The sequence below is a fragment of the Pholis gunnellus genome (assembly GCF_910591455.1).
Source record: "Pholis gunnellus genome assembly, chromosome: 19".
NCBI lineage: Eukaryota > Metazoa > Chordata > Actinopteri > Perciformes > Pholidae > Pholis > Pholis gunnellus.
Window position 1 is genome coordinate 5,258,573 of NC_136546.1, and position 72,089 is coordinate 5,330,661.

At 41.9% G+C, this 72,089-nt stretch overlaps 3 protein-coding genes across 5 annotated transcripts in view; 1 reads left to right on the forward strand and 2 right to left on the reverse strand.

Annotated features, from left to right (window-relative positions):
- LOC306711832 (NACHT, LRR and PYD domains-containing protein 6-like) overlaps positions 1-10,543 on the reverse strand; it is an 11,823-nt gene extending 1,280 nt beyond the window's left edge. Inside the window, exons 1-13 of one of the 3 annotated variants that reach the window (XM_079180879.1) lie at positions 10,490-10,543; positions 7,613-7,774; positions 7,169-7,463; positions 6,434-6,709; positions 5,701-5,976; positions 3,449-5,249; positions 3,170-3,343; positions 2,709-2,873; positions 1,861-2,034; positions 1,394-1,567; positions 1,124-1,276; positions 742-788; positions 1-39 (exon numbers count right to left, since the gene is read on the reverse strand). The exon at positions 1-39 is cut by the window's left edge and continues 1,280 nt beyond it. In XM_079180879.1, coding sequence (XP_079037005.1) covers positions 1-39; positions 742-788; positions 1,124-1,276; positions 1,394-1,567; positions 1,861-2,034; positions 2,709-2,873; positions 3,170-3,343; positions 3,449-5,249; positions 5,701-5,976; positions 6,434-6,709; positions 7,169-7,454 — 3,565 coding nt within the window. In that variant the 5' untranslated portion in view covers positions 7,455-7,463; positions 7,613-7,774; positions 10,490-10,543. The remainder of the gene's footprint in view (positions 40-741; positions 789-1,123; positions 1,277-1,393; positions 1,568-1,860; positions 2,035-2,708; positions 2,874-3,169; positions 3,344-3,448; positions 5,250-5,700; positions 5,977-6,433; positions 6,710-7,168; positions 7,464-7,612; positions 7,775-10,489) is intronic. The other 2 variants (XM_079180881.1, XM_079180880.1) reach the window with 2 other exon arrangements.
- Positions 10,544-19,706: 9,163 nt separating this feature from the next.
- On the forward strand, positions 19,707-21,544 carry lyrm2 (LYR motif containing 2). The gene is made up of 3 exons (XM_079180715.1): positions 19,707-19,793; positions 20,588-20,728; positions 21,159-21,544. Exons 1-3 carry the CDS (start codon positions 19,749-19,751, stop codon positions 21,237-21,239), a joined length of 267 nt encoding a protein of 88 aa, XP_079036841.1. The 5' UTR covers positions 19,707-19,748; the 3' UTR covers positions 21,240-21,544.
- Positions 21,545-22,777: 1,233 nt separating this feature from the next.
- Positions 22,778-31,148, reverse strand: ufl1 (UFM1-specific ligase 1). The gene is made up of 19 exons (XM_079179824.1): positions 30,969-31,148; positions 30,601-30,746; positions 30,373-30,401; positions 30,130-30,227; positions 29,365-29,479; positions 29,094-29,224; positions 28,858-28,916; positions 28,619-28,765; positions 28,133-28,308; positions 27,860-28,039; positions 27,350-27,476; positions 25,946-26,068; positions 25,595-25,715; positions 25,341-25,507; positions 24,944-25,074; positions 24,661-24,741; positions 24,496-24,581; positions 24,212-24,392; positions 22,778-23,267 (listed from the first exon to the last, which is right to left on the reverse strand). Exons 1-19 carry the CDS (start codon positions 31,043-31,045, stop codon positions 23,031-23,033), a joined length of 2,412 nt encoding a protein of 803 aa, XP_079035950.1. The 5' UTR covers positions 31,046-31,148; the 3' UTR covers positions 22,778-23,030.
- Between the last annotated feature and the right edge of the window lie 40,941 nt (positions 31,149-72,089).

A 72,089-nucleotide genomic window follows, 5' to 3' on the forward strand; every position in this document is an offset into this window, starting at 1 on the left:
TCTGTACGGTGTTCATGTCCAGTGTGAGTTGACAGGCATCTGACAGAGAGAACAAGAAACAAAGGCAGCAGTTTATAATCTTACTTATTACTTATTGATTATTACTCGTGCAGTGCCCGTTCACGGCGTGCCTGGTCCCGGACAGGCAGCAGGGACGTGAAGAAGAGTTTGGTTGTAATGTTGGTATATCTGCCCTATTGCTTGGCTCGTGATATTGCTTATTACACTGCTGTCGGGGGGGCGTGGCCACTCGTTAAGTGTGGCCGCTCGGAACGCTTGCCCCTTTGCAGCACGCCAAATGCTTGGCTTCCGGACGTGCTGCAGGGAAGTGGAGAAGAATTTAGTTTTATCGTTGGTATATCCAGCATCAAGCAGCAAAAGTGAATTGCATTCAATAAAGCCTGCTGAGTACAACAAGTCCACAAACCGCTGTGTGCTTTTGTATTCAAACTTTATTGATATTGAACGTGTCGAATGTCCAAATTGCAATAAAGTCAAAAAAGCACTCAATGGGGTCCCCAGCTAAAAGCACCCGCCAAGTGTGAAGTAGATCAGATGAATGGTTCTCGAGATATGTGAAGGACACACAGACAGACAGATAGATGGGCCTTGTTTGATAGTTAGATATTGGTTTTAAACATTGCGTAACAAGATTAATTCATATTTGAAGGAAAATTATAAAGATTGTGTAAACCTTGAATTGTTTGTGTAATGCTGTAATCAAACTGAATCTACACTTACATTTCCTCAGACCAGGTTTTAACCTCTGCCGTCCACCATGGTCCACCCTGGAGGAAGAAACACAGTCAGACCTGCACATTCTCTTGAGTTAGGTAAACAGGAACATTTAATAACCTTCCCTCTGAGTGAATTTGTATTCAATGTCAGTCCCTCTGATGTTTTAATGTCTTTGTCTCCTCCTTTATGTCTGTGAGGAATAAGATAATGTGATATGCTGTCCAAAAAATAACATTTATTATAATTGCTTTTCAATGAGCGGTGATTGAATCAAATAACTAAAGATGTACAGGTAAGATGGCTGTGTGATCTTGTTGGTGAAGTCAGTTTTAGGTCACCAGCGGATGAAAAGAGACATCAATTATACTGGTCTTTCTGGTCATACCTGAGACTGTCCAGTCCAATAGACAGCAACTTCTCTCCAGAGTCTCCAAGATGATTGTAACTCAGGTCCAGCTCTCTGAGATGGGAGGGGTTGGAGCTCAGAGCTGAGACCAGAGAAGAACAGCCTTCTCCTGTGATCAGACAACCTGACAGACTGGAATAAAGAAAAGGTTGGTACAGCCACATTTTAGGTTAACGTGGAGGCAGGAATCTTCACTAATATAATGAAAAGGATTCAGATGCAAAGCTCTTTAACAAAATGATTCCTTACCTGAGAGTTTCCAGTCTACAGTGTGGACTCTCCAGTTTTGCAGATAGCAATTTCACCCCTGAATCCTGTAGGTTGTTGTTACTCACGTCCAGCTCTCTCAGACTAGAGGACTGGGAGCTGAGAACTGAGGACAGATCTTTACAGCTTCGCCACGACAATTCACATAGACCGAGCCTTTAAAACAAATTCAAATATTAGAATCTATTGATTTTATTATTTAAATAATGTGACTCTTTTTGTGCGAGGCTCAAGACAAACACAGTTAACCCATATAATGCCCAGTGCAAAAATGCTAATAAACCTAAAGTAATTTAAGCTGAGCACAACTATTTGCTGCTTATCTTTGGTTCAAAATAGAGGTGAATTAAAAAAAGATTTCATTTTCAATTAAATTGAGCATTACTCTTGCAAATTGACTCTGACAAACCAGTGCTACACTCTGAATTTACAGATAGCTTAAGCTGGACCTGAGAGTTTTCAGTGTACAGTGTGTACTCTCCAGTCCAGCAGAAAGAAGCTTCACTCCTGAATCCTGCAGGTCGTTGTTACCCAGGTCCAGCTCTCTCAGACGAGAGGACTGGGAGCTGAGAACTGAGGACAGATCTTCACAGCTTCTCTTTGAGAGGTTACAACCAGTCAGCCTGAAAAAGAATCAATAGTTAAAAAAAATAATAATTGCTGTTCCACTAGTCAATCTCAGGTTTGGCATAAAGGCACAGACACATTCACACCTACAAGCAATGTACCATCTCCAACTAACTTGACCTGTCTTTGGACTGTGGGAGGAAAGTTACTCCTTCTTTTTCGTGCATTTTCCTTCAAAAACCACTAACACTTTTCAATTTCCACTCGTTACATGCATACATTCTTCTCAAAATAAACATCCTTCTTCACAGGAAACAACTTAGTTAGGTTTGGGGAACAAAAGTACTTAGTTAGGTTCAAGAAACGATTGTCATTTGGGTTAAAATAATTAGGGAAGTGCCTACACTGAAGCACATATGCAAGTTTGAAAGTTCTAGTTTCACATTGGGAACGAACAGCGTTCTCCTGTAGTAAAGATCGCCGTTTGTTGGACCCATCCATCACTCCTCCTGCCTTATGTAGGATTTTACACCTACAATCTATGGGTTACATTTGTTGTCTTTTTCATCCTTCACAGTAGATTTCGTTTGTATGCAATGAACAGAGCATGAGTAAAAACGCTTCCTTACATACTTGCAGCTTGCGCGCTGTCTGCGGAGGCTCACGCTACGACGCCAAGCGCGAGTACAATCAAAGCTTAAGTCATCTTAGCAAGTAACCAGATCCTGACCTTAGAGTTTCCAGTGTAGTGTGAGGCCTCTCAGAGAGCAGCTTCACTCCTGAATTCTGCAGGTTGTTGTTACTGAGGACCAGCTCTCTCAGCTTAGAGGACTGGGAGCTGAGGACTGAGGACAGAGCTTCACAGCTTCTCTCTGAGAGGTGACAGTCACTCAGCCTAAAGGGGATTCAGTAGTGAACAAAAGTTTTAAAAACACCTACACACAATGTACTGTCTCCAACTAACCTAACCTATGTGACTTTGGACTGTGGGGGTAAACCAGGGTACCCAGGGAGAACATGAAAACTCCACAACGTAAGGCCCAAGAGGGCCTGAAGATTCGAATCCTGAACCTTCTGGCTGTAAGGTGAAAGTGCTTATCATTGTATAGCAATGCAAACGTCTTGCCCATTGAGATCAGTTTCAAGAGATAGACTCTTAGTCATCTTTGTAGTAAATAACCTGATTCTGACCTGAGAGTTTCCAGTGTACAGTGTTTACTCTCCAGTCCACCAGAGAGAAGCTTCACTCCTGAGTCCTCCAGGTTGTTGTCACTCAGGTCCAGGTCTCTCAGACGAGAGGACTGGGAGCTGAGAACTGAGGACAGACCTTCACAGCTTCTCTGTGAGAGGTGACAGCCTCCCAGCCTAGGCAAGGAACAAATAAAATGTTAATACAAATAAAATGTTTAATCAAAGTAAAATATCAAACATTTTTAGTAATGTTAATGTATCTGTAGTGTATCCACCTACAGAGCTTTGATGGAGGCTTTGACCACTGGCAGCAGCTTCAGAAGAGCCTTCTCTGAAGCTGAGTATTTCTTCAGGTCAAACACGTCCAGATCTTTTTCTGATGACAGTAAGATGAAGCCCAGAGCTGACCACTGAGCAGGAGACAGTTTATCTTTGGAGAGACATCCTGAACTCAGGGACTGTTGGATCTCCTCCACTAGAGAACCATCATTCAGTTCATTCAGACAGTGGAACAGATTGATGCTTTTCTCTAGAGACACATTCTCACTGATCTTCTTCTTGATGTACTGGACTGTTCTCTGATTGGTTTGTGAGCTACTTCCTGTCTGTGTCAGCAGACCTCGTAGGAGTTTCTGATTGGTCTCCAGTGAAAGACCCAGGAGGAAGCGGAGGAACAAGTCCAGATGTCCATTTGGACTCTGTAAGGCCGTGTCCACAGCACTCTGGTAGAGATGTTTTGGTTTAGGTTTGTCTCTAAAGACTTTAAACAACCGGGAGGTTGTTTGTTCTTCTGACAGCAGATTGACACCAGAGTTGATGAAGATCAGATGGACATGAAGAGCAGCCAGAAACTCCTGAACACTCAGATGGACGAAGCAGAACACCTTGCTCTTGTACAGTCGTCTCTCCTTTCTAAAGATCTGTGTGAACACTCCTGAGTACACTGAGGCTGCTCTGATATCGATGCCACACTCTGTCAGGTCGGATTCATAGAAGATCAGGTTGCCTTTCTGCAGCTGATCAAAAGCCAGTTTTCCCAGAGACTCTGTCATCTTCCTGCTCTCTTCACTCCAGTGTGAATCTGTCTCAGCTCCTCTATCGTACTTGATCTTCTTCAGTTTGGACTGAACCACCAGGAAGTGGATGTACATCTCACTCAGGGTCTTGGGCAGCTCTCCTCCCTCTCTGGTCTTCAACACATCCTCCAGAACTCCAGCAGTGATCCAGCAGAAGACTGGGATGTGGCACATGACGTGGAGGCTTCGTGAGGTCTTGATGTGGGAGATGATCCTGCTGGCCTGCTCCTTATCTCTGAATCTCTTCCTGAAGTACTCCTCCTTCTGTGGGTCAGTGAACCCTCTGACCTCTGTCACCATGCCAACATACTCAGGAGGGATCTGATTGGCTGCTGCAGGTCGTGTGGTTATCCAGAGGCGAGCAGAGGGAAGCAGTTTCCCCATGAAGAGGTTTGTCAGCAGCACATCCACTGAGGTGGACTTTGTAACATCAGTCAGGATCTCAGTGTTGTGGAAGTCCAGAGTAAGTCGACACTCATCCAGACCGTCAAAGATGAACAGAACCTTGAACCCTTCAAACCTGCAGATTCTTGCTTCTTCAGTTTCACTGAAGAATCGATGAACAAGTTCCACCAAGCTGAACTTTGTCTCTTTCAGTCCATTCAGCTCTCTGAAAGTGAATGGAAATGTGAACTGTATGTCCCGGTTGGCTTTGTCTTCAGCCCAGTCCAGAGTGAACTTCTGTGTTAAGACTGTTTTCCCAATGCCAGCCACTCCCTTTGTCATCACTGTTCTGATTGGTTCCTCTCTTCCAGGTGAGGCTTTAAAGATGTCTTCTTGTCTGATGGTTGTTTCTGGTCTGGCTGGTTTCCTGGATGCTGTTTCAATCTGTCTGAACTCATGTTCATCATTGACCTCTGCAGTCCCTCCCTCTGTGATGTAGAGCTCTGTGTAGATCTTATTCAGAAGGGTTGTGTTTCCTTCTTCAGCAATTCCCTCAAACACACTCTGGAACTTCTTTTGAAAGTTGGATTTGAGTTTTCGCTGGCACTCAGTAAGAATCTCTTCATGAATAAAACAAAGATAACAATCAATGAGGGGTTGTTCCAGTGAATGTGTCATTTCTAACAAGTGTATACATACACTGTACACTGTATTGATTATATCTATTCATCTCATTTGATAACTAAAGGCTCTGAATAGGTTAACGATTGTGAAATTACTTAGTATCATTTATCATCAACTGACATGTTGTGCTTCATGTGTCCATGAACTCTGTGGTCTCCAAATAACCAGAAGGTTTATTACTTAATTACAGAGGGAATTAATAACGTCCAAGCAGTATCTTAGAGTCACACCAGTGTGCTCATTTTAAACATTAAAGGCAAGAAAAACAAATGTATTTTCTCCAGTGGATGTGTGTTTGGTAGCTTCTTCTGAAAGCCAAGGTGCAACTCGCTTTTTTTACATTTAAAGTCTTTGTGAGAAGTTTGATATTTTTGTTTGTACCATGACCTGTTCTGATTGGTTCCTCTCTTCCAGGTGAGGCTTTAAAGATGTCTTCTTGTCTGATGGTTGTTTCTGGTCTGGCTGGTTTCCTGGATGCTGTTTCAATCTGTCTGAACTCATGTTCATCATTGACCTCTGCAGTCCCTCCCTCTGTGATGTAGAGCTTTGTGTAGATCTTATTCAGAAGGGTTGTGTTTCCTACTTCAGCAATTCCCTCAAACACACTCTGGGACTTCTTTTGAAAGTTGGATTTGAGTTTTCGCTGGCACTCTGTAAGAATCTCTGCATGAATAAAACAAAGATAACAATCAATGAGGGGTTGTTTCAGTGAATGTGAGTCATTTCTAACAAGTGTACACATACACTGTGTACACTGTATTAATGACATCTATTCATCTCATTTGATAACTAAAGGCTCTGAATAGGTTAACGATTGTGAAATTACTTAGTATCATTTATCATCAACTGACATGTTGTGCTTCATGTGTCCATAAACTCTGTGGTCTCCAAATAACCAGAAGGTTTATTACTTAATTACAGAGGGAATTAATAACGTCCAAGCAGTATCTTAGAGTCACACCAGTGTGCTCATTTTAAACATTAGAGGCAACAAACACAAATGTATTTTCTCCGGTGGATGTGTGTTTGGTAGCTTCTTCTGAAAGCCAAGGTGCAACTTGCTTTTTTTTTACATTTAAAGTCTTTGTGAGAAGTTTGATATTTTTGTTTGTACCATGACCTGTTCTGATTGGTTCCTCTCTTCCAGGTGAGGCTTTAAAGATGTCTTCTTGTCTGATGGTTGTTTCTGGTCTGGCTGGTTTCCTGGATGCTGTTTCAATCTGTCTGAACTCATGTTCATCATTGACCTCTGCAGTCCCTCCCTCTGTGATGTAGAGCTTTGTGTAGATCTTATTCCGAAGGGTTGTGTTTCCTACTTCAGCAATTCCCTCAAACACACTCTGGGACTTCTTTTGAAAGTTGGATTTGAGTTTTCGCTGGCACTCAGTAAGAATCTCTGCATGAATAAAACAAAGATAACAATCAATGAGGGGTTGTTTCAGTGAATGTGAGTCATTTCGAACAAGTGTACACATACACTGTGTACACTGTATTAATGACATCTATTCATCTCATTTGATAACTAAAGGCTCTGAATAGGTTAACGATTGTGAAATTACTTAGTATCATTTATCATCAACTGACATGTTGTGCTTCATGTGTCCATAAACTCTGTGGTCTCCAAATAACCAGAAGGTTTATTACTTAATTACAGAGGGAATTAATAACGTCCAAGCAGTATCTTAGAGTCACACCAGTGTGCTCATTTTAAACATTAAAGGCAACAAAAACAAATGTATTTTCTCCGGTGGATGTGTGTTTGGTAGCTTCTTCTGAAAGCCAAGGTGCAACTCGCTTTTTTTACATTTAAAGTCTTTGTGAGAAGTTTGATATTTTTGTTTGTACCATGACCTACCTTTAGGTTCTGATGGGTTCTGATTTGGTTCTTTTGATAATTTCTCCACTAGATCGTTCCTACCAATCTTCTCTAAAACTATTCGGGTCACTTTAATAGTGTTTAGTCTGTCGTTGTTGACCATCTGATCCACTGTGTCCATCCGGTCTGCATTCTCCAGTCGACTCTTTGGGATTGCTGGGAAGCCTTCTAAGACCTTCTGCTGCAGGTACCACTTGAATTTTTTAAACTCTTCGGCTCCTAAATCCTCCAAAATTCCAATGAGGCGCTCTTTAGATGTCGCCATCTTTCCTACCTGGAAGATACAAAATATATCGTTTTTATGATTCTACAATTCTTATATTTTAAAATCATGTGATAAAAGAATAATAATCATGCTGTACAGATTTACTGACAATCAGCCACTTGAAGGAGAGTATGAATGAGATTGCTTATATTGCTCACCTGCTGAACTCGCTTCAGGTTAGTTTACAGACACGTTCCACCTTCATGTGTGGAGGAAACACTGGAGAGAAGAAGCTGCTCATCTCTTCCTGTCAGTCCTGGTGTCTTTGTCCATTTGATCTGAGGATAACCGTTACACCCTCATCACTTCAGAGTCCAAGTCTAAAATAAAACAAGTGTGACGTCAGAGCCAGTCCCCATGCTGAACACAGCCTGACCCAAGCCCCTTTTTTTCCCTTTCTGAGTCGTCGGTTAGCCATAACTACATTGACGCCAACCGAAAGTCCTTCTCCACAATCTCGCCAAATTGCTCCCACACCCGGGTTTTTGCTTTGGTGACCGCTCTAGCCGCAGCTTTTTTGGCCAATTGGCACCTGTCTGCTGTTTTCGAGGACCCTTGGGCCAGCTAAGCACGAAAGGCCTCCTTTTTTTAGCTTGACTGCCTCCTTCACCGCTGGTTCTTAGGTCGCCGCCACGACAGGCCTCGATGATATTCTGACACAAACTCCAAGCAGCCGCTTCTGTAATGGAGGGCTTGAACATGGCCCACTCTGATTCCATGTCCCGACCTTCCCAGAGATGCAAAAAACCTTCTGGAGATGGGAGTTGAAGACCTGACTACACGCTTGGGTTTACCAGGTCAATCCGGCAGCCTCCCCTATCACCTGATCCAACTCACCACCAGGTGGTGATCAGTTGACAGCTCTGCTACTCTCTTCACCTGAGTATCCAAGTCATACGGCCGCAGATGTGATAACATGACATCAAAATGGATCATCGATCTTTGGCCTCGTGTGGTCTGGTACCAAGTACACATATGAATCGCCCTATGCTCAAACATGATGTTTTAATGGTTTATCCATTGTTGCCCACGTGAGCATTGAAGTCCCCCAGCAGAATTATAGAGTCCCCAGTCTGCGCCCTTCCAGGATGCCAACTAGAGACTACTAGAAGGTAAGGGTGCAACGGATTGGATCATTTTTCGGATCAGCATAGAACAGGGGAGGAGACAAATATAACTTTGCTTTCCATTTATTAATTAAAGAACTTCAAGAACATTTAAAGCAAATAACTTTGGGCTATAGTCTTACATAAAAACTAAAATATTGAAGATGTCCAATTTGAAACAAAATGAAATAAATAACAAATAAAAATAAAACATTCAAGAATACTCAATTATATTAAGTTTAAGTGCAACAAGATGATCAATATTGAAAGAAAAAAACAGCCAGTGTCTACAGCATCAAAAAAGAAAAAAAGCAGAGTAGACCGTAGCTAGCTTACACTGTTTCAACTGAACTGAACTGCTAGGCAACAACTTGGGTCTCTGTTTACTGTCAGGTTATGTCATTCAAATACACTGCAATAAACTTTGAATGTTTACCATTACCGTGAAATGGTCTACAACTTTCCATTTTTTTTTCAAAAAGATGAGAATATCTCCATTGTCTGGGGAGAGGGTAGACCTTTCTGTTGTGACTGGGATATTGCTATTGGGCCTGTCTAGCTTCCACTCTACTGCTTCTGTCAGCACCTGCACCAGGTGTGTGTCTGTGTGACTCTCACAGAGGGGGCGTGTCTACAGGACTATGAATCTCCACTCCTCCGTGATGAAGTGAGCGGTCAGTCTTTTCCTTTTCATTGGGGAACGATCTTCACACTGAAGTGGGTGCGTGAGGGGATTTCGTAGCGTGGCTCAAGCACTTAAACCAGATTTTGAAATCCTTTGTTTTCCACAACAGAGTGTCCCCCGTCGCTGACAGACCAGGATGGTGGTGCTTCAAACTGTATTGCCGTTGTCGTATGTCTTTCTCTTTAAACAACGCCTACATAACGTAACGCTTTTGTCCACCACCCTCATCCCGTCATTATAAGTTACAGGGAAGACAAAATGCTCCCAAACTTGCGACTTAAATGACGCCGGGGGCTTCTCAAGTTCCCCCGCTCCTCCACTCGCCATGACTTTCACCGTTAAATGCTTTTAACACGCTCCGTTCACGTGAACACACTACTGCTTTATATCTGTTCACTGCGAGTTGTTACTTGAAAAGGAACAGCAGCAGTAAAACTTTATTACACACTATTAAACTGTAAAAATTATAATCCTCAATTAATCTGAACCGATCACGGATCGATCCGTGATCTGTGACACTACTACTAGAAGGCCGGGTACTCCAAGATGCTGCTTGGTGAACAAGCATCACTGGTTCTATAAAGGTCAGCTCAAGTTCACGCAAACAGACTAATTTCGATTTAAGTACTCAAGATAATTGAGTGTGCATCCTATTCTTAAGCAGCCTGAGAGCAGCAATCCACTTTTGAAGATGTGGAACACTGTGATTGCCTGATTGCCTCTGGCTCAAACTGGACCTGAACTGAAAATTTGAGCAAGCTCTTGTGGAGTGTGAAATTAACACTGTCAATAACTTACAGAGTTATCAGCCAGAGAAGATACAGTGCAGGTTTGGAGAGAAGGTTCACTCTTGGAGTCTGCAATAGTGTTTACTCTGTTTTTATTTGTTATTTTTAATCCACGTAACCATAAATGAGGAAGTATGAAGACTGCAAAAAAACCCACTGGGCAAGCAAAAAACGATCTTTCCTGCAGGAGACCGTTGTGAAGTCAACATTGGTTTATTTGTCACGTAACTTCCGTACTTCAGTAAGAGCAGTGTAGTAATTTTTACCCAAACAACGATCTTTTCCGAAACATAAGTAGTTTTGTTGTCTAAACCTGAGTAGTTTCCAGTTAAGACGGAAGTTCATTTTTAAAAGACTGTATTCATATAACGAGTGGAAATTGACACCTGTTGCAGGAGTTTAGTAGGAAAACACATGAAAAACGAGGAGTAACTTTTAGTAAGATATCGTACGAACCATTGTTGAGAGGATGTGTGGTTCTCTCTGCAGAATCTGCTGCTTGGATTCATTGAGAGCTCCCTCAAATAGCAAAGCCTTTGTCCACCAAATTTAACTAAATCACCATACGCTGTAAACCATTGGTGTTGAAGTCCATTGAGACTGTTGGTCAGAAATGATTGACAGCAGCTGATGGTGTATGGTATGAGTGACAGTCATCTGATCTCAGTGAGAAGGATGTTTATCAGCCATTTCAAACTGTTGGAAAATAAAATGAGGACAATAAAACTACTTCATCAGAGCTTTATGGTCAAACGGATAAGAATTCATACTGTTAATGTTTAACTTAAAGTGCTCAAGGTTCATCATTCCGAAACCAGCCGCTCTGTTATCAAATGTTGTTATATTTATCGAGAACTACTGAGAGTTCAAACTGTATCGGAAGATCAACATCTTTAAAAACCTCCCGCTGAGAGTTACATGTTTATTCTCTACAGTGGCGGCTGGTGGAAAATGTTCTAGGTAGGGCTGTGCCACATCCAATCAATTTCAGCAAACATCCCAGTATGATTTCAAAAAAAAAAAATTAAGTTATCAAGCACGCATTACTACTTTGCATTTAAATATTTAACATTTATTCCAACACGAAAAAAAGCAGTAAATAACACTTTGACAAACACCTCAGGAGATCTTATTTTTGTCACCCTCACAGACAATTCAGTATAATATAATAATACATATATCATATAATAATATTCATCCATCCATCCATTTTCCTCCGCTTATCCGGGGTTGGGTCGCGGTGGCAGCTAACTCTCATCCCCGCCGCTTCATACTCGGCTGCAAACCGCCCCAGTGAATGCTGGAGGTCACGATCCGAGGAGGCAAACAGGACCACATCATCTGCAAACAGCAGAGAGGTGATCCCGAGACCCCCGAACCTGACGTTCTCCACCCCCCGGCTGCGCCTAGATATCCTGTCCATGAAAGTCACAAACAGGACCGGTGACAAAGGGCAGCCCTGGCAGAGGCCAACACCCACCGGGAACGTGTCTGACTTATTGCCGAGAATGCGGACACAGCTCCCACTGCAGTCGTACAGAGACCGGATCGCCCGTTGTAACGGCTCCGCAGAGATGGGCAAAAATACATCAAAATGTATTTTGATACAAAATACAAAATACCCCCAAATAAATGTATTACAACAAAATACAAAATACTGGTGCCAGAAAATGTAACAAAATACATGTATTTTGTATTTAAAATATAGGAAATACTTTTTTCTGGATTTTCTGTTTTCTCACAATTTGGTATAGCAGAGCATTCAGGTTTGGGCTATAATGTACACAAAGCTCTGGTGAACCCCACAAAAAGGAAGAACAGTCACGGAATGTCAGTGTAACTAAGCAAAGCTATTACAAGACAACAACTTGATTGATTATGTATATATATATTTTTATTAATGGGACTTAACAGCACATAAACTTTGGCGTTGTATCAACAAGAAAATATTCATCACATATGACATACAAGCTCCCAATCTCCCTCTTCTTAAATGATTCTGGCAGTCCCTTCAAAATCATTGCTACTAACAGCCCGTCACTCAATGTCTCACCTGCGTTTCTCAATGCTGTGATGGCGGTCTCTGCGCGTATAACATACTCCGTCACACTCTCACTGCTCGACTTTTGAAGCAAAGTCAGTTCTGTATACACACTAATTACGTGTGGCTTCCCTTTGCCAGCATAATAGTCTCTCAGAATCGTCAGTACTTTCTGCCCATCGTCTGCCGCTTCTCTCATTACTAGCGACACACTTTTATCATCCAGAAACTGGATTAGCTCCGCGTATGCTTTGGCATTTTTCGTCTCGTAGGCTGCCGGTTCTTCATCCTCGGTGGGCTCATTTAAAATAGTATCCTTTAGCCCTTGCAATCGAAGATGGCCCAAAAATTTTGTCTCCCACAGTTCATAATTTCGCCTACTCATGGTGCTAGCATAGTATGCGAACTCTCACTGGACACGCGGTACGTTGCGACTTTTCTCTCGGTGGTAGTTCGCTGGATAATTTTCTCTGGGTGACCCTGGGTAGCTCTGGATAACTCTGGGCCCATAACCTGTTAGCAGATGTAGATTGTACAGCGATGCTGGCGTGTATACCCAGTGCTAACCCGAATGTAATTACGGAGGAATAAAACAACGTGGGGCATCACTTCTGTTAGTCCCAAAACGATTTGGCCCCAAGCTGCGCGTTCTCGTCAGGAGAAGTCTCCACAGGCTACTCCCCCAAGACCCGTTTGAGAGGAGAAGTTTTAGGAGAAACTACAGGCCAAAGAGCTGATCCCAGATCAGCCTGACCTCACAATCAGACAGCAGACTAGCGGGAAAAGGAAGCAGTACATGAAGCTTCTCTACTAGCTGTACCAGACAGGTTTGGCTAGCTGGATGCAGTCATGCTAATAACTTAAAACAACGGGAACAGATCCAGCACGGACAGTTACGGGAGTGCGGGATGAGGAGGTAAGGAAACATGAAAAAACCAGGTTTGGGAGTGAGGGATGAGGAGGTAAGGAAACATGAGAACACCAGGGCACACATTAGAAGTCTGTCAAGCTACATATTAGGCAAAGTGAACATCTTTTCTTCTACATAGTTGTCCTCAGTCTCATCTGCTTAACTTGGTCATGGAGGCATCAACATTTAATTGAGATGGTAAATTAACAGTGAAAACTCATCATAGCTTATATCTATATATGTATTTTATATTAATATATATATATATATATATATATTGAATTGCCTGTGAGGGTGACAAAAATAAGATTTTATTTACTGCTTTTTTTCGTGTTGGAATAAATGTTAAATATTTAACTGCAAAGTAGTAATGCGTGTTTGATACCTTAATTTGTTTGCATTAAATCATACTGGGATTTTTCACCAGCCGCCACTGATGTCACAGTTCCGTTGTTCTCATACTGCACACTCACTAAGATAGCAAGCCTGCAGTTTAAGTACTTCAGAGATCCTACAGCATCGTCCTCCTTTACTGGGACCCCAAAAAGAGGAATTTTAGGAAGCTTTCAATTAAAAATGAATATTTATACTAAGATGAGAGTCCACAATACCTTTACATTTTAAATATTAAGCAGAACATCCTTTGTCGCAAAATAATATGGACCAAGTCAAAGAAAAGCCATATTACAGTATGTCTAAAAAGTTTAAGTATTGTATATTGAAAAAAGTCATATAAAGTATGTCCAAAAAGTTGTTGCCAAATCCATGCAACGTAGCTAAATTACAGCTAGCTGGCTAACCTTAGCTTGCTTGCTCGCTAACGTTGTAGCTAGCAAAATATGAATTACTTCACAAGCTAAAAAAGTCATAGTTTAGCTTTAGCATGTCGAATAAAGTAATAAATAAGTCACAGTATAGCATATTGAATAAAGTCATAGTAGGCCTATATTATGTCAAAAACGTCATAGTAGTAAAATGTAAATTGGGTAATCTTTTCTTCCAATCAGAGCGGTGAAATGTGCCACGCAAACAAAAAATAATTAATAGAAAGACTTATTATTATTTGTCTTAATAACTATTAACCACAAAATACTTCAGTTCAAAACAGTTTTAAGGTCTTAAATTAACTGACTAATTCCCAAACTCAGGAGCAGGTGAGATTGGATGTTGCTATAGTTACCATCAAGTACACGGGATGCAATATATTAGCATTTGAATATGAATTTGCAAACATAGACAGCTTAACAATGTTAAAAGGAGAATTTGTTGAGTTACTTGCAACAGCTTAAACTTTTGTTCTGACTTGAGACTCTGCAAAGCAATAGACACATTTTATTTGTAATATACAGTGTTATTTCATTACTGCTAACTGGTCATAATGTGTGGAGTTTTGTGAAAACTGTGCTATGGAAAACATAGTGAACGCTGGACTAGCAAATAGTGAATTCATAAAAGAAGACATTATCTGCCCTTGAGAATAGAATAGAATGCTGGATGGAACACGCACTGTTCTCTGACTCGAATAAATTAGAATGTTGACGTGTCATCTTATGTATGAAGCCAGGTGCTTGTGCAAATTAAACTCAGTATCTTCCAAAACGTTACAGAGGACAGCTCTGAGGCTCTGAGGTAGGCCGTGGGAAAACAACTGCTCATAATTTATAGTACAGTTTTATTTTATTTGACTGTGGTCAGGCTTCCTGGGGGGCTCCCTGTTGACGTGAAGGTCTATCATCCGGCTAGTTGGCTGAGGCTTTTCAACCTATTACAGTCGGGTGTTGCCCTTTCATGTAAGCAGATTCATGCTCACTGTGTTGAGCTGTTTGGAGAGTGTCCTGCAGTATATGTTAACAACTACATTCTGGTTAGTAGCCCATGGCTTCTCGGAACCAAAGGTGACGGTGAGCGTTCGAACTGTGGGGAAGACTCGGTAGCGCTCTGCCAACTGCAGTTGTAGAAATGTTGTATAGTATGGAAAAAAAACAACTCCACAGAGGACAGCTGGATAGCTCTGAGGTAGGCCGCAGCATATTTTCAGAACTACCCCCAGGTAGTAGCTGGCTTCTTGGAGCCATGCTGACGGTGAGTGTTTGAACTGGGGGGAAGACTCAGTCGCGCTCTTGAGTCCTGCCAGTGATAGGTCACTGTGTGGGGCAAGCCGCAGGCTGCCGTCAGCAGAGTGTAAAGATGGTCGGCCAGTTTTCAGTGCTACCTGGGCGCAGGAAGTCTTTGCGCCGGTCTGCCTCAGAGCTCACTTCAAGCTTCCCGTGGGTCTGATGTAGGATGCTGTGGTAAGATACTTGCACCAAACTCCTGTCGTGTAAACCAGTAGCATATCTGACCTGTAACTTTGGATTCAGAATAGACTTTGACTGCTACCACTTTTTGTTATTTGGCTCAGGATGTTTGGTGCCACCATACTGATTTTAGGATTACCAAATCCCTCCTTGAATATCAAATTGTTCACATTGATTATTAACTTAGTAGAATAAAAAAGAGCTTAGCTTACAGGAGAGAAAGGGAAATGTAGACATCTTTATTTAAAAAATATAATGAAATTAAATGTATTTTAGTCGTCATTATATACATATGAAATTCAAGCTCTGCATTTAACCAATCCCTAGCATATTGGGAGCAGTGGGCTGGGTTTAGTGTCTTGCTCAGGTATACTTCGGCACAGGACATGTAGCAGCCAAGGATGAAACCGCCGCCCTTGCGGTTACCGGACGACCCCCTCTACCCAATGAGCCACGGTATTTATAATCACACAGTTGTAGAAATGTTGTATAGTATGGAAAAAAAACAACTCCACAGAGGACAGCTGGATAGCTCTGAGGTAGGCCGCAGCATATTTTCAGAACTGCCCCCAGGTAGTAGCTGGCTTCTCGGAGCCATGCTGACGGTGAGTGTTTGAACTGGGGGGAAGACTCAGTCGCGCTCTTGAGTCCTGCCAGTGATAGGTCACTGTGTGGGGCAAGCCGCAGGCTGCCGTCAGCAGAGTGTAAAGATGGTCGGCCAGTTTTCAGTGCTACCTGGGGGCAGGAAGTCTTTGCGCCAGTCTGCCTCAGAGCTCACTTCAAGCTTCCCGTGGGTCTGATGTAGGATGCTGTGGTAAGATACTTGCACCAAACTCCTGTCGTGTAAACCAGTAGCATATCTGACCTGTAACTTTGGATTCAGAATAGACTTTGACTGCTACCACTTTTTGTTATTTGGCTCAGGAGACAATCCGTTGAACTTGATGATCTGAAGACTGAACTCGTGAACTGTTTTTTGTTTCGTGGAGAAAGTATTTTGAGTATTTTAAATACAAAATTACTCCACTCTAAAGTGTTTTGTTACAAATTACGTTAGATTTTTAATCGGCCCTATCAAATACAAATGACAAAATACTCAAAAGTAATTGAAATACGTATTTCAATTACAAGTAATAGAAATACTGCCCATCTCTGCGGGTCCGGCACCCCATACTCCCGCAGCACCCCCCACAAGAACCCCCGAGGGACCCGGTCGAAAGCCTTCTCCAAGTCCACAAAGCACATGTAGACTGGTTGGGCAAACTCCCAGAACTCCTGTAGTCTTGCGAGGGTGAAGAGCTGGTCCACTGCTCCTCTTGCATCCGAGGTTCGACAAACGGTCGGAGCCTCCTTTCCAGCACCCTGGCATCAGCCTTCCCCGGGAAGACAGGAAGAATTCTTAGTAAAAATGTATAAAATATTGATGTTTCTTTATAAATATTGTCAGATTTCTCGTACGTTGACTTGTATTTGTTTTAAGTTAACCAGCATTAGTAAACAATAGCAGTAACAGAAAAGAGCTGCAGCTAAAAGTGTCACATTATAGAAACGTTTAAGTGAATTTGTACCTTTTAAAACATAAAATCTGTTTCTAAAATACTGGAGTTTAAAGGTCTTCTTCACCCCAGCAAGATATCTATTCTACTGGAGCTCTGCTTCTTATGTTGAATCAGACAGATTTTACATATATAATGTAATTCTATGCGCCATTGAATTTTTACTGTAGATGATTCAATTCAATTTTTTTTGTATAGCACAAAATCACAAATTTGCCTCAGAGGCTTTACAATCTGTGAACACACGAGATCCTCTGTCCCGGGACCCTCACATCGGAACAGCAAAGGATGATGTTGTTAATGTGCACCGTCCAGGTTCAAGGATCTTTCAGTATTAACGTCCTCATACTTGATATAAAATGTTTATTGTGTCTAAAGTCGTTGTTGTTCTTCAGTGGCCTCGGCCTGCCAAGTTAGTCAATACAAAGTCCACGATGTCCCTCATCCACAGACTGTAGAGCACTTCAGATAAGCTCCAGTGTATGTAATGCAGCTTCCTTGTTGTTCTGTTGCGTTTGTGTCAAATCTGGAGCACACTGATATTCAAGATAACAGTCAAATAGACAAATTACAAGAAAATAAGACAAGTGAAGTAATATCTTCACAACTTCATTAACACCCACGGAAAATATAGAAAACACAAGCAAATATGGAAACGCATTATGTCCAAAACAGCATGCTGAATATTTTCAGGGGGCATAAAAAAACTACTTTGTAACCAGACAAGAATGTCCATATTGGATGGTTCTGAGATTATCATCAGTTACAACATGTGTATACTTTCAAAAATATTACATTTTAGGGGAAGACGTGATTATGGAAAATACATTTTAGTTAGGGTAAGCATAGGGTCAGGTTTACTTACACTCCGAAAAAACAACACACTTTCACTCCGGACTCTTAAACTGGATTTATACTTGCAACCTCCGTGAGTGTCCGCTTGGCCAAAGTAACGCAACACCAAACGGACCATTGCAGCGGTTCCGTACAGCAGGTTTTCTCTTGTCGGTGCACGTCCAACATTTCCTAACTACGCGGATGGGCGGAGAAAAGGAAGAACTCTGAGAAACTTTAATGTCGGTTTTCTGCGAGGTGAAACCCTGCACAGAATATAAAAGATCCGAAACGATTCCTCATCACGGTTCATCATCAGCTAATGTCTGTGTGACCGTTCTTGTGGTAACTATGACACTCTGCGTTCCCCTCCAGCATCTGTTTTGGACATTTCAGGGACAGCGTCTCAGTTTCTACCCGTTTCCAAATAATAACGTTTGAAACACTAAGTAAGCTTGTTATGTAACTTATATACATGATGTTGGCTGATTGTGTAATTTACGAAACAAAACTATGTTAAAATAGGTCAAAGTTGACATGATTTTACGTCGGACATACACTTACAAGACAGCTTTTTTTTACGTGTATCTTTTGGATCTTGCCAGGTAGGAAAGATGGCGACATCTAAAGAGGTCCTTTTGGGAACTTTGGAGGATTTAGGAGCCGAAGTTTAAAGAATTCAAGTAATAGGATGTTATGGTCAATGGTGTTGAAAACAGCACTACGGTCTAACAAGACCAGAACAGAGACAAGTCCTCTGTCTGTCTGATGCAATTAGAAGGTCATTATTTATTTTCACCAGTTGTGTCTCTGTGCTATGATGCACTCTAAATCCTGACTGAAAATCCTCAAATAAACTATTGTTATGTAGAAAGTCACACAACTGATTTGAGACTTCTTTCTCAAGGAGCTGAGAGAGGAAGGGAAGGTTAGAGCTCGGTCTATAGTTAGCCAAGTCTAGTGGACTAAGAACTAGAATAACCATTCAGGGATCTATTGTTGTTAGGCACACAGTAATACGTAACTTTTTACAACCATGAGTAATCTTCACTGCCTTGTCAATGAATTCTAAAGACTATACGTGCTTTACATGCATTATAGATATTTATTGCAGGATACTTAGCAGGAGAAAAGCAACAGCTCATAAAACTTTCATTACTTCAATTCATTACAGGCTGATCATTATATTAATTTATTACTGGGTGAGTCCTTTTTTGTGTAATAAATCTTTTGTGGTGTCGGAGTAGATGACTCACCAGGCCTTAAGGACTCACGGACTTTGAGGCGCGCTCCCGTGAAGTCCGTGAGGGTTTAGGGCTGTCCCACTGTCAAATCATCGAGTGTTTGAGGGCTCTCTCACAGACGTTTTGAGTTCTTTATGAACCCTTTGCCTAAGGGAATTACCCACAAATCATTGCAATGTGACGTTAAACATGAGGTAACCAGTGGACGCATGGAGAGGCAAAAAAAAAAGGTAATCAAAGAGGACGTGTGTTCAGCCTGTAGTATTACATTTACTCAGACACTTTAAGGGTTAAAGATGGAACAAAAAAATACATGAAAATGAGAGGATATTTATTTATTTATTTATTTATTCATCAAATATTTGATTTTGTCATAGAATCCGTTTTGACAAAAACGAGTTAATAGATTATCTGAAATTACCTCTCATCTTGTGAAGAAAGAGCCTGGAAGACGTTTAAATCAGGGAGGATAAAATAAATACCCATAATTGTACATCATGTTTTTGTCATTTTCATGGTCAGGTGATATGTTGCAGCTAAGTGCTGTCCCATTCCTATGTACACCATTTCAAGCCCTCACAGTGTCTCACACTCACCCACTTACTAGGTGAAGTCAGTAAATCCTTGAGGGTTCAGGGTTTGAGGCTTTAGGGGGGGCATTGGGATTGGGCCACTCTTTGATGAGGCTAGCGCTGCTCCGAGGCAGGACACCGTGACGATACATACTCCGGTACGCTAGGTGGCGGTATAAACCTCATAGGCAACGTTTGACACCCGCGATTGAACGAAAAGAAGTAACGCAATCACAACATCCGGTTGTGAAACCGCGTAACATGGGAGTCTCAAGGTTGCCGTCTGCAGCGCTTTCGCTAAAACAGGTAAATACACACAACAACGGAAGGAGCACTGCACTTCATATCGCTAAGAGCTGGACTGGTTGTCACACTATAAGCCATTTCACAGTTGTAACGCAATTCCGGTCGACAGCAACTCCTATGCTATCTTGCTAGCTACGTTAGCTTGTTGGCTAACGCTACGTCTGTAGTGAATTGGTAGCTGCAATCTTTTTGTCCATCTTTAATCGTTTATACAATTCAAGTAATACTGTTGTCTGTTTTGCAACTTGTTTCGGTGTACGGTGACTTAACTGTTAAAATAATCTATAGTTTATGCGGTTGTTTTACTGGCAGAACCTAAGCTACTACCACGGAGGTGGTACTAGCAAACAAACAACGCTAATACGGTTAGTCAAAACATACTCATACGGAGACCTTTGCATGCCCCATTTTTTAAATGTGCCTTTATGAATGTGTTAGTTCGGGTATATGATCATTGGGTCTATACATGAGTCCGGCTTTGATATATCCATGGCACATGAAAACTCCACAACACACGTTCCTCCAGACTGTTTGGAGGGCTAGCTAGTTTTCAGGCTAAACCAGTGTTAGCATCTAAGTTAACTTCACCAGGCAGTCGACACTGTTTACTCCAACGTTTAGTTCAGTCCTTGCATGATATCACATGGAGTTCATTTCAACTTGTGTAAGAGTCTGTGCTATGACAAGGAACTATTATATTGTGATATTCTGATTATACTTGACTCTCCCAAGCCAGACTTTTCACAAAAAGATGTGTTTTTAGCTGGCCTGCTAAACTGTTGATTCTTTGACAGTTTTTACAGAGACAACGGGTTTTGGGGATTTACAGAAATATGTTGAGGACCATACGGAAGGTACCAGACGAGGCAGACAGGAAGTACCTCAGTGACTGGGCAAGAGACGAGTTCAAGAGGAATAAGAATGCCACAGACAAGGTAAGAAGATAATGTGTTCCTGCCAGGGCGCCTAGAACCGCCCCGCCTGTCTGTTGGATAGAGTGAAGAGCTGAGTTATGTTAATCAGGATATTATCTGAAAGTTGGACCTACGTTTACATCCACACTAATATATTTCTGTTAAAAACCGGGGTTTTATAAAACGATCTACGTCCATACTGGCGTTGTAGCACATGTTTTCGGAAGGATTTCCGTCCATAGTAAGCCTGAAAACGAATACCACATGACTATTCATGTACACTGGGGATGCGGGTGTCCGTGTAAACAGGAAGTATATTGGTTGCTGAGTTACAGAAAATTAAGTATTATAGTACTCTTTTAAAATATAAGGTTGTGCTTGATACTTAAGATCTGTTTTTATAAACTCAAGACACATTGCACTGCTGTTCTTCCTCTCATTGTTCCCTCAGGATGCCATCCGTATGATGATCACACAAGCTAACAACCATTTAGAGGAGCTGCAGACGTCTATGGCTTTGGCCGGCAGTTAAATACTGGGACCTGCTGTGGACGGTGGACTGATCTGGATCCGTACTCTGGAGACTCTAAGTGTGGACAGGGACACCTCTGATCAGAGTAGTCATTGTAAGGGACTGATGCGGAACGTATGGACACTCTGCTTTAGCTGGACGTCTTTTTAATGGATGGATTGATGGAACTGACCCAAAGGCATCATCCTCTCCTTTCCTGTGCTGCCGTTCAGCATACAGTGGTGAGGATCATAATGGAAGCTCATTCATCTATTGTGTGTGCTGTATATTATATATATTGTAAGTATTAAAGAGGAACTAATGAACATGAACTCAGAATTTTCTCTTTTTTTTAAAATGCTAAATGTTTTCTGGCATCATAAAAACAATTCATCACCATGTATGAGCTTCACTACATCAAACGTACAGCAACACAACTCTGAACTGTCTTAATGGGCTCAGGCCCTAAGTTGATTGTACCGGTACCACCTGAGTAGGGAAGTTCTAGTTGATTATTAAAAAATTGTTTTTATATGACAGACCTTTGAGTGGCAGTGTACTAGTGTTTATCACCTCTTAAAGAAATAGAAACTTGGACTACTGGCCACCCATAGATACTTGTAATAAGCTCCCAAGTAGTGTTTGAAGTAACTATTTTAAGATAAAACAATTAAGAATTCGTTGCAATGTACATTACATTAGTCATTTAGCACTCTTATCCAAAGTGACTTACAATAAGTGTATTCAACATCGGTATTCAACAGAACTACGAGTCACCAGAAGTCATTAGTGCATCTCCTTTTTTAAACGAGTATCTAAAAGCATAAACCAGAGCAAACGTACAGTGCAGAAACAAACGAATACGATAATGTATTATGTAATTGTTTTCCCAATCTCTTATTCAATGTGTCGAGCCAAACTATTGCTTTAAAATGAAACACATTTGTGTATTTATTATTTGACCGTTTTCTTATTTAACGCTACTACAAAGAACTTTAATTTTAATTTTAATTTGTGTTGATTTTGACATTCCCTGTGGACTAAAGAGGTATTTTTTGCGAGCATTAGATTCCCTTTAGGTAATCTCAAGTTTGACTGCAGCAGAGGTCTGACAGTCTGCTCTGTGCGGTCCTGGTTCTGGATCTCCCGTGCCTCCAAAAGAGTAAACCCCTGGAACTCAGTCCCAGGGTTCCCAAATTGAACATTTGCATAATTAACGCTCCAATAAAATAGGGCTGTGCGTTCTGCCCCATATGTACTATATTGAAGTCCTGCTTTCGGAGCTCCGTAAAGGAAAGAATCATTTCTAACAGCGTCAGCAGCAGAATGAAGGGACCTGCTAATGCCAATGAATGGAGAAAAATAAATAACCGGTCGCTCATACAACTCAAATATTGCGTTTGAATGCAAGAAAACAAAATACGAGAAAATTGGTTAATGCTTCAAAATCACTCATACAAGCCACTGTAGAGGAAATCTGTCCGTACAAGTGGTGCTTGCATGAGGCCCATTGACTCCACAACCATTCACAATAAATAAGTCAAACACGTGAGTTAGAGGAGAGCTTTAATGAATGCATGAAAATCAGAACCTCATTGAGGATTTTCACGTCAATTGGGTTTACAGGGTGACATCCCAAACAGGAATTTCCTTTTAATAATTAAGTATTAAGTCCACATGGATAAATCACATAAAATACATTATTAACAGCTGATCTAGCAGAGTTAAGCGTATTCATCTTAACATGTAAGTCCATTAAAAGGTTCATCCTCAATCCGTTCTCGACGTCCTCTTCTCTAAACGTTGAAATGTTCAGTCCTCCGTGACGGATGTCTTCCTCTGGGACAGCATCAGGTCCTTGACTTGCGGCGTCAGGGCCGCGAGCTGCGTGCGGACGCTGCGGACCTCCTCCTCCTGCTCCTCCGCCTTATCGTTCTCGGCCTCCTCCTCCTGCTGCTGCTGCTGCTGCTGCTGCTTCCTGCTCTGGCTCTGGCTCACCAGCTGCTTCACCACCAGGCTCTGGTAGGCAGACAGCAGCTGCTGCTGCTCCTGCAAACGGCACATGGACGCAGGCAAACAATTCAGCGGCTTAACCCACCGAACAACTGCTCTATTAAACCGACACTGTGGCAGATGGCGATTACAGACAGACGCAGAGTCTAGATGAAAACAGTGCTGAGATGATGTGTGTAGCCAACGTTTGCTGAAGCATTTGGACCAGACTGAAGCACAAACATTTATGACTAAGCTGAAGCTGCACTATGGTGGGTTTTCAATACAAACCTGTCTATCACAAACTTTGTACTACATAGATGATGTATGTTTTTACCTTATTTGACCTGGTTTTATGTTTTTTCTTATGTCACTGGGGGAAAATTCTCTGAAGTGTGATGAAGTACTGAAATGGTGGATCAAAACATAAAAAAACTGACCATAAAATGCAGATAATACCGTTGCGAGTGTTTTGACTTTTATCTATATATATATATATATATATATATATATATATATATATAGAGAGACTTCAATCCAGTCAGCTATAGAGTGCATAATAAGGTTACTGCCAATTACCAGTGTCACCGTACAGGGGCGGTAAAAGTAATTTGAACAAAAGAAAGGCGTGATTTGGTTGCAGCTCTTGATTCTAAAATAGATCCGGCAACTAGAGCTTCCTCTGAAATGTGGAGGTTTGGCAGAGTGTTAATGCGCTCCCCCGGAGAGAGAAAGATAATGAGAGAGCGAGGTATTCTCGTCATGTACGGCTCGTGTTTGAAATGTCTGTACATTAAGGAATGATGATAATCTGGTAATGGCACACAGAGGCCGTCTCACTCCCTCTTCCTCCTTTCATTTCCGTCTTCGGCAGCAGAAGCACTGATCTTTAAATCGCAAAGGTAGAAGCTAGTAGAATGGTGATATCGATTCACCTCACACAAACCTTCCCCCTCATATAAGTTGCGTGAATTGCCGAGTCGGCGAGCGTCAAGACATACCGTGGATATCCGTCCGGTGAGGGTCCCGATGATCTGAGGCACGCAGCGTCCAGGGGCGTGGAGCATGCATTGGGTGCTGGCCTGGAACAGCAGCACGCTGGTCAGGTGGAGGACCAGAGCCGGATCCTCCGCCTCCTTCAGCTGCTCGGTGAGAGCCTGACGGTGCAGGAACAGCGCCTGTCTGGATGACGCGCGGTGAACGTACGTCAATACCGCAACAACTTCAAAATGGAAGCATTTTTAGACAAAACATCCACGATGCAAACTCTAAAACATGTCCTCACCTCTCCCTTTTCTTGTCTCCCTTCTTCAGCATGAAGCCACACACCTCTGCGCAGGTCTCTATGTTGGTCAGGAAGTCTTCGACAGTCTGCGGAGGACAAAAGAGCGAAGACGTTTCCATCCCTGTATTTGAGCCCCACGATGAAACGGACTGGAAACGTACTCACTTTGCCGTTCAGGCAGTTGTGCAGCTTCATGAGCGGTCCTTTGGTGTCCTCGGACAGTTTGCCCAAAATCTTCACTCTGACCTGAGGCAACACATCAAGAGACGTTAAAGATGAAGTCCAAGCTCTAATAAGTCCCACAGTGCATTTCAAACAATGGCCTAATTAGCGCCAACGTGATTTAAAATGTGATCTGGGCTCTCTGCCTCTCCGGCTGAACGCTGTTATTTAAGGCTACCGAGAGAGCCGATGGAAGAAAACAAGAGCAGGAACTTTTTCCTCCAACCTCGTTGGTGATGGTGCCGGGATTCTCCACGGACATCATCAGGTCGGCCGCCAGGAAGTTGACCAAGATGTTGGTGACGTCGGTGCACAGGGTCTTCAGGATGTGCTTGGCAATGTGGACCTGGGTTTCATCTGCAGGATAAGAAGACAACTTTGAATCCTCTCCCTTTATTTACAGATTCATTGCAATGTGACGTGTGTGATTGGCAGTGTTGAGCGATAGCATTACTTTACTTGGTACTTGCTATCAAAGAAATAACGGCAACGTTCTTCGTGTCTTTGACGGAGACAAACTCAGAACAATGACAACAATTCCAGCGGTTCAGCGCCCTAATAAACTGGACATGAGACTATTTTTTTTTTGGTCACACTACAAAGACTTCGAGAGCAGGATTTACCGGAGAAGAACTTGTTCCCTTTTTCGAAGAGTCGGATGTTGTTGTACATGCTGGCGATCTCCTCCTGCAGATCCTTCATGCTCTGCTTCTTGTTGGCCCTCGACGGAGAGCTGGTGGAGGACATGAACACTGTCCGCAGCACCTCCTGGTAGGCTTTAGCTAGAGGCCTGGAGAGATGTTCACAGTGAGGAGGACTGACTTACTGTCCTCAGCGGGAAAAAAGCGAACTTTTTAGACAGAAAGCTGTGAATTACCTCACTAAATGCTCTGCCAGCTCGGAGAGGATTTCCTCGGGGCAGTCGCTTACTCTCTCCTCTAAAACTGCTACGATCTCCTCCTGGGCCATAAAGGGGGCTGCAGACTGTTTACTGCGATCTTGGCAAAGGTAAAACACAAGCTAATTAGTCTCACAGGGATACTACAGTTACCTTTGTCTTCCATGAAAAAAAACAAAAAGAAGAGCTTAACAACCCAGGGGAGAGATTTCTAGCCAACCAGCCATTACGCTCTTGTTACAGTAAAATGCCTCACTGAACAGGCTTAATGTGCACATAGAGACGTTATGTCCCCGTGAAGATGAAACAGCTCTGCGGCCGGGACTGTACTTTGCTGCGAGGGTCCGGTTTCCTCGTCGCTGTCCTCGTCTTTCCTCCCTTTCTTCTTGGTTTTACGGATGCGGATCTCTCTGGCGTTGCCTCCGCCGCCCGATTTCACGCTGCCGCTGCCCTCTGGGGAGACAAACGGTGAACAGATGAGACATAAACCCAGAACACATGCCCCTTCTGCACGTTAAAGTAAGCCAGCCGTACATGTGCATTGGTGACTTCAACTTTCCACATCACCCATGTGTTGGTTGCATACTAACAAAATCATCTCGTACGTTAAAGTGAGATTTAAAGTGAGCAGAGAGAACCGTTCCCCCCTTCATAGATGAATGTGACAACAGCTGCACAGTGAAGCCAAAACGTGCTCATTCCTGGAGACAATTTATCCGTCGCTAAGCCCCGCCCCCCCCGCTGCTACTCCATCAAGCCGTCAGAGCGGCCATGGAGCCCACACGGTCACTAACTGCACTCCCTGAAGAAATACTAAAAAAGGCCGACAGAAAGGTTTACAATATGTGTTTGAAGGTTATATCCAGGACGTCAAAACTGATTCAGCAGTGAAAACAGGTTAAAAAGATGAAGACAGAAGATAAAGCTACAGATCAGTGTTAAAGTGAAACCACTGCATCAAGTGCTTGTTTTTGCCACTGACCGGCTCGGATCGTTATTGTGTCTGACAACATTATGGAACGGCCCCTAAAGAGATGGAGCTTTTTGTTGGAGTGAAATCCTTCTTGTTAAACCAGGTACAGCCGCGTTATTGCTCTTTAATGTTTAATCTTTCCACTGTCGAACAATAACCAACTCTGGTTTGTTCAAAATAAACCCATAACAAACCCCTTTTCTTTCTCATATATTTTTCTCGCAAATGTATGTCTTTATCATATCAGAGAATATTCAATTTCTCACAAATTAACCATTTAGTTCTCAGAATATCCAGTTTTTCCCCTCGCAAATTTAGGTCAGAGAATATCTAAGTTTTTTTCTTTTCTTATAATATTTCCCTCGCCCCCAGTTCTGTCATTTTTAACCTACAATGGCTTTAATACATCGTATCCATGATTATCAATGGAATATATTTGGGTTTTGGCATAAAAAAAACATTTTAAGACATCCTGAGGCTCCGGGACCTTGTGATGGTCATCATTTTGATGACATTCTATAGAACAGATGATTAATAATTTGGGAAAAGAATCTTTAATTATTTAGTCTTTTTGTCTTCAGGGTCTGTGACAGGTCACAACGCGGTGCGGGCACATTGAAGAACGCTGGCAAAAAGAGGATCCACATTTCTAACACTCAGATATAAGAACTTTGTCAGGGGACAGGATAATTGTGGCAAAAGCATTGTTGTGTGTGTGTGTGTGTGTGTGTGTGGTCTCAGGGTTAAGGGGGAGGACCAACCTGTAGCCTTCTTCCTGCGCTCTGCTTCTCTCTTGTCCTTTTTAGAAGTTGCTGAGCCCTCCGTCAGCATGGATGCTTGCTTCAGATCATCTTCAGTTATCAGAAACACCGGATTGTTCTTCACTTCCTGAGAGACACATTCAAATAAAAACACTCAGACACTAGTTTCAAAGTGTTTTATATGTAATATATGCACCTCCTGCAGGGTGCATTTTGCCCATTGGCAACTTGTGGTCTGAGACACAACTCTCTCTCCGTTGCTGTTGTAACTGACCGGGAACCAGCAGGCGAGTCCTCCACCTGACATTTCCTCTGCGCTCCCCATAGTGTGACTGACTCGCACACCAACCGGCTTGCTGTGCTAACCTCTACACCTGCTGATAACAGCGGACGGCTAAAAGTTTCCGTTCGGAACTGTAGCACTTGTGAACTTCTGCATTACCTATACTGTAAAACACAGTAGTTCTGCCACCCAACGCTACACAGGAGCTTCTGTCTGGAGCTGCGTACCTTCTGAGCTTTCTGCTGCATGGCGTCGTCGAACAAAGAGAGGCAGTTGCTGATGAACTTCTCGCTGACGACGACCGTTTCCCCCAGCACTCTGGCAGAGGACTGGACGTTGGTGTTTCTCATCGCCTGGTTGATCAAAATCCCGACGTCCTCCATTGACAGGCAGCTGGGCAAAATCGGCTAAAAGAGCGAGAGCGGGAATGAAGAACGGAAGTTACGAATATTTTTACCATAAAATGGTGACTCGGGTAAAGACAAGAGCGGCGTGAGCACCTGTATGTCCGTCCATGTGGCGGAGTTGACGGCTTCCTCCACGGAGGCCTCCACCTGGTCCACCAGAGCCTGACCCACACAGGCTGCTCTGAGGAACAGCAGCTTGTTGGACTTGAAGCGCTTCCTGATGTAGCCGGTGGGGTCGGGGATCCCCAGTCTGACCAACGCGTCAAACTCTGTGGGAGACGGACGTCATCAGAGTCATTAAGACTGTTTATTTCACACTGCGATGGTTAATGTGAAACTGTAATTAATCCGCGGTTCACATGCGTGCCGAACCGTGAGGGGGGGGGATCCGTACGGATCGACAATGGTCCGTTACACCACTATTAACTACCTGTACCATAAACTACAGGCTGCTGTAATTATCTAAGTTGTCCAATCTCAGGTAATGAGAGGACGACCCCAACATGACAGTATTTGCAGGTTAGTTGGTCTGCTTAGGGCTAAGGCTTGACTTTAATCGTGATCATCTAAAAGCCATACCTAGATATCCGTTCTGCTGGAGGAACGAGTCCACCCAGGCGTTCTGCGTTTTGGCGTAAATATCGGGGATGTACACGGCCTTGTCCTGCCGACCTCCAACCACGCTTCCCCTGAGACGTCCAGTATTCACCAGCTCCTCCAGGACAGCTGGGCGACAACAAAACCCACCGCGACATCAAAACACAGAGACACATCACACCCAGTCAAACAAACAACCACATCAGCCGTCTTCTCCTTACAGTACAGGAGATGTTCCTGGAATCCAAACGCTCCAATCATGCTGCTGACAGGTGTCGGCCTACAAGGATGAAGTAAAACAGGAGGGGCTTGAGTGTGACATTCAAAACAATACGACAGCAGATACAATATTGTACTCTTTGGGGTGAAATATTCCTTTAAATCCAAAATTGCCCCAAAACCTTATGACACGTGTTGTTGCACGAGGCCCAATGTGTGAAATATCTTGTCGTTTGACCTTGTAATAGCGCTGAACAGCCCTCGTATCCTGGCCTTGTGACGAGCAACAAAAGCTGGAGTGAATATGACCCCCCTGTTGTACTGGTCCATTTCTCCTTCGATGAGCTTCCCGAGACGCTTCGACAGCTCCTGAGATTTAGTAGAAAACATGCAGCCATTCATTGACTTCAGTCAGCAAGCCACACCATAGGTCATTGAAGCCGAGGTTACTAATCGATAGTCTTGAATAACAACATTTCATAATTCATTGCTGATACGATGTGACTCACCTCAGATAGGAAATCTCCCGGGAGGTCGTGGTTTTTACACAGCTCTGCAATGCTGATCAAACCGGCCTCCTGCAGCTTGTCATTCACATCCTCGGCCAATCGGTCCAGGTACGTGCTGCAGAATAGACGAGACGATCAACGTACTGAGAAGGTTTGACAATGTTTTCTCAGCATTTGCTTTTCATTTTGCTTTTTGCCTTTTGAATTTAGATCCGTGTTTCACACTTCAGTTTAGATTTAACTGGTTAGTTTGTAGTGTATTTCTGGCACTGGTGTTATACATAACTTCTACGACATTTTTATTTATTTTGACTCATATGTTGTTGTAATTTCCTTTTCTTTATTTAAAAATATATATATATACCTTACTCTTATTGCTATTCTATTTTGCACTGGTGTCAGTATTACTACTTATACACTTAATACTCTATTGTTCATATAAATATATATATTTTTAGTTTATCGTTTTTTTTCTTATTCATCTGTTGAACTCTTTGATCAATCTCTGGCACAAGAATTCCCTTCCGGATCAATAAAGATGTATCTTATGTTGATCTTAGTATCCCAGAATAGAAAGATGTCTTTAATGAAGCACGCTCTTTAAACAGGATACCTCTATTGATCGTCTTTGTTCACGTTTAATTTCTTTCACACAAGGTGCACTACTTGCTGCATCAGTGTCATCAAATAGAATGTATTTGCACAGCTTTGACCCACACTGCCGCACACTGCCCATGTGTGATCAAAGAGTCACTTAATACTCACTCATCAATAAGTTGTCCCAGCACAAGTTGAACCCCTTTATCGGACTTGGCAATGTCCATTGCTCTATTTTCAACATGGACCCAATCCACATTGATAATCTGAAAGGAGGGAGATCAAGACACAGTTATTTAAAAAAAAGTGTTAATAACAGATTTCAGAGAACATGAATAGTGTGTATCATTATACATACACAGTGGGTAACACACAGGGCTCAATGCAATACTTCAACTTGCTAATACACACCTGCTGGAGGTCCACGATGTTGATTCGCCCTGTGAAATAAAATTACAAGATGTATTCACTGTTATCAAGCCACTATTAGTTCTACTTATGTGAAGCATCACTGATATGACAACAGAGAGTACAGGAAGTGATACATTCCCATAGAACGTGAATGTTACATGTCGTTTTTAAGCCATGTGACAGGTTTCTGTAACATGTGTTTCATGCTACTTCGGCTGGTAAACTGACCTCCATGGACGTAGAGTTCATCCCGGATCTCCCTGCTGATTTGGGACGGAGTGATGTACTCCTTTCCGTCAAGCGTGTGCATCACATCCAGCTTCTTCTCTTGGACCAGTTTTGCAATAATTTCAATGCAATTCCTCTCCGATAGCCTGAAGAAAAAGGTTAACGTTATTATATTGTCACTCGGGCCGTCCCACCTTGTTAATTATATTAATGTATATTATTTTTGTATTGTTATTGCTAACGACAGCTGTAAAAAGAAAGGAGACAATTCACAACTAGCTTCGCGGCGTTACTTCTAAATGAAAGTTTAATGCTAGCTAGCGTTAGCTTCGCTGCTAGCAGCTGCTTGCAGTGTAAACTGCGCTTACCTTTGCACTGTGTCTGCAAACTGTGCTCTCTGAAAATCGGCAGCAAGCCTTCGGATTTCTTCCCAGTCAGCCGCCATTATTAAACGTTTATGTGTTTGCAAAAACAGTCAGCTGTCAGTGCTTTTCTAAACCATCCACTATCAAGGAGCAAAGGTCCGGCTAACTGGCTAACGGGACAGCTCTCTGCTTTAACCACACGTCAACATTTACAGTGACGTACAACCGAGAGCCAAAAGGACCAAATTTCCTCTGCCCAACAATAAGCGCGCTGAAGCAACGATGTTCTCTAGTGCTGCTATGGCTCCACTATGATAACGTTGAAATGATGGGTTCCTTTAGAAGATCTAAGAGGAACATTAGGATGGTACAGGCGATCTGGAGCTGGAGCAGTTCAGCTATTTCAAAATTAACTAGTGATTAACTTAGACACAAAAGCAAAGTACAACATTTCAGCAACACAGATTTCATTGCATCTCTATTAAATTTAGAGGCAACAGGGAATCATCGAAGCAGAAGAGGACAAGAAATAAATAAATTAAGTGAACATTTTATATTCTGAAATAGCATTATATAAAAATATATAAACGTATATACACGCACATACAAAGGACAAAGAGGCACTATACATTTACTGTTTAAATAACCAACCAAAGGTGTTTTTAGACTTTGAAATCATTTGAAGTTTTCTAAGATTTACATCTTTTAACCAGCTTTTTTCTGCAGTCAAAAGCTATTCCACTTGAAATTCCCTGACATGAAAACATTTGGAAATCCCCTTCTCTAACTGCATTCCTGCCTCTGCCACACAGTGAAACATGATATCAAAGCTAGAGCAACACAAGCTGCAGTGGAACCCTGTGACCTCTAGGGAGCAGTAGACTACAAGCCATTAAATTCCTTCCAGGGAGTTTAACAGATGGTGCTGTGTTGTATAAAGCACTCCATCATGCCAGCAAAGACCTGGTAGGAGTGGAATACTGTAATTATATGTCATATGCATATTCACTGCAGGCTTATATGTAATTAATTGCAAGTTAATTTGTCAAAAAGTCCAATCTCGATGAGAAAACTGTCCTTCTGTGTCTGGCAAAAGTGACTCACAGCCATGGACACTTTAATAACTTCTCGAAAAATGCCCTCCTCATAACCAACCTCCATATATAGCGTGTATATAGTGTGGCTGTATTCGGATACTGTGTGACATACACACTTTCTATGAGAGTCAAGAAGAAAGGAAGCAGTAGCCTCGGGCAAAGTTTTAGAATGAGGAGAAAAGTTGTAAGTGGATTTGTTCAAACTTTAGGATATATTATATGATTCTCTGCCTTCAAGCTCAGATTTAAATGACCAGTCAAGGTAAAGGAATATTATGAGATTAAAGTAAGTTATGGAGGGGTTTTTTTTTGTGGCTGGTTTCAGAGGAGTGTGTGGGTGGCATTAGCTGCCTCTTCTGAAAGTGGAGAAAACAGAACAGAGGAATGTCCCAGTCCGACCCGTTTGAATATTAGATCTTTGTAAAAAAAAAAAGCAAAACTGGTGGGCCGCTGCAAAATCCCCCTCTGTTAGAGGCCTTTTAATGGAATTTCCCAAATAACTTAGAGGGCAGCTAATAACTGGTCGTCCCATTCCAGCGCCTCAGAGCAGCCGGCATGCATAAACCTGGTCGGGTAGCGGCGTAAGAGGGGACACACCGAACTCAGGGAAGACAAATGTTTCACGTTGAACATGTTGATGTCTGTGACTGTGTGGAAGTATGCATCTTTAGTCAATTGCCACAGGTTTATGTCACCACAGTCGGGGTGAATATGGGAGGGTTGTATATTAAAACAAAGTTAAAAATGAAATCTACCTCCATGGGAAAATATGCACTTTTGTACACCGCTGCAGTTCTCTGGGATCTCTGAAGCAGCTGAGAGGGAAATGGTTTTTTTAACCCCTTTAGGGCCAAAATGTAAATAAGCTTTTATTAGCTTTATTATGTTTTATGCTCGGGCCATTTTAACACGAGTATGGTGTGATTGCAGTCGTGTATTAACCTTTATTACTGACAAAAAAAATCTGTTAAGGAGTTTGTGAACAATTTTAAATATAACTTTGCTGAGGGATCAGTCATGTATATAACTGATCAGGCACTTATAATGAGGTTTTATGGTGTTTTTTAAATGTTAGTGTGTTTGTGTTTTGTTAATGTTATACAAACACATATAACAACAGGAAGCCAGTCCAAGGAGAGGCATTGCACACTAGTTTAAGCTCTGTGGCATTTAATAAAAACATATATGAATTTCAGCAATTGTGCAAAGATGCAGAACAATTAACATTAATTAGCATTGAATTCATTAAAACATTTGTAAATCGGCCTAGTTACCTGTTAAGTGCAGTTGTAGTTCAGTTGTAAAGTAGACATGCTAAATACAAACATCTTTTGTATCTGTTCATATAGCCACCGGTTGTTGCGTTATCATACAGTATTTACAGCTATTACAGTTATTATATATTAGCCGATATCATCAGATTATTATTACCGATGCATTTGTGTGTCCGCTTTTTATTATAATAAGTAGTTTCAGCTGTCAAATAAATGTAATGGAGTACAATAATCAGCACAAAATGGAAAGTACAAGTTCCTCAAAATTGTACTCGATTGAATGTAGATTTACATTTCAGATTTTGTCTTGTCTGACTTAAAGCGCAATGTTTCCATTTATCTCTTACATGCCGGACGACTATGGAAATACGTTTTTAGTTTTTTTTACATTTGTATCCTCAATCATTTTACTGCGCTTGCTCAAGTACAATAAAAGTCACTGAAGAAATACATGAAATCCTACATGTTTGTTTTAATCTCTATGATTCTGTGATTCAGTAAATAAAGATTTCTGAATTCAGTACTTGCGCAGATAATATGTGGAACTATGTACCAATATGACTTTGACTCTCCATGACTTTCTTTCATCCCACCATGTGGACCTTACGTTTCTCTCTGTCATGCTGGTTTTGCAGCAGTGTAACCAGAGTGCTCCCTTCAACAGACTGGAGTCGGATTGGATTTATGCACACACCCAACAACCAGATGCTCCATGGTTTATGTTGCTGTGTGATGGCGCTGGAATCCTGAATGATGTCATTCACAGAGCTGTTATGCTTTACGAGCATCTCCCCATCCCCGACACAGACTGTTTATGCATCCTATGAGATAGTGGGCAGAAACTACTTAAACAACCGGTTTATATCACAGGCCCGTCTGCAATTCAGCTCTCTATGACCCTCTAATACATCTTAGTCTAAAGTAGCTTCAAGTAGCTAATTGAGTCCTCAAAAGCTTTGATATTAAAAATTAAATGAAAAAAATGTATTTGATTAGCCATCTTCTTAAAAGTTCCTCAGTCTAATTTCAAACTTCAAAGCTTCCCTGATAAGAATTGAGGTCATATTTCCTCAGTGAATAAGTACGGGGAGACTGCTTCTTTGAATTGTAATCAAGTTGTCCGTGAGTAAACACAATCGCCTCGGCAGCGGCAAACACGTCTCTCCGGTGACTTCAAACAACTGAACTTAAGATACTGTTGATTGTGTGGAAAATTTGCTTTGAAGAACAACAAGAAAGGTGTTTGTTAATAATGATCCGTTTTGTTTTATTAAATGCATGAGAAATGTGTTACATGCAGTCGGTTTACACACCCAAAAGACACCAGGCTACTCTGAAAACTCACGCACTGTAACAATCTGCACGGTCCGTGTATACATGGAGCAGATCAGTGATCATATTTCTCCCTATACCAGTGACTTTAACCGGCCTTTTTATATACATGGTGTATATAGCTGCACTAATCAACATGTAATATTAAAAGTGTACTAAATATGTTAAGTGAAAAAGGTTGCTTATAGTGATGAACCCACAGATAATTAGCTCATCAGATGACTTGCATTTCCCCTCAGCTCTAATTCTGACCTTTTTAGCATCTTTCAGCTCTTTTTTGGGGGTTTTGTGAATAATCTTGTTTGTTATCAGTGTTTACAGGCAATTTCCTTACTCCAATAAAAGTACGCTCCCATACAGCTAAACTGCATTTCCAGTTACATCTCGAGGGATTCCCCCGCATTACGGTTGCCGTTTTGAACACATGGTTTGCGTGGTTAACTGAAACAAAAACGCAGAAAAAACCACTAGGTTTAGTCAGGGACGTAAATCAAAATAAGTCAACGTTGACTTTTGGTTTCACACAGGACACGAAAAGCGTTTTTTAGACCCGTCCCAACCACCTGGACGTCCTCCCTACACGGACTTCTGCAGATCATGATTACAAACATATTTGTGATACGTCAAAAACAAACGTAATCTGGGGGAAAATACATGACAATGCATTTTTGATGTATGTAAACAATTTTTTTTAGGAAAGCAGGTTGTTCCCGCAGCAAAAAACAAACAAAAAAACCCACTGTGCACAACCTGCTCAGCTCCAAACAGCAGAAAAACTAAATTAGCAACTATCTGATGAACATAGTAGGCCCATAGCATTTAGCAAGAGACAGACATTTCTTTCTCAGGAGTTGGTGGAGACCAAAACAGAGCTCAAAGGAGAGTAGATATTGGATTTACAGTCAGGCGGCCAGAAACTCAACTCCAAATGAATGCTAACATCGCTCTGTGTCTGTTGGACAGGAAACTGTTTGCTAACATGGGCACCACAACAAGGTTATACGGTGATATGCTAATGTTTACAGCTTGTTGTGCTGTCTTAAAGTGGCCCCCAGAAAATGAAATCTCAGCACTGCACAAAGTTGACAGTAACACGTTAATTAGGATTCATTATATTGGGTTTTATTTTTATAGCTCCGGCCATTGATTTTATTGGTACTACAGTAAGTGGGCCTACAATAAACCAATATGTAACCAGGAGGTCAGGCTACAAGCTGTTGTGGATAATAACATGTTTTACCAGTAGGTCTATCCTTTGTTTTCTCTTCCAAATACCTCGTGCACAACTTGCCTGAACATCTGACTGCTCGGGTTTCCTAACAATGTTAACTGGTGGAACCAATGGAGCCATGTAAAATAAAACCAGAGTAGCAATAAACCACAGTTTGCCTCTGAGTGCAGGTAAACGCACAGGTTTTTATGGTGCGTTGTTGTTTATTCGACTTCTGAAAGTTCAGCCAACAAAAATCTGACTCAACCTCGCCCCCGTCTTTCCAGGCTAAAAATAGAGCAGGGCTAGCATGAGGCCTGATACTGACACCAGGCAGCTCCAGGTGGATTCTGCCTTCCCAATGGTGTTGACATCTCAGCTCTCATCTCTTTCTCGCTGATTCCTCGAGGTGGAGGTGGGTGGTGCTAGCTCCCTGACAGTGATTATAGCGGATGGTGGTGATGGTGGCCACATGTAGGTGGAACTTACTCATTCAGGCCAAGTCTATTGCAGAACAGACACAAAACTGCATTCATCTCTGTCCAAAAAAAACCCAAAACGTGTTGAGACAAACAAGTAGAAAACACATTTTGCAGACATTTAGAGTGTTTCTGTCAAAGTATATTTTCATGAAAGACTGAGCTCTTAAGATAAATTTAGGTCCTTTCATATACCCACTTCAAAAGACAGCAGTGCAAAATGTTTGCTGCCCCACAGCTAAGAGCTCCGGTTAGGTCAGGGTTTAAAAAAAAAAAAAGAAAAAGCTTCAGAGTGCCTTTAGCCCCCGGCTAATTTCCCTGATTGCGATATAAAAAAAAGTGTGCCGAGGTCACAGCATGTACAAACAGAGCTCTTTCAGCGGAGACATTTTGCTGAATACTTAGCTAATTCAACAGTATTTCAATCTGTGTAGCGTATCTGCCGAATCAGACAGAGCGGCGGCGGTAGCTGGCAAGAGAAGCAGCGAGTGGGAGAGAGTCAGGGGAACAGAGAGAATGCGTCAGCTGTCCAAGAGGTTATGGTTGTACCCGCTGCTGCCAAGTGTAATGAGGGTGCTGCACAATGACCACCGATCCACACACACACACACACACACACACACACACACACACACACACACACACACACACACACACACACACACACACACACACACACACACACACACACACACACACAGGCTTCCAATGATTTCACTAAACTTTCTCTTTCTGTTTGGGAACACTCTGTGACCTCATAGCACCGTGACACAAGTGCTTCTTAAAAGATCATTTCATTCAAAACGACTTAAAAATACCCGCTCATTTGAAGACGCCATATAAAGAAACAGCTTCCAGTCATCTCAACAAAGAGCAGCTGATGTCATCCCAGCTGAAGAATCGGAACACGTAACAAGTTTTGGAGTCAGGGTAACATTTCCGTGGGATATTTTGGAGCGTCACGCTGCATTTCTTTGGTGGTGCTCCACCTCGACACGAGACTCCAAAGACACATTGCAGGTTGGAGTTTCATTTTTATGCCGTCCTCAATTCCCCAAATTGTAGACATATGTGATTTCAGCTGTAGTTATCCAGGTTTGAGAACATTCTTTCTTTCCTCCTGTCACCATTTTACAGTAAATTACCACAGCAAAGGGGAGGAAAGGAAACCTGTGGGAAGGAAATGAACGCAAAAGGACCACAGGAAAAGTAAGGGGGAAGGAAAGGGAGGACAAATGAAAGGAGGGAAAGGCATGGGAAAGGAAATGGAAGAAAAGTCAAGGTATGGAGAGGAAAAAGAAAGACAGGGGACAGTCAAATTGAAGGAAATGGAAAGTATGGAAAAAGAAAGAAAGGAAGGAAAAGAAAAGGGAAGGAAAGGTGTTGAGACGTGTTTCGCCATTTCAGTCCCAGTTCATGAGAGGATGAGTCTATCATTCTCCCCTGGCAAGGTCTATGTCCCGTGTCCTTGGGCTCTAGATTGCTTGGATCTGTCATACTGGGCAGGAGACAAATTCCATCAGCAGATGTCATGGTACTGTTGTGGGTAAGGGACCTTGAATGATGGGTACATATTCTGTTGCACTCACAGCCCACTGGAAGGTGAGCCAAAATCACAGCGAGACATTTGCTGGAATAAGAGCAAACGGATTGTCCGAACAATCTAGTGCAAAGCAACGGTGAGGAACTACCCAAACGACGCGGATTATGCCCTCTACTGACCACCATCTCAAAGGATGCCTAAAAGTTCCATTTGAACAGAATAACAGGAGTACAGACACTGAGATAATGAGGACATGTTCTCTTGTTTTAGTTTTGGGGCAAAATGATTGCCAAGAGAAGGTAACAGAGATACTAACATGAACAGTTTATATACACCTGGTGTGCTCCCAGATTGCCTACCATCATGACATCAGCTGTTAATGAGTGTGTTCAGGGATCGCAGGTGTCGAGCTTGCTACTACATGAGGTGTTTGTATTAAATACTGACTGACTGACTGGGTTTGGATGCTTATGATACAGCCTATGACCATTGTCTGAGGAAGCGATTCATTTGATTGTTTTCGCATATTCTCCCAATTCCATCTCCTCAGAGTCATGACTTGACTGTATAAAAAGGTGGAGGACATGACAACTCTCCCAAAGTGAAGCCAAAAAGTCTCCATCGCCCTCTGGTGGCTGGCTGCAGTTTAGGTAATAAACCCCCCGCCCCCCCTTCCATGTTAGTTGATGAGACATGGGCCAAACTAAAAGAAATCAGAGGACGTAGAAAGAATGCAGAGTAGGTAAGATATAGCGAGCGTCCAATGTACAAAGACTGAGTCTCACGGCCCTTTGCAGCATGCTGTCCCCCATCTGTCCCCCTTTCCTATCCAATATCTGTCTATCCAATAAAAGCAATTAAAAAAAAGCCCAAAATGTATCATCTGAAATACATTTTCCCCAAAGAAATGTGTTGTTATCACGCTGGTGTATGTTCAAGTGTTCCTTTTTTTTTGAGAAATTTGGTTTTAATTCGTTATTTGTTGCTATACGAAGGGGGCGGGACGTCTTGATGGACAGCCTTGATTGACAGCCGCTCTGAGTGAAGTAGTCGCGGCACCAGAGGCTCAGGAAACGTACTTAGAATAGGAACGTTGAAAGGAGATCTACTTTAACTTTCAACTATCCATAACCATCTGTTTCTGACATAGACTGTATATACAAATCTATTGTTTCATACAGTCACTGACCATGTGGCTAGCTAGCTTAGCACCAGTACCACTGACTTAGAAAGGTTAGCCAGCGCTGTCGGACTGTCGTCTGTGTCCATACCAGACACGCAGAGTATGTGTAATAGAACATACGTCAATTTGACCATAAATAAGTGACGTCACCAGAAGCAAAATTGCAGGTATTTTGGCTTTCCTTTTATACATTGGGAGCAAGAAAGAGACCGTCGTCCATCTATTTCTACAGTCCATGCTCAGAGTCAGTGAGACTGCTACAGGCTGCTACAATGTTGCCAATCCCTCTCAACAGCGCCAGTTTAAAAGTGCACCCTGCTGTCAGGCTCGTGTAATGCTACAAGCAGCATCAGGCCCATAACATCATTTTGTCAGGAACGGATCCAGATTTATTGCCTATAATTCCCCCCAAAATGTTGAATTTTTGTACATTAGCACATCTATTACATGTACTACTTAATAATGTATTCTGGCACCTGTCGCTGAAGCTGAAGGCTATAGAGCCACCTCTTCTCTCGCGCTCCCTGTGCTGTTGTTGCAATTGATCTTACCCTCCAGGATCAATTAACTTGTCTTGGAGAACTGATCCACCGCTCCCATTATGTGGAGTAACTCCACGTTTATATTGCTTAAATAATACCAGGTTAACAAAGGTTGGTTTAATAAATTAGCACATATACCACTAACTCTAGAACCTCAATTGATCTCCTTCTCTAGTAGTTTATATGAATAGAGTCCCACTAGATTCAGGACCTTCCTACTGAGGAGAGTTGTGGCTAAGTCCTCAGCAGTAAACCACCTCAGAGACAGGTTGGCCATGATTAATGTGAGTATATGGTGATATCTTTTTTTTTTCTCGGGCTATTTCATTTTCATCGTCATTCTCAGACACAAAAAAATTAGAATATCCAACGTCAACAGCATACAGGCTAAAATCTGTGGTTGTCAGTGCACAAGTGTCTTTCCTACAAGGTTTTTAGTAATAGAGGGTTTGATCTTCTGACTTTTTGTGTATGAGCCAGTGTTGTTCTCACTCAGACCTTTTTCAAAGTTTCCAGAATTCACTGCAGAGACCAACACCGCTAAAGATTATTAAAAATTGTATTAATTCACATAAGGAACAAAAATAATTCAGTGTCTGTTTCTTTGTGTAGATGTGACCTCAGGTCATGGCGACGGATGGTGTTAAATCTCAGACGTGTCTTTCAAAATAAATATGCTATTGTCGGAAAATGTGGAGCAGTCAGACAGTTGACTTCATTTTTTTCATTTCACACTCGACATATTCTCAGTCAATTACAAGTGATGCCAGAAGATGACCCCAGTAGCCCACATTATCTCAGTGAAGGTCTTTAATTTTTCTTTTTACGACGCTTAATATTGTCTAAAAATCATTGGCTGTGAATACTGACATCATTTATAAAGTCACTATGATTTCACGCAGTCTTTCTCACTCCCAACTCGTCAAACACGGCAGCTTGGTCAGAGGCCCTTCACGTCAAACTATGACGCTCTGCGTGACCACAGTTATGATGGGAGTAAAGGAGGAAGTCAGGTTAAAGAGCGATGAAGTCCCCAGATGTGGGCTAAAGTGATAAATGAGTGATTGTAATATATCAAGGGCGGATTTAATGGGGTTCTCGGGCCGTAAGTTTTTACTAGGGAGCCCACTTTTTAATAATGACAAACCATCGCGACCCAATGAACAATAGACCTCATCTATAAATAAGCGTTTCTGTGTGTAAATGAACAGTCCTGATCATTTCCACTGGCATTTCCCCGTCGCCTTATTATCTTGAATGTATCTGGCCATTTCCAAGAGATGCATTTTTGAAAAACAACAACTTTGTTTGTGTTATTGAAAACTTTGAAATACTTTATAAATGAGACAAAATAAATGCGTTCAGGCGGAGTTCACGGGCTATCTCATTCTTTTAATTTCTCATTCCTCTCATCAGCAAAACAATCAGTATGTATGTGAGCCTTTAATATTAGATTCAATGTTCAAAGATGTGCTGCAGATATAAATGTTAAATAAAAGACTGTGGAAACAAGTCATTCCCAAGTCTTTGGGAATGACTGTTTAGGATGTTTAGATTATCTCCACAATTTAAGAAGTTTTTAAGACATAATAACCTCATAGCACCAAACCCATCTGTGAACTCTTGCCAAATTGAAAGAAATGAAAGCCATTTTAAGATAGAAATGAATGGCTTTTAGTCAACTTTTCTGGGGTTTTTCTTACTCCTTAAAAACTGAAAATCTGAATATATTAAAACCCATTCATTTATCTAATACATGTATAATTTAACCATTAAAATTAAATGCATTGCTAATCATGGTTACATTTATTTTTAAGTCAACTACTGAATGAGAGATTCCATCTCGCCGTGTGAATAGTTTTCTGAATAATCATTTTTTTTTACAAAAGAAAATCCACCTGGCAATCATTTTATTAAAAATCCTGTCCTGGTCTGCTGACAGGCCTTCCAGTATTTATGTAGCTCTCTTATTAATAGCACACCAAGTTTTATCTTACAATACAAATGCAAGATTTTCCACCAATGCAGCAGATTAATTAATTTGTTCGTCACCTCCAGGGTATGCAGTCATTTCGTCTTTGGGGAAAAGCAGCGCATGAACTCACAAAGGTTGTGTTTCCCACACAGACGGGAATCTGAGATGGTAGTTATCTTTTCATAGGCTGACAGGAGAGAAAACACAACCCACGCTCAGAGGTTTAACCCCTCTCAAACTTCTAAGTCTCTGGAGAACAGCCAGTCCGATGACAGGCTACACCCACTTCTTATTGGGGCTCACAATTTACTATGGGGATGGGATGAATCTGGGCACATACGCTCATCAATAGCATTCTTGTGGACAGCAGGACTTCTCACAACCTTGTCTAAAGTCCGCAGATTGTTTGTATTTTCCAGTTTATTTAACCTTTATAGAATGAGGTAGACCCCCAGAGATTTTCCTTTTTGTCACGCTGCCTTGAAAGCCACATCAAATTCGGGAGCAGTGCAACCTAATCAAGACCAGAGTGTGTTTCTTTCAAGATACGCTATATTGGCTTTTGGCTTCGGGGGCCTCGAGGTTTTAAGAATTTCGCCACTTTTTGTGTGGCATACAGGCGAGATATGCACCTTGGATGACAGTCACAGGAATCCGGTGTTTGTGGCAATTTATTGAGGACAAGACATTTCAGACGTTCCGCTGGCATCGCCGGTGACGGCACCATTGCGTCTGACCTGGCATGTCAGCGCTTTTCGTTAGCTACTCGCTGAAGGATTCTCTTGGCTGGCCATGTGGACAGCTCGAAAGGTTCTGTCCACATCTACTTCCTTAGCAGACATCCACATTTCTTGCCTGTTAAGGTGGCAGTGCACACCATTAGCTTAAACCGTGACAACTTGTCATATGGTTCCCTGGCTCGAGAGTATGGATGGATTACTGATGGGTCTAGTGGGCACAGGCCCTGGGGCCCAAGGCCTTAGGGGGCCCTTGGACCCCTGAAGTGACTGTTAACATTTCTTGCAGGACAGTCACTCAAAAAACTACAGTCTCTTTAAGATGTGTCAAGGCCCCAGATACAATACGACCAGATAGAGGCAAAGAACAAGAGACGCAAAATTACTAGAAATACATGCAAGATGACCACAAAGGGACGCAAACCATCTACAGAGACACAAAGGGACAACAAAGTGACAACTACAAAGAGATGCAAAATGACTTTAAAGAGATGAAAAACAACTGCAGGGAAAGAAATATAACCACAAAGTGCCACAGAACAAGAACAAACAGAAAAACAACTATAGAGAGATGCAAAAGGATGCATAACAACTCCAGAGACACAAAACGGACACAACGGCCAACTAATAAGAGACAAATGTTACACTGCAATGTTACACAAAACAACTACAAGGAGAGAAAAAAAGACAAGCAAAATGAATACAAAGACATTTTATAATGACCACCCACGATAGGATACAAAACAACTACAAAGACACAAAGCAACCACAAAGTGACACAAACACTACAACGGGATGAAAAATGACTACAAAGGGATGCAAAATGACCACAAAGGGATGCAAAATAACTAAAGAGACACAGCAGCAACAAAAAAAAACCTACTGCCTTAACTTTCTCATAATCTGTCCAGTGTTGCCTTTTGGCTGGGTGTTGAAAAGCAAGATTTGACCGTCTACTCAGCCTGTGAAAAGAGAAAATAAGCTGGTGCTCATGCTACATGATTACCTCATGAATCATTTACATTCTGGAAAAGAAAACACAGAGCGAGAATTGATAGAAAACTAGCGTAGTCTGCACAGGTCAAATTTTCCATGTATAATTAGAGCTGTGAATCAATACCTGTAATTACCCTCACTGTGCTGCTTTTGACTCTCAGCCCTGCAGTGAAAAGGGATCAGTCCTTTCAAGCTTTTGTTTTGCACCGCGTTGGATTGGTAATGAAATACAGACAGGAATGTGTTGCATTGCAGAGCCCTCCATAAATGAGGGTCAAATTCCTAATTCCAGGATTATTTTGAAAAGGCTGTGATATTATTTTCTTGTGAAGTCTTGACATCTACACTTATACCCGCTTATGGTAATGTGAATCCAAAGTCACAATGTTCAGAATGAGTGGGCTATGCTTAGAGGACCTTTTCCCCTCACGGTCTAGGGAAAAGAGCACGTTCACATCAAGCCCTCCCCATGCTTTACTTACAGTATATTTGACATGTGGAGCTGCAGGCTAACCATCTGCAATGGAAGGGCCGGCTCACAGAAGCACTTTGTTTCTCCACAACCCTTGTATCAATACATATAAATGTGGCAATACTTTCAGGCTTCATGTTTATGCATGACTGCGCCTTAGCTAAGATCTTTTTTGCATGGCGAGAAAAGCTTGCGGTTCAAGAGTCTGTAAATAGTCTCTAAGCTGTCCTGTGTGGGAGGACTGGTGGAGGTTGGTGAACCCAAAAAGAATGGCGAGCTACACTAAATGTCTTGCCGGTACACCTGAATCGCATTAAACCCATTATCTTTGGTCATCCACTCAGCCTGTATCTATTTTTCATAGCTGGTACATCAGAGGATGGACTGGAAATGGATCTGCCTTTTATTGTGAAATACATGGGGGCTTATTGAGAATCACGTTTTTCAGTGTTAGGATTAAGTGAGGTGGACGATTATGGAAATCTATTGGGTGAATATCTAGAGGATTTAACATTGATTTTCAGTCCAGCACAAGTTTACTGGCTGCTGATTGGTTTTTTTGAGCCGAGTGGAAATTTGTAAAGAGCTCCAATGGCACTTGCAAATCATATATTGCCAAGCCCAACCGTTTTTTAAGCTGCACTAATCGATATTTTTTAAATTGGCTCGATCGTTTTAGTGTGATGTGAAAGTTTTCATGCGTAGTGAGAATACCATACAGAATGATCCACCAACTCAGCAGTTTCCCTCAGAGCTGGCTGTTTAGCCTCTTTTACTTTATTGTTTTGGTCTTCCTGCCCACAAACTTGCCCAACAGGTAGCAGTTTTTCAGAATAAAAGCTCTGATAAACCCGCTGTACTCTACCTTTTCAGCACCAAACCACAGACAGACACAGTTAGCGACATAGTGGAGAATTTAGCAGCTAAAGAGGCAGATATTTTTCTAATGTTATGCCCCGGCCTACAGGGGAAACCTGCCGAGGCATGAAAAATGAGACTCCCCTCTTTGCAACCAGCACCAACAAGAGATTTTCAACCCAGAAATTATTTATTTCTCACAACTTTTGGGACACTTAAGCTTCAGGGTGGGCAAACAGCACAGTAACAAACAAAATGGAACTAAATCAATTCAACCTATAATTACCTCCCCATAACGTTAACACAAAACCTGAAAAATGAACGATCACATAAAAATGCCACCCAGCACTATGGATCCCAGGGCTGCTACATACTGCAGAATACTATGTAGAATATTGCAGAGATAGTTGGAGAGAGAAGAGCCCGCAGAAGCCGGCCCACCCGTTTCCAATGTGATCAGCCGGTTAAATGGGCATTATCTGTGGTTATCGGCACCAGTCTAATGCTTCAGATGGGCCCAACCTACACACCTACCACGTTGTGAATGTAAAAGTTGTGAATTGAAACAAAACCACTTTCAGTTTGGAATGGAAAACGTCTTTGTTAGGTTTAGGAAAAGATTGTTTTGGTTTAAAATAGGTACGTTTTGTTAAGTAACTTGCATTAGTTAAGTACACCAGCTACGTAACAAAAGTACGGTAAAATATAGTCCTATGTTTTTGCTTGATCCAACCTTCCACCCCCGACCTCCTCATTACGCGGACTGATCTGACCACCGCCTTTGCTCCCGTCATCATCACTACGTCCATCACTTATCACTGAACAACCACGTGACTAGATAATAACAGCCGTCTGAAGCTACTAGTGTGTTGCGGGCTTCTTCTAACACATATCTACTAGGCTGGTAACATTCAAAGCTGGTGGAGCACCATTAAACACATAGACCCCCCCCAGCTGTCAAGCTAGCAGCCTTTGGAAGATTCCAGTGAAGCACAAGCAACCAGGTAGATAGGTAGACAGTCAGGACGGCATGAAATTGAACATGATATTACAGTCCTTCCACAGCCACAGAAACCTGATTATTGTCTTTTTTTTTTTTTTGGCAGAGCATTTGATTTATTGATTGCTGTCGGGATGTAATGAGAATTTCAACAAATACAACATGTTTTTTTCTTCTAAAAGACATTCCCCAGCCCCGGCTTTAAGTTAGTGCCTGGAAAGCTAACGCTATCTAACAAGCAAGGGGCAACCTTTTGAAGAGGTCAAAGACTTTTGCTTCCACCAAACAGCTGAGATTAATTCTGCCTCTAGAGCAGCCTTGCCTCCATGTAATGTTTGTTGAACTAAAAGTCAGCCTGCTCTTTAACTCCCCTCTAACTAGAATCGTTTCACTCACCGCCAAACCCTGAGATTACCTGCAACCTGAGCCTAATGCTGCCGCTTTTTCACTGTTAACCCCTCAGACGACGTGGACAATTAGCTCTGTGATTTCTATCCTTGCGGGTGTGTTTGGACCACACGTACACACTGCAAAATCAAACTGCACACTTTGCCCAAGCTCCAAAAATAACACACATAGATACGCCCAAGGCGGAGGAGTTTGACTTTACACTCTGCAGTTCAGGTGGTGCTGGTGGTCCTCAAAGGGAGTGTGAAGAGTTCATTTAGATTTATTAAAAAGGAAGAAAAAAGAGATCGAGTGTGAAGGATACAGGGATGTGGTCCCTGCTGGGACCTGCATTTTCTACTTGATTTGCATAAAGGTCTTGCACATCAAACATCATGGAAGCCCTCTTTAAATTATGGAAATGCGGCTTGTTACAAGCTCCATCACTGCTTCTATCAAAGAGATGGATGCGGGGAGAGAGCTTTTTCTCCCTCTCATTCCCCCCCCCTCTTCCTTCCCCCCTTCACTGGTCAGATCGACTGTTCTCCCGCCCGCCTCGCAGGCCTGACAGACTGCCCGTTCCACAGGGCATCCCTCTCTTATCTCCCAGGAGTATACCATGCTGACAAGCAGTAGCTGAAGTGAGCATGACAGTGGACGTGTTGAGAGAGATGTCCCCTCACCACCCGACCCCCTTTAAAAGAGGAGCTGCTCTGTCCACACTGTGTGGAGGAAACAAACTGCTGCCGTGGCACTTCTGCCTGTTTGAGCGGTAACAGACCGGCTGGCTTGCTGGCGTCCCACACTGTACACAGCGCGGCCTTCCCCTGCAGCAAGCTAGCGCGTCAAAATATTTAGAGGGAACGTGATTGACTTTGTTTGACTACCACGTGGGGCGTGAAACATAATCCCGCTAGTTCTGTTTACCAGTTCATTTGAACGTCTCTGTGGTGTGTGTGTGTGTGCTATTACATGAAAAAAAATGGTGTGTGTGTGTGTGCCAGGTGCTCCTCCGTGTGGGTGTGCATTCTTCTAGCCCTCACATATGCTCAGAGTAAAGCGCAATAAATCAAATTAAAAAGTAATACTTCTGCGGCGTTTCTAGGCAAAGCAATCTCTAGCATGTATCATTAGCACAGATTGCCCATTCATCATGCGCTGTTGTAGGTTGAACAGCATTGTCAAGTACGACAAATATCAGGTAAGGAGTGAAGTTAGACTGAGGCCTTTACTAATGAACATACATTTAGAAAAATAGATGGGCCTTGGATGACTCTTCGGATTATTACTACAGTCTGAATGGCTGTTTGGCCATTAATCACGCTGATTAATCAGCAGCAATTAACTTTGAAGGGAGAGAGTATTCTTTTATGGCGTGCTAACTCATTTTCTTTATTGCTGGGAATGTTAATGATAAACTCATCTCTAATTGTTTCTCTTTTTCTTTCTGTGTCTCACAGGATTGTAAATGCCACCATGAAGTTCGTTAATTATTTCTTTAACACACAGTGGGAAAGCAAAATATGCACTCCAAACTCAACAGCGTTTGTGGTAGGTGTAGCTTAGCTTAGTCAGGGATCGGTCCTTGAAAGTGATTGAAAATCGGGAAACTCAAAATTCGTCGAAAGAAAGATGCCGTATGGGAAGTCACGTGATGATATCATATAGATGTCAATAGGTCCACAAAGTGTGCAAATTAAACACGGGAGACCACTTTGTGTTTCCTGTTACCAACCACAGGTTTTGTTTTTAAAGCACGACCTGCGATCCTTCCCTAACCTTAAACAAGTGTTTATTACTATAACCGTAATATCGTGCTGGTGACGATGACCCTACTTTGCTGAGGTAGGGGGGCCTTCATCGTCACCAGCACTACGATATTACAGTCTAGGTTCTTATTCTAAACCTAAACCACAATGTCGTGTTTGTGCCTAAACCTAACCAAACCGTAACCATCGTGCTCCATGGTCAACAGGTGCCTCACATAAATGGTGAATGGACTGTACTTGTATCGCGCTTTTCTAGTCTTTACCGACCACTCAAAGCTGTAACACTACATGTCATCATTCGCCCATTCACACCATCAGGACTAACTAACATTCACACACCGCCGTAGGCACAGCCTCTGGAGCAATTTTGGTGTTAAGTGTCGTGCCCAAGGACACATCGACATGCGACTAACGGAGCCGGGAATCGAACCGCTGATCCTCCGATTGAAGGACAGCCCTGATCTCCACTGTCCACAGTCGCTGAGAAATAGAAAATATAGAAATAGAAAATGTTTCTATATGTTGTCCTAGAGGACATCGACAACCAATGTGTTTTGTCATTTCCCTTGGAGGACTCGCTGGTAATGTTGTTTCCATGACACGGACACTGTCAGTAGCAAGTTTACAAAGTTGTCAAAGAGAATACATGAAGCTTTTGTTATGTTGACTTACAGTGGTGGAATGTAACTAAGTACATTTACCCAAGTGTTCTTATGTTCAGGCTGGAAGAAATCCTTTGTGACATAGGGCCACCATGTTACAGGAGTCACAGGACCCTGTTTACTGATTGGCTGCGGGTGAGCGCAATTCCAAAATTTGAGCTAACCCCAGCTTTTAGTTTGGCAGCACTTCGCCGCGAAGCTCAGAGCGACCGCTGCAGCTTTCCATTAGATCATTAGCAGGTAATATTAGATACAAAATGTAAAACAAGGTTTGTGACATATGAGAGGATACATTTTGATTAATTGTTTATGTAGCCGGCAACGAAATGTTCCTCATGGGCTACTTTAGGGCTGGGTAGGCCTTAGCCCCTCCTACTTCCTGGTTGCCAATTTGTTTGGTCCACCATAAATAAGTCATACCATGAGCTGCGTCTTTCCCTCTCTCTGACTCCCAGGCTTCGGTAGGTGTGGACTTTGGCTTCTTAAGTTGAGGCATATTTGCTGTGGGTTTCACCCTTTGTCTTGTTTTGCTCTAGGTCCAGCTCCGAAGAGATTCCCACTTCCCCGTCAAGCTTTCCAGATGGGTGTTGTGCAGTGAGCAGGCAGGAGACGTTGACTGCCACTGCTGTTTTGTTTAATTTATCAATTTAGTTGTATTCATGGTTTTGTGTTGCTTGGTTTTGTTTTAAATGGTTTTGTCTCTTTTATTATAAACTGATTCACCAAGTATATTCGATATATATATATATATATATATATATATATATATATATATATATATATATATATATATATATATATATATATATACCTTTTTATTGTTTTTAACATGAAATTGTTGAAATAAATGTCTTAATCTTGGGGTAATCCTTGGTCTCAGTAAATCATTCACTGCCACATGTACCCTTAAAGATAATCTGTGGGTTTTTTAGTGGTTTGAGCCGGTGTTAAAGGTGCAGTGCACTGTAAATTCGAGGCCTTGTCGTGGCCCGTGGTCACATTTAAATGGGATATTATGGTGTTTGATGACGCATTCATGAGCTTGGGTCCCCCGAACAAAATTCATTTTTATTTGCGAACCAGGCTGAGCAAGTGAACCCTGGCATACAGTGCTGCACATGGAACAAAAAATGTTTTCTTTTCATTCAGTTGGTCATGATTACTGAGCTGTGTGCCACCAACTCTAATCAGCCACAGTATTTTCTTTACAATCAAGACGTGTTTTCATCCGTTTCTGCTTAGTTGATAAATGTCTGAAGATATAGTTAACGTGTTTCATCTCTCTGGCCTTGCTGATATTTTATGTCCCATTAAAAGCCGTGCTCACCTCAGAACCCAGGTTGCTGCACTTCAGGGTATACGCACCTTGAGCAGAGGGCAGCGGTTATTCAAGTTTAATTGAGGTAATATAGTATTGATTTCTTTTCCCTTTTCCTCTTTTCTTTCCTCACAGCTGCTTGGCTTCAGGCGTTCGAGTGCCTGACCAGCCAGTAACACGCAGGCTTCGATGCACCGAGAGCTGTGTATCATTGCTAATGACCCAGCTAATTATCTGCACGATAAACATTATCTGGTCATTTTTCACCTTGCACAGGCCTAACGGACATTGGCTTAGCCCTGCTATTGATATCTGAAGGTGTTAGGGGAGCGGTGTGAGATAAAACACTCAAATGCTGAAGAACTCGCCTGAAAGTGATTTTCTCTTAACACATTTATTGCACATAAGTTTGCTCAGTGGATTTGGACCAGCACCTTCTAAATCAAGTTTTAATATCCAGAGAGATGGTTGCTCGCCCTCCATGTGTGTGTGAACAAAAGGAACAAGGCTTTAATTTATGCCTATGATATCCTGGAAAATAATCGACCTTCAGTGTGAAATGAGAAGGGCTGGGAGCAGCCATTCATCAATCCCGAGTGAAGGGCATCCCCCCCCCCCCAAGTCTCTTTAGTCTGGGGGGTCTGTGGTTTAATTGACCTCTTCCTGTGAAGTTTAATAACTTAAAAATATGAAATTTATGACTACATAAACCAGTTGCACATAGGTATTGGGTATTTTATCAATTTTATAGATAAAAGAATTAAACATTTCTCAATAAAATATAATATCAAAAACAAGCACTAGACAAAGTATTGACAGTTTATGGACACATTTCATGCGCTCTAAAAAGTGCATCTCAAAATAATTCTGAACATTCTGGGCAAGAGTTCACAGAGGAATGAACTTTTAACTCTTCTACAACATTCATATTTCATGGGACTACACTATTTGCAAGGTTTTGGAATCCAAACAACTTCTGTTTTTGGAATCCTAAAACCTGAAGTTCAGTTGCGGTGCAAGCATGGCTGCAGATGGAGGGACTGCTGAAAACACTCTGGAGATGGATTTTGAGTACTGCTTTATTCACATTTTCATTTCCATCATGTCCGTGTTTGTGTTGTGAGTCTACTGGGTTTTAATTCTGCCACAACAGAGCGCGTCAAAAGTACTCAGCGGCCAACTCGTATGATTTCAAGGTTTCTTACCAGCGCATGAATGCAGATCAGGAGAAGACTTTTCTAATGAGTCTGCACATCGTCAATCCACGACAATGAGTTCATTTTGAGGTGAATATAATAGAATATATTATGAATTTAGTAGTTCAAGAAAGTTTCAATTCTCTGGAATGTGGTTTTCCACAAGAACCACATTTGTTGTTACACATATTTATCACATCGTGTCTGAAAGTTAACAATACCTTTTACTTTACACATTCAGCAGTTACACTACACAACTTGGAACAAACACAAGACTTTCACTATGGAGACCGCAGTTGGTGTCGCGTGTGGAACCAAGTCAACATTGTTTTGTTACGTAACTTCTGTACTTCACTAATACCAGTTACATACGTAAACTGTACATTTCCGGTGAACACAGAAGACACTTTCCATGTAACAAGAGGAAAGTGACACGCGGGCCACTGACCAAGCGGGGCGCTAATTGGCGAGTTGGAACTGAGAACGCGTTGGATAATTCCCTGCGGGTTTGTTGCTACAAATGATCCCTTTCACGTCACACACACAGTCATCTGTCTGAAAACATTCATTAGTGCAGCTTTAAGTAAAGATTTTGAATAGATATGTGTTCGGTTTGGCAGCCCATTTCCATTCATGAAAACTGTTCAAAGTAAAATGTGTTTGGAGTTACAGAAAATGGTCTAAGTCTAACAGTCATCATTTATTTTTGGAGTAAAACTATTACTGTCACATGGTGATTATTTTCTAATCAGTACTTTTTGTCAGAGCTTTGGATAGCTCCACTGATTCTCTGCCTGCATGCCCGTGGCATGGGCAGGCCTTTGAGCAGCTACAATTAGAAGCAGATTGAGATTTCTATTTCTACATCCAAGGGGGATCAGCTGGCTCTGAGGAGCACTGAAAACCAGAGAGCCTTTGTTGGCCAACTGCACTCTGTCTGCATCTGAAACTAGTCCACTGGGAACCCTAATCATAGCTGCAAACTCAGAAATCAGGGTCAGGAAATGTGAAGAATTCAGAAGGGGCCTTGGATAGAAACGCACTGAAGTATAAATTCTGTAGATGTCTCAATCCAGGACGCCTTTCAGAGTTGTTTCTCTAAGGAATGTCGATAGTGAAGCTACCACAAAGAAAGAACAGATAGATGGAAACGTGTTTGCCTGAAGATATTCCTTCTGTATTCGGGCCTACCAATGATGTAGCTTTACTTAAGTGATATGAGAACGCTCTCTGACTTACCAGTCTCTGATGTGGGATATCTTTGATTTTATGGAGAACAGGAGATCTTCCAATCATTCTAATGTTTGAGGAGAATGTACACAGTATTGGACATCCAACTCCTGTATAATGGAAACATGAATTTACAGTTTATGCAGACAGGAAATGACACCCCAACTGTAATTCGAAGATCAAATGATAGAAGAATTTCCCAATTCTGTCCTTGGTTCAGGACTGTCATGCTGCCGATCGTGTTAATGAAAGCTGTTTCACACAATTCAAACATTTCAATTGCTCGGACATTCATACAAAAAGAGTTCAAAATAGGGACTCAAAGTCATTTAGTGTTGGGCAATGTTTGTTTGTGGAATGTTACTTCGCACATTTACTGTGTTTATGTACTTTCAGGTACCTTTTACATTACTCAAGTGTTGCTATTATCTGCTACTAAAGATTGCCCATGTGGCTCTCAACAGGGAGGTGGCTGAGCCAGCAGCTAGCAGCAAATGGTGCTAACAGCGTGAACAGCGCTAACAACCACAGCAGTGACATAGCTATTATTAAGGTTATTCAGAACGATATAAATACTCTGAATGTCATAAAGTGCTCCTTCAAAACCTTTAGTTATTTGCCAATTTCAGATTGTAATTAGAACAAACATATTATTACAGGTTAAGAAACTCTATATATATATATATATATAAAGTATTTAAAATGAGCTCCAGCTTTGCCAGCTGCAACATTAAAATGGTAAACGCATCATATAATGTATTAATGTTATATAAGTGATTCTGAAATTCTCCTTTTACTTTTAGTACTTTGATGCTAATACTACTTTACGTTTACTGAATTAAGATTTTGAAGATGCAGGATGTAAAATAAGATTCATACAATGATGAGATTATACATTATAAATAAATCTGTAAAGCCTAATTTAAGCACTGGGGAATGACATTAGATGGAGATATTGTTCAGGTATGAATAGATTTCAAAGACAGTTCTGTTATGTTCCTATACTTCCTTCCAGTTTCTCCAATTTTAATTAGTGGTGCATGAGTTTCTACCAGACCATGAATCCCTCAAATAAATCTCACGGTGAGTGGAAGTGAAATGAGCAGCTTGTCACTGTTCAATCAACTGTTCTTACTCTGGATCTTTTAGAAACACAGAAAACAATTCTATCCTGTCTGTACAATATCTGTTTTAACCCACTGAGCTTCCTCAATGCAAGCTGTTCTCACTCAGCTCATCCAATACAAACGCTTGGTCAGTTCGCCGTCTGATATTGACACAACTTAATGTCCAAATCCAACTACAATGCAAAGCCTTCCATGACGTTGTTAGACGGTGAGAGCAATTTACATAGTGTAAAGAGCAATACAGTCTGCAAAGGAAGTGTGATGAGTCAAACAAACAAAGGACTCTCACCCAGGAGACCCATGTCCATTCATTCCTGAATCCATATGTGACACCTTTTTAAAATGAGGATTTCATACATTTTTTCGTACATTTAAAACAGGTTACCCCAATCAAGGGGCTTCAGTCTGACTGGTTTCATATAAAATAATCTGCACACCTGATCTACATGATGGACTGCTGTGTTGTGTATTGTAACTTACACTAGCCCAGCTGCTGGAAACAGCTGCTAAGCTGGACGGATGTCCCGAGAATGAACAATACTGTTGCTCCAACTTTATCTGGCCATTTAATGCACCCGCTAAAATGCATTTACAGTCAGAGATGGGGAGTGTCGCTTATACGGTTCATCACTTTTGTGTTGATTTCGTTGGAAGCATGCGTAATTACAGTTCTGCTGTCCGACACTCAGCTCTCCGCCTGCTTTAACCGAGCAGCTGCTTCCGTTCGAGATGCTGTTTAGCGTTAGCATGAGCCTCACGGCCTCGGTAGCATGCGCATTGGATGCATAAAGACAACTGCACACACAGTGAAGGCAGCGCCCTGTTCATCCCAATGAAAGTTGCTGGATGGTGCATGAAGCAAAAAAAAAGCATAGTCTGTATATAAGAAGTGGAGGTAGTCGTTTGGAGATCACCCATTGAATTGTGAACTACGGTTTAGAAGCCTTGAGTTTGACGTTTTGGCTCATTGCCATCTTGGATTATGGCCGTTGCCATCCAAGCTTTTTGTGTCTAGTGATCAGAAGTGAGCATATTTGGACTGCGGAGGAGTGACGTAGAGACGCCGAATGTGTCTCTGGCAGCGGTAGCGACCTGTCAATCACAAGGTAGCCTGCCCTAAAGCATACCCTGTTTATGGTCTATTTTTCACTAAATGGGACCATAATTCACCAAATGAACAGCATGCTGAGTTGAAGAAAGCGATTGAGACCATAATCTCATGTTTACAATGTTTACTGAGGTAATAAATCAAGTGAGAAGTAGGGGCATTTTCTCAGAGACTTTTAATACAATCGGACATATTTTTGCAACCGGAGGCGTCGCCTCCTGATGGCCATTAGAGAGAATGCAAGTGTAAGACACTCCCCGAGTGGTTTTCCAGATTGGGAGGTTGCCGCCTGCTTCCGTGGCGCACTTGACGTTTTTCCTTCTTCCTTGGAGGGCAGGGAGATGCGTTTGTTTTACAGTTTGTGCTGCCCTTTCGGGTCACCAAACACACCTGTAACTCAATCCCATTCAGAAGTAAGAGGCTTCATCTAGTGGCAGAAAATCAACGCTACATTCTACACAACATTATCTGACATTCATATCACACAACCTTCATTTCATTGGTCAGTCAACCTGGCATCCACTTAATCTTTAATTCACAGGGTTCACCATACATGTCAGTCAGCTGTTGCTGTGCGGGCGGGTGGGCACGGGCTGAGCCTACACGCTGCTTCGTCTGCCAGATTGCCGGCTCCTGCGTGCTGCGCCTCCGCTGCCAGCCTCTCATTGAAAATGAATGATTACCAGGCGGCTGTCTTGTCTCGTCCAAAAAAGCCCTTAAAGCTGCAATCTGCTTGATGCTGGAGTCTGCTGGGTGCAAATCTGTTTTGTCTGCTGGATGGGTGCTGCTCAGAGGGGGCTCGCCCGTCAATGCAGCTCACCCCCCACGATGCGCTGCTACACCGGAAAGAAAACACCCCGCGAGTTAGTCATGTCCCCTCTTTGACAGGATAAATGGCAGCTCCAAAGAGCAACAAGCAAAAAAGCCACAACTTCACTGTGACCATGGCAACGGAGTTAGGATGAGCACAGCGGGGCTTGCTGTCAGAATGTGCACTGGAAAAGGACAGGCAGAGAGGGAGCAACACTGAGCGGGAGAGTGGAGGAATAATGCAGCCGAGGACTTCTTTCATAGCACTGCCAGAATGTGTGGGGGCTGACGAGCACACTCACGCACACTCAAACACACTAGTGATGACCTGAATTTCACCCCTCATTGAAATATATTCCCCACTGCAGAATTATTCCTTCTGTGACAAATCCATATGTGCCCACTGATGCGACACATATCAACGGTTCAAAAAAAAAAAAAAAGTTACGAAGCAACTTTTTGTTCATCCGCAAACTCATATTTCAGTGCCGTTTCCATTCACCGTGTTGTTTTACTGTAAATTCCTGTCACATCTTAAGCTTCCTCGCTCCCGTTCCACAAACATTCCAGCTCTGTCATCTCGGAGTTTGGCACCCGTTGAAAGGTCAAAAGGGCACGAGGGCAAAAGTTGGTCACATCAACACGGCAAAGGTTTATAAAAACAGCCTTATCTAAGAACTCTTTTGATGTCTGGAAGTGTATTCAAAGCGCGACTATATTCCTGACATACATTTTAGGAGAGCGTCGCCCCGGGACTGGCACTATGAAATTGACATTAATGAGAATTGAGCTAGGGGAGGAAGATGTTGCCTCTCAACTTTCCCTGGCTCCTTCTTCCGAGATGCAGCACCAGACCGACTGCGCTGGCTTGTGAAAGTCGCCTTTTTTTAAGCACAATGCTGTTGACCCGATGCAAGTGGTTACGTAATGTGGTTAGACGGTCGTTTTTTTAGCCAAAAGATGGCAATGCTGTCCAGTCTGCCTGTCGATTGGTTTGGTTCGGAGGTATCTCAACAGCTCCAGGCCAGATCGCCCTGAACTTTGGTTTTAAATATTCATGATCCTCAGAGATTTATTGATATTGATTTTGACCCCTTTGACTTGTTACATTTACATTTGAGCATCAGTTTGGTTGTTGATAAAATATGTATTCTCTCAAAGTAATGGTCAGATTTTCTTGACCTCGCCTCTAGCGCCAAGCCAGCGTTTCAACTTCTCTCAAGGAACATCCAAAGATACTAGTCAGACAGACACACTTGCGGCTGCTTTCATACCAAAAGCTTTTTGTACTAAACGAGACAAATTACATGTAGGTGGGTCCTTTTTCCACTACCGTGACCTCACATGCTAGCAGCACTTTACACCATGAATATGGAAAATGAAAATGGCCGGTTGGATCGACAGAGGAGTTTGCACACAGTTCTGTACCACAGTGGGTACGTACAGTCCAGACACACAAGTCCACGAGGATCCATTCAGTTATTACCTGATGACGACACTGGCCTGTCGCCAACCTTTGCATGCGGTCAGTTTGAGGTAAACTAGCGGTTACACATTATGCATAGGTTGTTCTTTCGACCTGTGAGAGCTGTGTCCAAGTTGCATACTGATTCAAAGCAGGGCTTCAGTTTCGTCACTGTGACAAAATGAAGTATACTAGATAGCTCTTATTGACACTTTGTAACTCTGTTTACATAAGAACTGTAGAAATAAAGTTATTATTACTTAAAAAAACTGTATGCACACTTGATTTTTGAGTGGGCTTTTGTAGACACTGATGTCACATGCTGGAAATGGTGGTGAGAAAGCTCCGGAAAGATCTTCGAGGACAAAAGATTTTGCTTTCCGTTTATTAAATAGAATGGCGATCGGTGCACATGTTGCATCATTTCCTGTTTGTACTAAATTATAAAGTACAGCGATTACTTGTATACTAACAGCGGAAATAGTATACTATGAAAATGAGTACATGCTGTGTATATGTACTGTATATAATAGGGGCGTTATGGCGCTTTAAACAAACTACACCACAGTCACATGAGCGCGAGTATGAACACGACAAGGCAGTAAAGGCGGACAAGTCTGCGTGATGTAGTCGCATATAGCCGCCTGACAGCAACCGCCTTTTTTAAGACGCGTAAAAGCTTCAGAATTTACGAGTGAGGTATTTACTGACGTATTCTATGTCATGGATACACATTTTGAAAATACTTTAATATATTCCAGCCATCTAACAACAAACCCATTGACTTTGAGACGAGGGAACAGAAAAAAAATGCAGACTCGTTTCCGGGTTAAAACAGTGTGCGGACCTGTTTCACTGACATTACATCACGCGACTGCATTTGCAACGTCACCCGATTTCCAAAACAGACGTGCGTACCAGAGTGCCAGTGAACCTCCGCACTTTCTTCTTATGGGTATCGCATTAGTATTCCACAGAATCATTTCTAAGGCATAACTCGATGGAGCTACCTGCTGTGACACCACGCAGCTAATATTCCCTGTCAGCTTCACATCCCCGCAAGTAGCGCACACCCGCCCACACCGGACTATCTTTGGTTTCAATTTCTGCACTAATCTCTCTCAGCATTATGCAAGCCCTGCTGCTCACTTACCCAAGACTATCCCAGGGAGCTTTGCTTTAACGAGATAATCATACTGACGATCAGATTGACATTTCAGACACTCTCTCCACTCCTCCCATCAATAGGGAACGCTACTTCTATCACTAGATCCATATTAGACTTGGCAGATTATCGTTTAGAGCAATTCACACTCCATTGTGAAGTGTTCACAGATCATTTTTGCATTCAAGGTTGCAGCCGGTCTCGGAGTAAGATTAACACACATATAATTTGAATTCAATTAATTTCTCCTCTTTTAATCCCACTGAGGGCCAGAGATACAGAGATCCTCCATTACTCTCCCTTATTGTCAGTTCCTTGGTGGCGACGGCTTAGGAAGCAAATCCAATTATTTGACTTAATATTCACTTTAGTGTGCCAGGGATCCTGTCTGGGTGTCCTTGCTTGTGGTCATTTTGAGAAAAGCTGGTGGAAAGAATCAATTCTTTTGTTTTTACGGCCGGCCTGTACTTGAAAGTGGCAGCAGGAGGAGAGTGACTCTTTGGGCCGTGATCAAGGACCTGGCAATGTGGCAATTTGAATCAGCTTTAAAAAACAAAAAAAATCTTCTATTGGTGGAGTATACAAACAGCAATTTTAAAAGCAATCTTTTCAGATTTCCTTAATTTGACATCTTCAGACCGACCACAGCAGGAAACAATGAAAGCATGCAGCCAGAGTAGATGAACACAAATGGAATTTTGTTCACACTTTGTTTTGTGATTTAAAAAGTCTGGATGACTATATCACATGCATTCAGCTGTGGAGGAATATGACTGTCTGAGCTAATGAGGCGTTACTAGGGTTAGGGCTCATTTGTTACAAGGTACAAAATCCTTCACGCCATGACTTTAACTTGAGACACAAAAGAGAGATTTGGCTGGTGATTTGCTGACTTGTGGAATCAATCCTAGTATTTGTATGCAGTAACAGTATAGTATTTGAGTTTCATCTCATTATATACAATCTGTAAATGACACTTTATCCAACACTCTGAACCCATAATCCCTTTATGGGCGGTTTGAATAGAACAGGACCGCAACCGCTCTGCAAAGAGCGGTTCGTTCGGCTGAACATGCATTAGGCGGTGCTCTACCCTGCCTAAAGGATATTTACCTCAGGCGCTACAAGAATAAGGCTGAGAGAATCATAAAGGATTCCAACCACCCGGAAAATGGCCTTTTCTCTCTTTTTCTCTTGTTCTTGTACGTGTTGCTTGTCCAAATTACACACATACACACACACACAGTTTACTTAGGACTCTTTTGGGGACATTGCACAGATTTAGATTAATTTCCTGGAGCCTTGCTCTAACCTTACCATATCACACAGACAGATATTCCTTGTTTTTTACAATACACTGTTAAAAACTAAAAAAAAATAAAAAAGAATGGCTGTAAAGCACAAGTGATGTTGCCCATAGATTTCTGAAGAGATGTTAATTATAACAGAATACTTTTGGTATTCAGCATGTGAACGGGACGATCTTTTCCACAGAAGCCTCAAGCAGAAGTGAGGGTATTAGATCATCGGTGGTATTGATCCAATCAGTAGCTGCCCTCACGAGTGACATTGGGTGATAATTCTGTGCATCACTTCGAGCGACCCCTTTCACACCACACCTAATCATTTGAGCCATTGTTATTGTAAAAAACATTAAATAAAGCCACTTTAATCTCCATCTCGCACCAACTACACTGTCACTATACTAACAATAGGCTGTTTTTGAGGCGGGTTTCAAAACAGAAGGTGCAGGAAAGTCAAATATGTGGAACCATCATTGTGTCCATAGCAACCGTATCCACATATATGTCCAGATTAATGTTATAACACATGCTGAATGTTCTTACAAATGATCTGGAATAACTCAACAGCTGAACTAGCAAGGTGTCCTTCTGTATCCATGGTGACAGATGTTTCCTGCATTTGGTGGAGAGTGTGGCCACAGAGTGCAGTGATTAACACCCCCCCCCCTTAATGTGGAGTCCCCTCCACTGCTACACATAGACTTTACATGGACTGACACTAAAACGACACGCCAATGAATAGAAAAATTGTTTAGGAAAGGGCCTTTAAGTGACACTGCATCTTAGGACACTACTGCATTGGCTCAGCTGTCTGCCGCGATAGAGGTCCACTTGGTTAAAACATGTTGAGAAGTATGTCCTGCAGCCAGTATTTGACCCAGACTGGTCTTTGGTACTGCTCCCACTGTGTGGTGGCTTGTCAGTTGTCGGTTGTTATCAAGCCACACAGCCACCCACCACATCCCTATAATGTGAGCAGGACCTCAGACGCGTGTGACAGCATATTGACAGTAACAGCTACTCACTTCCATTAGCTGATACGAGCCACTCGAGTGGCTGTTTGGCTGCTGAAGTTTGAGCAATCAGATTGTGGCGACACAGCCATTTCCTGAAGCTGATTTGTCGGAGCATGAATCTGTTTGCTGTGCATGGTGTCAAGAGATTACAGACACTTCCAGACTGACGTGGGCAGCCAGCCTTTTAATAGCTGGCAAGGCCTTTAATTTGTTGACACAGATAAAATGCTCAAACGTGCACATGCAATCATTCACATAAATACACAAATAGATAAGCATGCAGCGGCGTGCACACGTTACAAATGCTGAGTGTAAAGAGCGTGCAATATTAATCATTTTAAATTAGAGCAGAAGCAAAACTTCGAACATTTATAACATTTTAAATGAAAAAAATCACAAAACGTGCAATGGTTTACATTTTTTAGCAATATTTTATTAAACTTAACCCATTATAAAGGGTTTTAAGTGGCTTACAAAGGGTTAATAAATCATTGACTAATGCTTTATAGATCCCGTGTATGCCATTACAACAACATGTTTTGGGTTGCCAGGTTGTGAAAAATCAGTGTCAATCAGAGTCATCAATAGTCATTAGTAATAGGTAAAGAGAATCACACGAATCCATCAAACCATCAAGTATGTCAAGTTAAAAATGATAACTGATAACTAAAAGGGTCACAGGTCGCTTTCTAATAAGCCAACAGCAGATGTTAGTGAGTCGTTTGCAGTTCTAAATGTCAATAAATGTCAAATATTTTTTGCAACAATCCATCAAGTCTTCCGTTGATGTTAAAAACTTGTCAATAAAAAGATTATTGTCTGGTGCCCTCTAGGGTCAAACAAAGAAACAAATGGTATACATTTCCTGACACTCTATCACCACCTGGCAACCCAAAAGTCTTCATTAATTGCTTATAGCTGATCTATAGAGTACTAGCTTATAATAATGATTAATAAAAAGAATCTACTCTTGATTACAACCTTTAAACCATTTAAAATAATGCCTTTCTATAGTAATACATTATTTTTGCAAGATCAAAATGTGGGTCCTGTCTGGGAGTTAGTCTGTACTTAGCTCCACCCTCTCCTGTCACTTCTGGTTCTAAAAAAACAAGATGGTGACGGCCAAAAACCAAGATGGCGATGGTCAAAATGCCGAACTCAAGGCTTCAAAACTGACTACAGTGACTACGTCCACTTCTTATATATAGTCTATGCTTGAAAGTCATGCTAGTCGCTCCTAAGGCTGTAACTTTGGCACAGCAGTGTTTTGAACTAAATGCCTACATGCTCACTATGACAATGTTGATGTTTAGCAGGTATCATCACCTTAGTTATGCGTGTTAGCATGCTAACATTTGCTAATTAACATTAACTACAAAGTACAGCTGAGGCTTGAGGAAATATTTTTAATTTTGAAGGTATTTGGTGTTAAACCAAAGTATTGGACACATTTTGACCTGGTAATAGGGCTATAGGAAAAGTGAGGGGATCCAAAGTTATTTTAACTCATCTTCAGGGGAACATGAATGTATGAACCAAATTTCACAACAATGCAATCTTTGTTGAGATATTTCACTTAAAATGTAGAATAAAAAAAAAAATTCTGGTGGCGCTAGAGCAAAAGTCAGGGGATCTCTAAAGTCTTTATGATTAATCCTCTGGAAACCATGACATTTTTGTCCCAGATTCCATTGTACTACATCCAATAGCTGTTGAGCTTTTTCACTGGGGATGAGCCAACAGACACTGCCAACCCTAAAGCCACACCAAGTAGAACCAAAACAAGTTGGTAAAATTGTATAGAAGCCAAACACATCTCAATAGCAAAACAAGACTGATGTGTTGATACCATTTTCCTTGCAAACAGAACAAAATTACCAACATTTGCCAGTTGGTGTCCTCAGTTTTCATCGCGTCTTCTTCAATCATCACAGAGAGCTCATCAAAAGCTTTCAAACAATACACACAACTTGTTTCAATTTCCCAAAATGTCACTTACACTCTGAATGCTAAACACAGTGGTCACAGGCAGCATGGTGCCCGAGTGGTTACTGCTGCCTGCTCACAGCAAGATCCCTTTATTTGAATCTTGGCCCGGGTCTTTTCACTGTGGGGGGTTTGCATGTTTTGGCTGTGTTTGTGCCAGTTCCCTACCGCACCAAAAGACGCTGCATGTTTTATGTTTCCTGTGGTCGTCAAACAATCGCTCTCTGAAATGATCTTAAGCATGGGACGGAAAGGCAAAATACCACATTTCTTATGTGACGCATGATAGGCCACATGGTCCGAGGTCAGAAAAGATATGAGACAAGAGGTGTATTCACGTGCAACACGAGTGGATTTGGAAAATAAATACTGATAAATATCAGTAAGTTTGTCACAAAAACAAGTCAATAACAGACAGACATCCACACGAATACAATGAAAAGGGTGTTAGTCCTTCTCTCAGTACTCTCTGACTGCTCGGCCCTGTCTGTGGCTCTCAGCTCCAAGCCCATTGGAGTAAATCTTCAAGCTCCAGTATGTAGGACAAAGACCTACCTATTCTTCATAATGTCGACAAATATCTAACTGGTTTTGTCTATTGCTTTATCGTTTCTTGAAACTGCGATAATAACCATCAAGAAGTACTACCCTGAGCCTTCCACTTAGCACTTATTGTATTCATATTAGTTTGTTGCACTTACTGTATGCGTTTGTTTCTGCACTGTACGTTTGCTCTGGTTTATGCTCTTAGATACTTGTTTAGCAAAGAAGATGCACTTATGACTTCTGGTGACTCGTAGTTCTCTTGAATACCGATGTTGAATACACTTATTGTAAGTCGCTTTGGATAAAAGCGTCTGCTAAATGACTGTAATGTAATGTAATGTAATTAATGATCACAACATTGTGGTTCTGTTCTTCATACATGCATAATTCAGTTATCAAAATTAGAATGCAGACGATTTGACAAGAGTTTGGATTCTTTTGTTCTTCAAAGCTGCTTGGAATTGATCTGAAACTGTTGTCAGAGCAACAAGACCTTCAGCTCAAGCCAGCAAAAGTGCATCTTATTGACAGTTAGCTCAATTATGACCAGGACATTCTGTTGATGAGAACAATCCGTTGACTAAAATATTTGTATTCTGATCAATGAAGCCACACCATCCATTGGAGAACCTCACGAATCACGGAACAAAATCAATTGTAGCATGACCACATTCACTGGTAACATGTGATTGTTTAACAGTGGTGAAAGTGTGTAACAATGTAGAATAAATCAACAGCAGTAAGAATGCAGCAACACACAGCAAATTAGATGTCCATAAATCTATTGACCCAGTGCATGCTGAGAGGGTTCCCAACACATCTACTTCAGAAATCGCCTGGCATGGTTTCAAGTATCTACTCATTTCCCCTTCATTTCAGAGAAAAGCACACTGTTACTAAAATATCTTCATCTCAACAGGCCAATCATCAAACTACTTTTAAAAGACCAATTTAGCTGGATTAGCCTGATCAATTAGCCTGAGAACAGCATGCCAGCCTGAATTAGTTAAGACCTATCTTAATTGCCAAACAAAAATACTGGGATGCTTTGTTTTGGACAACAAAAGAGGTATATCAAATCTATGTGAAAAACATGGACTCTAGCTATACAGTATATAATAGTGTGCAGCTATCAGTTGTCCTCACCATGACATATGTGATCAATCACAGGCGGCAAAGTATGAAATTTACCAGACTGCCTTATGTCTACTGACCGGCTAAGGTCAGCTATATGCCACGTGAAGCAGTGAATACAGAGGAAATGGAAAGGAGCCCTGCGATTGGTGGGGGTTGTGTTTGTAGGTCCGGTTTGAACAGCCACCACAGATTTAGACGGGGCATCACACTCTCCCGCTGTGGGATGATGGGAAACTCTTTAATTTGCTCTCATTGTGCAGCTAAGACTTCTCCCCGTGGATAAAAGTGGATTAAAGCAGTGGCATTGCTCAGTGTGAAGTAGCAGCAGGTATACAATCAGATACTGTACTATTTAGCATTTGCTTCGCTAGTACGAGTCTCGTCCCTGTATCGTATTGTTTGGACTCACTGTGTGGAGGCAGCCACTCAATGGTAGCTTGGCTTTTGAACGGCCCTCCAAGGTTGCCTGGGGGGGAGGGGGGGGGGGGGGTTAACAATGGCTAGCAGGTGGCGGCCTCTTTCAAGGGTTTAAGGCTTACCTCCAGCCAAAACAGCTACTTAACCGAAGTGTCTCCGGATGAGAGGAATTGTAAGCAGCCTGCTCTATTTGATGAAGAGGTGGGTGAGAGGATCTGTAATGCCAGGGTAAGCAATTGGCCAAGAAGATTTAGTCTGGCTCAAGAACGAAAATTTCAGAATGTAGTATTCTGTTTGTTCTAGTAGATTGTGACGGATGCTTGTGGCTGGAATTACATTCAACGGCTGTTTGTTGTTCAGTGCTTTGTTGTGGTTGTTAGGGGTAACTAACCACGTCACCCTTTCTCCATACTGCCTGCTAATTAAGTGCTTCTTCAATTCTCTTTCGGTCAAGACTAAAGAGGTCAGTAGTGTTCCAGAGACTGAACCAACCGCTCTCACTATAAATCTTGTAAACTCTTGTAAAGTGTAAAGTGTAAACCCATTCGTGTCAATATTATATGGTCAAAGCAGATTCACCAGTGACTAAATTGTAATGGGTCTTTACCTGGAACAGTGTCTTGATATGATGGCAAAGACATGATCGTTGATTGTGGAACACAGCCCAGGAATACTTACTGTACACAAGCATTCAAGATACCGACATTAGTGGTATTTCCTTTCAATTGTCATGTACATTTTAAGCAAAGTCTTGGAATGTAGCAAAAAAAAAGGAACCCAAATTAGGTGCGTTTCCATCAACTGGTTTGGAGCGAATAAACTCAGCTACCGTGTAGTTTGGTCAGAAGTTGGTGCTATGCATGGCTGTAATCCACCAATAAACAGTAGACAAAGATGTAGAAGTTGCGAAGTGGAAACAAAACTAGTCGCCGTAGCCATCTAATCCATACACAACGAAAAAATGAAGCGAGGTCTTTAGTAATTTGGGGCAGGTTTTAATTGTTCTTTCATGTAAGCTAGTATTGGAGACGAGGACACCATGAATATATTTCAAGGGAAAACGCCGACAGCAGAAACAGCCGATCAGTCATTTGAGTTGAATGTTTGCTGTGTCAGGATTTATTCAACATAGCCTTTTCCATGTCCCATTAAGTACATCAACTCTTCTTCCATAAAGGCAAAAAACGCCTCAAGCAATGGCACTGCCATTGATAATATCTGCTTTGCTTACGACTCTGATGCTGTCTGTGAAAAGGTCCAGCAGTGTTTGTTCTTTCAAAAGAAGATTTTTTTTTTTTTTTAGGGTGTGCATTTTCTCTGATGAATCAGTGTTTTATTGAATATCTGCTGTAGTTGCCTCAGTCTGTCAAATGAAATCAGTCTGTGGTCAGCAAGGTGATAGCGGTGCAGTACTGTAATACCATCTTCAGGATATTTATCTTAAAAGGGTTATCAGCAAAGCACAACTGTCCTGTCCACCCACTTCATGAATAGTTTGTTTCCTTCAGGCTGCTGCCACTGCATGCTCAAAATAAAAACTCAGCGGTTTACACTCTCTTTCATTGCCGTAGACTGAATCTCTTAAGAGACCTGCACTTCATCTTAGCAGGAACTGCACTTTATTTAGCACCATATAGTATTACTTTTATTCATACTGTATATTTTATCGCCTTGACTATTGATTTTTTCTGTTCATTGTCATCAGTGTATGCTTGTGACTTGCACACCAAAATCTCCCCAGGATAATAATAGAGCTGAAGTTGAGGCCGTGCTGGCTTGTTAGAAAGTAAGCCATATGGTCTGCATAAGTTGCCAATACAATGTTTTGGCTCTGTAACTGTTTTATTGAATGTAAGTGGATGGACTGTTCTTTAAAGGGTCCAACCTGGTTAATTAAATAGGTAGTTTTAAGGACAAAGTTAGACTATTTTGCTGGAAGAGATACACCGGCATCATGGATTTTTTGCAATCAATGAAAAAATGTTGGGTTTGTGTGCTCTCTGAAAGCATAGGCTGTGTATAAGAAGTGGAAGTAGTCACTGTGACTTCCCCCATTGGTTTGTGGACTGCAGTTTAGAAGCCTCAAGTTCAGCATTTTGGCCGTTGCAATCTTGTTCTTTTGCACCCAGAAGTGACACAAGAGGGTGGAGGTACAACAGAACGGTGAATAAGACAATTTTAGGCGACCAAAATGTTACTATAAACATTCATGAACTGAAAAACACACTGTGAAAGGGTTAAAGTTGTAAGACGAAATCACTCAAAGACTGGTCAACGTTGTTGTAGTAACCTGTCAATCACAAGGTAGCCACGCCCTAAAGAATACTCTGCTTTATGGTCTATTTTCCTCTAAATGGACTATAATTTACTAAATGAATATAATGCTGTATTGTATTGTACTGTACTGTATAAGACTTGAAACTAGTTATTGAGACCATAAACTCATGTTCACAATGTTTGCTGAGGCAATAAATCATAGAATTCTATACCATCAGACTTCTTTAAAGAAGAGGAGTCGCCCCCAGCTGGCTATTAGAAAGAATGCAAGTTTCAGGCACTTCTGCATGGGCTTCACTTTTCAGAGCCAGAAGTTTTCCCCTGTCTGCAAGCCGGTATGGTATCTGTACTCCAAGACAAAGATCAATTGTGAGGGAAGAAGCTCCACTCTTTAACACCACTGTCCAACTGCCAGAGGATGGACTACTTTGAAGTTGCAACCACTCTGGTTGCGTCACATGAGTTTCAGGAGTCGTTCTCCCAATTAAATTTTCATTCATATCATATCAATAGTTTAAGCTTTTGTATGTTTTAGTTTTGGACCAGAACCTTCAATATGTGGATCAAGTATGTTATATCTCCTCAAAGTGTCTGAAACATATTTAATCAACATTGCATAAATTATAATTCTATAAATATCAAATCAGACTCGATATTGGAAGATATATAATAGTGACACGCTGGTTGCATGGATCACATCCCCTCTGCTGGCTGTGTCCCTGAGAGCTATTAGAAATGGAAAACAGTCAATAGCAGCAGAGATGGAAAAATCTATCAGTATCATGTTAATGGCGTCCGCAGCTCAAACGATCTCGCCCCTAAGCGGGCAATGTTAAAACTTGCTGAGCAGTCCGAGCCTTTGAAAACCATCATTAGAATTCAATATATTGCCGAGCTAGAAATGCTGAGTTGTTACACATCCATTTTTTTTGTTTGAAAATTAGGATAAAATCCCTGATTTAAGCTCCGACAGGCTGGTACAAACCGTCAGACAGACCAAATGAAGAGCTGTTTGGCACTCACTAAAAACACAAGGTAAAAAAAAGTCTCTTTGACATCTGTAGTGGGAGCTGCTCCGTCAGATTCCCTTTTCCTTGAGGCACTCATCCAAGGGTATCCAAAAAAACCCACTCGTTGTGGTATGTTATTTTAATTTCTTTTGGTAAGAAAGCTAATTAGTTACAAGTTATTTCATTTGTGGTTGTGCAATCAGAAGTGTAATTTCAGTAATGAATATCTGAAAATGGTGGTCTCAGAAGCACTTTGGTAATGAAAGCTTTCAGTTGGGATCAGTAGAAAGACTCACATTCTGTGCCAAAGTACACAAGAAAAAAGCAGAATATTGCACACGGACACGGTTCTAAAAACATATTTTTTGGTACCTCTATAAACTTAAAGCTTCATCCCCGCCGGTGGAGCAATTTTCTTTAGTGGGAACAGCATCTCGAAGTGGAAGTGATTCAAACTGTGGGCAGAGTACAGCAGAGTCATCCGCAGCAGCACTGACCCTCCACAGTACCTGCTGCTGCTGCTGCTGCTGCTGCTACGATGTCACATTTCATAAATGCAGCCAGCAACAGCCTTTCCATCAGCTGCAGTAATGACAGACCGCCTGAGGCACAAGTAAGCTGAACTGGCTTCTAAGGTCCCTACAGCTTTGTAGTAGTTTGCATAATCTATAAAATTATACATTTTCTTCTAATAAATGATATTATGTTTGGTTGTTTGCCTGCACATTTGGTTTGTGCAAAGTTACTGTTGAAATTATTTTGAAAGGAATACAACCCAATGTCAGGGGTCTCAATACTTCAATTACGTGGGGGCTTGAACATTTGTTAGGGGACACTCATTCCTGCACCACTCTATGACGCTCGAGTCAGTTCTGGACTCAGGGACGGCGGGTCAAGTTTCCCGCTCGTTACATAATGTCTTTTAAAAATAAACTTATGTGTTTACAGGAAACATACAGTTTCTGCATGCATACATGTTAAATGCATGTACATTTCTCTTTCCCCAAAAAATAAATAAAATGTAGGTTTATTTACGAAACAAAACTACTTGGTTAAGTTCAAATAGCTGTGCTTGTTACGCAACTGCCATCAGTAAAGTCCTGAAGTTACGTAACAAAACGACAAATAACTCAATGTTGACTTGGTTTGGAACATGAACTGTGGTCTCCCGGGTTAAAGTCCTGCATTTGTTTGACCTGTCTACCCTCCCACCTGCCCTACTTTCAGGCAATTTGAACTACGTCAGTTTGTTCTGACAAATAATGACGCGGATTTGTTTACATCAGAGTTAGTTGAAAGCTTGGTGCATGTTATACGGATGCTAAATGCGTCGGTATCCGTATGGTCATCGGGAGTGAGATTGGGTTGGCCAAGTGTGAAAACATTTGGCCAAACCGTATTAAACCCGTTTTTTTGATGCACAAATTGAAAATGCTCATTAAAAAGTTTACGTTTAAGTTTTTTTATTTCTTTTTTTAAAGAGGTGCCTCTAAACACTCAAAGTTTTCTGCTGAGTCATATGTCCTGCTAGTCGCATGCAGGTTTTTCACCAAAGCAGCTGGGACGAAGGGTGAATATTTGGCTAACTCAGAATGCTGAAGCATCAATTTAGCTTCTGCTTTTTTTTAATAGCGTCAGAAATATAGTGTAGTCATGCTATGAAGTTATCCCTTCATGGCCAGCAGGACTGAACAAGAACCCTTTCAACATACCTATGGCATCTGATTTTAGCATTCAAACTAAAAGTATTTTTAAAATCATAAAAGGTGGAGGCTCAGGAGACCAGATCCCAACCTGCCAAAGGCATTGACATGTCTGGGTCCGGCCCTGATAACACGCACAGGCTTTACACTGGCTGCCTTGTGAAGGACAATCAAACAGGCCGACGACTCTTTTGACCATGTGGACAGTGAGTGTTTTCAGTTGACCGGTGTGTATATGTGTGTGTGTGGGGGTCTGGACAGGCAGTCTGGTCCACAGTCCTCTCCCTATTATCGACCGGCAGCAGGGTGTCTTTATCTCCTGCCATGCACCGCGCTCTTCACTCTGGCAGGCCATTTGGGCAGCCCAGTTGCTCTGGCACTGCATCACAGCCTCGCTTTTTGGAAAGAGCTCCACCGCCACTCCCGTGTAGCGCTGAACTTTTGACCCCTTCTGTCTTGGAGACAAGTGTCACCGCTCTGTAATCCCCTAATCCTTTTTTTCAACACGGTGCATCTTTCTCTTTTTATTATGCTAAATTCTTGGTTAAAAAAAACCCAGGTACAGCCTGCTTCCGCTGCCAAGCTCATCTCCATTACAGAGAGACATCAATTTGTGTGAATTCCAGTTTATGGCAGAGAGACAGGATGAGTGGGCTCGAATTTTTAGCCATCTCCACTTCCCCATCTGTTGTATCTGTCTCATATGTCCTGTGTGTGAAGTAAGCCCGTTTTAGCATGTAAAGCTTGCGAGAACAGGGCGGAGCAGAATGCGGCTGAACGAGTGACCGACTAATCCCCTTAACGCACAGGACGGTGTCGGCACCAGCTCTAATTGATTCCCAGGAAATGACTGGGACTGAACCTGCGAGGGGTATGGAAGGTTTGAGATTCCTGCGTGGGATGAGGCTTCCAGCAGCAAGCAGCCGCAGCAAGCAGCCAGAATCTCCTGGTGCTCCTCGTTTTAATTCATAACCAGAAGATAAGGAATGCAGATCATAAATTCACTTTTGCATTACGCTCTCCTCTCTCTTTAAGGCGATCAACATTTTTCAACTTCTGACTTTGCGAGTGATGCTTTTTTTTGCCACCCTCTCGCTCCCGTCCTATATTTATAGAATCTCTTTCAGAGGGTTTTGGGAAGGCAGAAAAAGAGATTATGATGGTTCCTCTGAGGACTGTCCTTCTTGCCAAACTTCTCTTATCCCCCCCACCCCACCCCTCTTTTTGCATCCAGACATCCCTCCTGATTGGTCTGTCAGACTTTCTCTCCCAGACATCTCAATTTGTAAACATCTGAAAACATTTCCATCTCACGCTGTGTCACTCTCGCGACGGATGCGAGCAGACGCTGCGAATGAAAGAGCCACAACGTTGTGCCATCAAATGTGAGCACTCGGCCTTGGATCTCTTCGGCGCTTACAAATGGAAATTTGAATATCGTGTTGCATGTGTTTAGCAAAAAAAAAAAAAAAAAAAGGCCCGTGTTAAAAACCTTTATTCGCAACATTGACGCTGGCTGATTGCGGTTATTGGAAAGTCTGCAAATAATAGGTTCTTGATGCGTAATGGAAATTCAGATTTAACTGCAAATGTTGCCTTTTTTTTAGCGGTCAGTTGTGACCTACAGCCTCTGGAAACGCTGCCCTAATTAACAGCTACTGCACATACAGTAGTCATGGATCCAATGGTGGATGTGCTGCTGCCCTACATTCTTGTATACATCAATGCTTCCATGAGAGTGAGTCAGAGAGTGATCACGTGTGTATACCGTACCGGAGAGCCTGAGGAAATCACACTATCATCACCTCCTGTTCCAGATATATTCTCCTTCTCCTTTCTCCTCCCCTCCTTTTAGTCTCCCACTGTGCTGTCAATAATCTCAATAACCTTTAAATATGTTGTGGATATTGGTATGTTACTGATTGCTTTTTCAGCAGTTTGGTGTGCTAATGTCAGTTTCTTAAATGGATGTGAGCCTTGTAAAATCATTCACGTGATTGTTTTCTGAAACACTGTTCAAAAAAATGTATAATCTAAATCAATGTAAATGAGCCTCATTGCAAAAAACAGTCAGATTTTCAGAGTTACAAACAATTATAATGACATTATGTTATTGTATAAATGAATTAAAAGTGTCTTTGGTGAGAGTTGGTGTTAACTGAAGCGCATTTGTAGAAGGGGTGTCCACTCAAATGTATTTATTTTGGGATGCAGTGATAGGATGAAATGATAGTTGCATCTTGAAAAATAAGTAACTAAGGCTTCCCTAAATGTCAGTTTTTTAAATACATGAGAAGAAAAAAAGTGATTTAAATAGTCAGTGCTACATAATGCTTTGTTACGCTGTCTCTCGTGAGATGCACTTATTACTTTTATTGCGGTGGGATCGCTGCAGGTGTTGATAAACAAAAAAAATCTCTCAATCGTCTCAAGAAACTCATAAAACTAAACAATGTATTTAATACTTTCCTCATTGATGCTTTATCATCTCATCCACCCACACATGTGTGCTCTGCGGCACAGAGGCGTATATTGGCACAATGAAAGGAGAGAAGTTTAGTTATTCCGTCAAACCCGAGCTAGGTTTATATTGCCAGGGCCCCTAATCCGCGAATCAACTCAGCAGGTCCGGTCCTGTCGAGCTTCTGGCCCCCGCTGACTGCCACCCTTCATAACCGACACATTGGCCACTGTTTAAAATGGCTTTACATCCGGTAAGGAGGGCATTATAACTCTCTCAAGACTCAGACCACAAGTTTAGGGCTTGGGATTTGTCTTGGGACTGGAGAG

Coding starts and splice junctions, on each gene's coding strand:
- lyrm2 (XM_079180715.1), top strand. CDS start 19,749: ATGGGAGTCTCAAGGTTGCCGTCTGCAGCGCTTTCGCTAAAACAG. Junction 19,794..20,587: donor CAGCGCTTTCGCTAAAACAG/GTAAATACACAC, acceptor ATTCTTTGACAG/TTTTTACAGAGACAACGGGT. Junction 20,729..21,158: donor ATAAGAATGCCACAGACAAG/GTAAGAAGATAA, acceptor TTGTTCCCTCAG/GATGCCATCCGTATGATGAT.
- ufl1 (XM_079179824.1), bottom strand. CDS start 31,045: ATGGCGGCTGACTGGGAAGAAATCCGAAGGCTTGCTGCCGATTTTCAG. Junction 25,075..25,340: donor AGGGAACAAGTTCTTCTCCG/GTAAATCCTGCT, acceptor CTTATCCTGCAG/ATGAAACCCAGGTCCACATT. Junction 24,582..24,660: donor ACAACTGCCTGAACGGCAAA/GTGAGTACGTTT, acceptor TGTCCTCCGCAG/ACTGTCGAAGACTTCCTGAC.